We start from the raw sequence: 72,089 nt of genomic DNA, 5'->3' as shown, positions 1-72,089 counted from the left end.
CGACCATGCCAACTAGCTTTCATAAGGTGCTCGCACATGGCACGACCATGCTCGATGTCGTGTACACGAACCTGAGCAGCGAGGTGCCGTTTTTTCTTCAACAGTTGAAGGAAAAATGGTTTGACAACGCAGTGGATCATGAGAAGTTCTTGGGGCTTGATCTGGAGTACACGGCCGATCAATGCGGTGTTGCCGTCATCCAACTATGCTTCGCACGCCATGTCTTGATCTTCCAATGGGCGAGGTAAGTTTTGAGGCTTTCTTTGATCCAAGATTATGACATTGTAAGTTTATTTGTTTCAATCATAGTTGGTTCCCTTCAAATAGTTGTAGTGAAACAATTTTGATTAGTTGAAGGGGAGCACAATCTAATTGGAATAGCGTTCCATAATCTGAAAAATCGTATTAGAATCAACTAGTGTTTAATATGTTCCATTGGAATCATAGTTGGTTCCCTTCAAATAGTTGTAGTGAAACAATTTTGATTAGTTGAAGGGGAACACAATCTGATTGGAATAGTGTTCCATAATCTGAAAAATCATATTAGAATCAACTAGTGTTTAATATGTTCCATTGGAATCATAGTTGGTTCGCTTCAAATAGTTGTAGTGAAACAATTTTGATTAGTTGAAGGGAACACAATCTGAAAAATCTGATTGGTTCAATATGTTCCATTGAAATCATAGTTGTAGCAATACAATTTTATGCGGTGTTCTTTGATCTAAGGTTATGAAAATTGAATATAGCTAGTGATCTCTCTAGGTTCCATTGGATAGCAATATGATATGTCATAGTCATGAAAATTGCATATAGCTAGTGATCTCTCTAGGTTCCATTGGATAGCTATAGTGACCTCTCTAGGTTCCATTGCATATGTTCTATTTGAATCCTAAAGATAATTTTCTCTTTAGTTGTAGTGAAACATGTTTCCTTATTGCAGCAGTATGTAACATTTGTTCCATTTTAATTTGTTTCTGTTGCAGGAGTGACAAGCATTGTCCAGAACTCATGGACTTCCTTCGCAGCGACATCACCTTTGCTTCCGTTGACATAAGGAACGACAAGCTGAAGATGAGGCACAACTTCGGTATTGAGATACCAGCTGGTTGCCTCGTTGATCTCCAAACGATATTCAGGCTTCGACATGACAGGACTTCGATGGCTCATATGGCAGTTTCCTTGATCGACGATTCATATGCTGATATGAAGACCAGTTTCCCAAAGTCTCAGCACAAACTTTGGAAGAAGGGCCCACTTGATGATATCAACATTGAGTATGCAGCAAAAGATGCATACGTTTCATACGAGTTGTACCGCAAGATTCGAGTCGTCCACTATGGCCAGCGTCACCTCGAGGAAGGTGGACATTCTGATTTAGATGATTCAGACGAGTAGTGTTCTGAACGTCGAACACTTGTATATATATCTATGGTAGCTATTATTATGTACTGTTTGGACTAGTATCATGTACTTCTTGGACCAATTTATATATGTCTAGTTTCTGTTTGTGCCATTATAGTTTCCAAATTTGAATGGTTTAGCCCTTTCTAACTTCATTTGCTACTTTTGAATGGTTTAGCCCTTTCTAACTTCATGGTATCATGCATTTCGACCACATATATATACAAAAAGTCTTCAGTTCAAATAAGTTCAAAAAATGAAATCCCTTTTGTAACAGATCTGTTTTTGATTAAAACAGTCATTTAAAAATGAAAGACCATTAGTCCCACGTGGCGTGCAGCGGAACCACGTGGCGTGCAGCGGAATGGTGCATTTAAAAATTCAAACAGTCATTTAAAATTTTTGTAGTGCTTTTCAATTTCAGGGTCAACTAGCTCAAAAAAAATAAGTAAATGCACGAAATATACCAAATGAAGTCAGAAATTGTTGAAATTTTGTGATGTGCCTTAGAATGGTGCATTTTGAACACACAAAAAGTATGGAGTTCAAATAAGTTCAAAAAATGAAATCCCTTTGTAAGAGATGAGTTCTCGTTCGAAACGCTGCTACTTCGAGAGAGATTGTCCGTTTTATACACGAACTGCATCCAGTTTCTGTCGTAGCCCTCTCAACTTTTTAACACATGCTATGTGGGTGAAATGATGATAGCATGCCAACTTTCAACATTTTCAGAGTTCATTTGTAGTGCTTTTCAATTTCAGGGTCAACTAGCTCAAAAAAAATAAGTAAATGCACGAAATATACCAAATGAAGTCAGAAATTGTTGAAATTTTATGATGTGCCTTTGAATGGTGCATTTTGAACACACAAAAAGTATGGAGTTCAAATAAGTTCAAAAAAAATGAAATCCCTTTGTAAGAGATGAGTTCTCGTTCGAAACGCTGCTACTTCGAGAAAGATTGTTCGTTTTGTACACGAACTGCATCCAGTTTTTGTTGTAGCCCTCTCAACCTTTGAACACATGCTATGTGGGTGAAATGATGATAGCATGCCAACTTTCAACATTTTCAGAGTTCATTTGTAGTGCTTTTCAATTTCAGGGTCAACTAGCTCAAAAAAAATAAGTAAATGCACGAAGTATACCAAATGAAGTCAGAAATTGTTGAAATTTTGTGATGTGCCTTTGAATGGTGAATTTTGAACACACAATAAGTATGGAGTTCAAATAAGTTCAAAAAAATGAAATCCCTTTGTAAGAGATGAGTTCTCGTTCGAAACGCTGCTACTTCGAGAAAGATTGTCCGTTTTGTACACGAACTGCATCCAGTTTTTGGCGAGGTGGGACTAAACTTATCGTGTAGCCGAGGAGGGGCTTTAGTCCCGGGTGGAGCCACGACCCGGGACTAAAGACACCCTTTAGTCCCGGCTGGAGCCAAGCACCGGGACTAAAGACCCCCTGCTTCCCGCCTCTTGGTCTGCCCGAAAAGAGGCCTTTAGTCCCGGAGCGTGGCTCCACCCGGGACTAAAGGGGGTCTTTAGTCCCGGCTCGAGGCATGCACCGGGACTATAGATCCACCTATATTTGCGGGACTTCGAAAATTTCCAACCCAAATCATCCATTTCTCTTCTTCTTCCTCTCGTTCTCCTGCCCGGCGCGGCACAACGACGAACTCGACGACGCCGTCAGGCTGCCCGCCGTCCTGCTCGCCGCCGCCTGCCGTCCTCCTCGCCGTCGGCCGTCCTCCTCGCCGTCGCGCCGTCCTCCTCGCCGTTCTCCTCGCCGCCGCGCCGTCCTCCTCGCCGTCGCGTCGTCCTCCTCGCCGCGCGCCGTCGACACCTCCGGCCGGTAAGCCCCCCGCCCCCTCCTCCCCAACACTTCGACCAGTAGAAGAAAAGAAGAAAAGGAGAAGAGAAGAAGAAAAAGGAGAAGAAAGGAAGAAAAAGGAGAGGAAAAGAAGAAAAAGGAGAAGAAAGGAAGAAAAATAAAAAGATTTTTTGTCATTTAATTCCTATTGTTATTAGGTTTGTGCTAGATTATTAGGGTTAGTAATATTTAGAATTAGGTTAGGGTTACAAGAAGAAGAAATATGAACAAAAATAAGAAAATAATATTAGGAAAAATGAAAATAAGAAGAGGAGGAGAAGAAAAGAAGAAAAAGGAGAAGAAAAGAAGAGGAGGAGAGGAGAAGAAGAGGAGAAGTAGAAGAAGAGAATAAGAAGAGGAGGAGAAGAAAAGAAGAAAAAGGGAAGGAGAAGAAAAGAAGGAAAAGGAGAAGAAAAGAAGAAAAAGGAGAAGAAAAGAAGAAAAAGGGAAGAAAGTAAGAAAAAGGAGAAGAAAGGAAGAAAAAGGAGAAAAAGAAGAAAAAGGAGAAGAAAGGAATAAAAAGGAGAAGAAAAGAAGAAAAAGGAGAAGAAACGAAGAAAAAGAAAAAGATTTTTTTGTCATTTAATTCCTATTGTTATTAGGTTTGTGCTAGATTATTAGGGTTAGTAATATTTAGAATTAGGTTAGGGTTACAAGAAGAAGAAATATGAACAAAAATAAGAAAATAAGATTAGGAAAAATGAAAATAAGAAGAGGAGGAGAAGAAAAGAAGAAAAAGGAGAATAAGAAGAGGAGGGGAGGAGAAGAAGAGGAAAAATAGAAGAAGAGGAGAAGTAGAAGAAGAGAAAAAATTAGAAGAGGAGGAGAGGAGAAGTAGAAGAAGAGAAGAGGAGAAGTACTACAAGAAGAGGAGAAGTAGAAGTAGAAGAAGAAGTAGAAGAAGAGGAGAAATAGAAGAAGAGGAAAAATTAGTTTAGGGTTACAAGAAGAAGAAATATATTTTTTTTGTCATTTAATTTTGCTATTGTATAGTGGATATGCTTAAGTGTTAATAGTATTTCTTAGAAAATTGCTTAATTTTGCTATTGTATATGCTTAAGTGTTAATAGTTTAATTTTGCTATTGTATACGCTTAAGTGTTAATAGTTTATTTTTAGCAAGAAAATTAATAGAACTAGTTTATTTTTTTAGTTCATTTTACGATGCCTATCCCGCATCCTCGTCGTCGACTCGGCGGACGACACCTGCTTGATCAGAGGGGCCCTGTCTGGGACTGGGCTCCGCCCGGCTGGTATTGGGAGGTGCTACCTTCCGGGGGGCGTAGGTTGGTGAGGAGCCAGCCCGTCGTTGACCCGATCCTTGTTTGGTGGCGGTCACGTGGGCCAGTGAGGGTGCCGAGGCTTCCGGACACCGCGGAGGTGGTACGTCACCGTGTCAGCGAGGAGGATGAGCACGTCCGTCGCTACATGGTTGCGTTGGAGGGCAGGTTCGAGCATGCCTGGCAGGTTCTTCGGGGATCTCACTGGAGCTATGATCCTGTGATGGTTCCTTCTCTTTGGGTGTCCACCGGCCGCGCCGATACCCGTCGGGCGCTACGGTTCTAGATGTATAAGTGATGCTATATGTATAATAGTATTCGAGGAGTATTAGTGATAATATTCGACGATGTACGGACAAAAGTGATGATGTATTAGCTTATAATTGAATGCATGCTAATTTGAATACTACTTTATTTGACGATTTGGTTTTGCTTATTGAATGCTCAAATTGGAAAAGTACTCCTACTTTGAATACTATGCAGAAATCTAGGAGTCCCGGGTGGAGCCACGACCCGGGACTTAAGTTGTTTTGGAACGGAGTTCGTGATAGAATAATTCTTTTTTGGTACAAAGGTTAAGAGAATCCGTTTTTTGCAGAACTATGGATCCACATATCAGGAACCTCGAAGAGGAAGAACTTCTCGAAGATATAATCAAAGACGGCCCCGACGTTGAAACAGCTGAATCTCCGTCGTCATATCTAAACCAGGACGTTGGAATGGAGGTCGAGCGACACGAAGATGAAGCCGATGGGGCAGGAGATAGGTCCAATGACGGAGAAGGTGATAGCTCCACTGATGGAGAAGCCGGTGAAGAAGAGAAGTCCGGCGAGGTATACATATGAAGTTCGACAATCACTTGTAATATGTGAAAAATATTGGAGATAGCTCTATATTGTATACATATACATTCATTTGACGAATGTTTCTCCCTCTTAGGCCTCCACATCGAGCAAAACTACGAAACGAGGCCCGACTAGAAAGTTGGATGCACGGACACATTACACATTTGAGGTGATATTTCCTACGGGCGAACCCAAGCTTCCTAAGAATGCTGCTGACACATCCAAGAAGCAATGCGGAGTTCTCGTTAGGGATCACGTCCCGATCAGTGTTCGGGAGTGGAACAAGTGCAAAGGGGCAGCTGATAGTGACTATGTCGTCGAAAGGTACAAAGATAATCTTTGGAATGATCTCATGTCACATTTCAACCTGCCAGAATGTGAGAATGAAGACACCGCAGACAAACTGAGGGCCAAAGTCAAGCAGTGGACTCTGAAGAAGATGGCCGAACTATTCCGTAGCTGGAAGAAGAAGCTATGGAAAAACTATCTGAAGACAAAGAAAGTGCCAGTATTCGAGGGGTGTCAAGCCAAGCAGGCGAATCAATGGAAGGCATTTCAAGAGTACAAGGAGTCAGAAGATGCCCAGGCATTATCAGAAAAGAACAAGATAAATGCCGACAAGAAGAAATATCACCACAAGCTGGGGCCAGGGGGCTATGAGACTGCCATCCCAAAGTGGGATAAGAAAGAGCAAGATCTGATAGATAAAGGCATTGTACCTGAACCACTCAGTGATGAGTGGGAATTGAGAGCAAGAAATTGGTTCCTTGCGCATGGTGGGTCGTACGACGAAACAACAGGGGACCTCATCTGCAATGACAATCTTAGGATACCCAGGGAGAATTGGAAAAGGATAGTGAAAGAAATTAAGGAGGGACAAAGAAAGTTCACTGCAGATAGAGATAGAGATTTGCTCACACTGGTCCTCGGCAATGACGAATATGGAGGACGAACGCGAGGCTTCGGTCCTTCTTACCCGTGGTGGCTTGGGTTTGCCAGAGACCAAGACACTTACAGAAGCTAAGAGAGAGCAAAGAAGCGGCAACAGGATGAGGAGAATGACAAGTTCAACCAGTTGCTTGCCAGGATTAACGAGCAATAGAAGCAGATTGATGAGCTTAGAGGAGTACCGCGCCAGGAAGATCCTGCACTTGATATTACCGGCGCCCCATCTAAGCGGAAAAGCAGCGTGGCTGAATCTGAGGCCCTGCCCAAAGAATGATAGAGGGCGGTCCCGGCTACCCCGTGGATGGAATCAAGGAGTCAACATCATGTGAACTCCATCAGAAATTCAAGAACATATCCATCAAGGTGGCCGTCCTACAAGCTTTACCTTCTCGCCCTAATGCACGCTGGCATGGCCGTGAGATTCCAGCTGGCTTTGCTAAAGTCGGGGTGGATGAAATCATGACGGGGTTTAATGATATGGAGCTCGACATAGCTGGACCCGAAGATGAGAGGACACTCGGAGAAGTACTGGGTGGAGTCATCCTATGGGACAAGAACTACATCAAGCTTCCAGGCTCGGCCCCAAGGACAACACCGCCTCCGAGTCGTCGCAGGTCACCTACACCTCCATTACCTCCAAGCCCTCCACATGACGTCGGCCAGCACAACACGAGTCCATCTCGATCACCGCTGCCGGACTTGAGTCGTCCGTCTCCGCCGCCGCCCGCACATGATACTAAGCGGAAGCGTGCCAGCAAGAACGCTCCGTCGATGATTTCTAAGCGACGGAGCTCCCCAAAGCGCGAACTGTTGCCCCTCCCAAAGGTACCTCATGCTAATCTTCCTATCAGACCTTATGATCGTACCCCCGAGGAAAACGCCAGGATAGTTGGTGAACAGCATGATGCGCAGATGAAAAAGAAGGAACCCGAGCCCCGCCCGGAATACACCGAGAAGCAAATAGCATGGGCAAAAGACTTCATAACCCTTCCATCACAGTATAACTTACACTATAAGCCTGATGACTATACATGCACATTGCAGAAGGAAGTGAAAAAGAGCAGCTCACGTGCAAGTGCAAGTGGGAGCAAATCAAGTTCAACTACAAGCAAGAAAAAATCATACGTTCCTCAGCTTGGACAACAGGCCAAACATTCGATCCCACCCCTCAAGGTGTTAACCGAGAATATCCCCCCTCCGGTGCAGGGGCAAGCTTTTGAAAGAGCAAAGGAGTTGGCGGCTGAATGTGGTATGTTGGTTGAAGATTTGCTGGCTTCCCAAGACGACAGGATACCCAAGGCTGTGGTAGCCCCTAAGCCACAGTTTGTCATGGGTGAGCCTTTGGTCAGCAAAGATGATCTCCCAACAAATATGCGTTACTTGCATAAATGGTACTTAAGTGAATCAAAGAATGGGAGAACGATGATCGTGCTGAGTGTCCCACGGGAGTACTACGGCCGCTCCGAAGAAATCCATATCGACTTTGATGAACTCTTCCAGATGTACAATGGCGACGCCCTCGACAAATCGCTTATGAGTTGCTATTGTCTGTAAGTTTTTCAATTCGTTGTCTACATATAACTTGTTTAGTTATTTCAATTCATTGTCTATATATAACTTGTACTCTATTATGCAGAATGAAGATTCTGGAGTGTAAAAGTAAGAGCATCCTAAATATTGAGTTTATTGACCCAGATAAAATACATATAGCGACGCTAACTGAAAAACCCAAGGAGACGGAGGAAAACCTTCTAAGGTTTCTAACAGATCAAAATTTCTGTGACCACATACTGTTTCCATACAACTTCACGTGAGGGTCTTTACTCTGTTGTGTCCATTCACTTATAAGTGTAATTGATAAGTTACTGACACACACACACACACACACACACACACATATATATATATATATATACATACATGTGCAGCTTTCATTGGATTCTGTTGGACATTCAAATTGATAAGGGAAGAGTTGATGCCTTCGACCCATTATCGAGACCCTTGGAATAGTTCCAAAGCCTGCAGGACATGCTCCAAGGGTAATTTTAATCATTCTTGCGCTCTATCGGTCTCTTTCGATGATTTTATGATATATCAATTAATGAAAAACTTAGCAAATCATTATCCTTGTCGGGCAGGGTTTGGAAGCGGTTCAAGTGCGTGACTCCCGGTAACTTTCCTGAGAAGCTGACCTTTAGAGCGGCTCAGGTAAGTAGTAGTATGATATACTTCTATTAATTTTCAATACATTTATGATGCTAGATTGTTATTTTGATTATATATATTCTATTCTTGTAAAGTACGACCAGCAGCCACGGGGAATGCATCTATGCGGATACTATGTTTGCGAGACCATTCGCACGTTTACCTCTGAGTTCAAGGATCACAGATTCGACGTAAGCAATGAACATTCACACCTCTATTTTTACCCGTCATTCTTTGTTATCATGATTGATATTCATATTCATCTCCTCTTCTTATATAGCACACGACCATGAGGACGAAGGTCCTACCAGACCAACGCGCGATTGCTGTTGCAGAGGAGCTTGCGGGATTTCTGAGGACGGAAGCTATAGAAGACAAAGGACGATTTAGTGTAGCTAAGGGCCATTACTGATGTTCGTCCATGTAATCGAATAGACGGGCTCTAGTCCCGATAATTCAGATCTGCATATAATTGTATATATATGATTGCTTGTAAGATAAGTTAATATTATATATATATGCATAATTATTTCTATTTAAATTATATGAAAACTAATTCCCGAACACCAAACGAGGCATCACGTTAATCTCCCGAACACCTAAACCCTAAAACCCTAAAACCCCAAAATAATTTCATTCAAAAAAACCCCAAAAACCAGCAAAATCTGAAAATCTTTAGTCCCGGTCCGTGTAACGAACCGGGACTAAAGGGCCTGCCCCTGGGGCGCTACGAGGCGCCCACGTGGAGCACCTTTAGTCCCGGCTTGTAAGAGGCCGGGACGAAAGGTTAGGCCTTTAGTCCCGCCCCTTTAGTCCCGGTTGGTGAACCGGGACTAAAGCCCCTTACGGGCCGGGGCTAAAGGCCCCGTCCCCACTAGTGTTGGTTTGACTTTCATGGCATTAATCTCCCGTGTGATGACAAGCGACTCTCCATGGAAAAGAAAATCAACTTAATTGCTGCTCCAAGGAAATCAAGTTGCGTCGTTGTCATGCAGTGCATCCGTCTATAGTTAGCTGATGCCTTCAGGCGTCGAGCTTGCAGTGGCCTTTAGGGAAGCTCGATGATCCCAATGCCTGAGCACAAGGAGCGTACATAGACAAGGTCGAGCCCCGGTCTTCGATCCCGAGCTCGAAGCCGAATCCAGTGTAAGGGTCGAGACCACGTTTTTGGACGCAGTCATCGGATCCGAGCTCAAAGCCGAATTGAGGAGAGGGGGCGATCCGGAAAAGGATTCGAGGAGGAGGCCCGGAGTTAAAGCTTCAGAATGTTTGGACTCATCGGGTGAGGCCGTGAACCCGAAAATGCACAGATCGCCCTGGGCGTCGGCGACATACTCTAGGTTGCCGAACTTGATCTTCTGTCCTCGGCGAGGCTATCGATCTGTTCAAGATGATCGGCCGCATCAGCGTGAAGCATGATGTTTCCTGATGCGAGGAGCTCGTCATCTGGTGAAGACGAAGTCCCAAGAGTAGCTTAATGAAGAGATGGTGAAACCCTCGGTCTAGCTGAGGTGATGAAGAAGTTGGTAAGTTGACGGTTGATACGTCTTAAACGTATCTATAATTTTTGATGGTTTCACGCTGATATCTTGCCTTCTTTGTATGTTTTATGTACCTTTTTATATCTTTTTGGGACTAACCTATTAATTCAGTGCCAAGTGTCAGTTCCTGTTTTTCCGTGTTTTTGACTCTTTTCAGATCTGATATTGGAACGGAGTCCAAACGGAAGAAAAACCCCGAAATGATTTTTTCCCGAACGGAAGAAGTCCAGGGGGCTTTTGGGCCAAGCCAGGTGGGCTCCACTGAGCCCACAAGCCCCCACTCCGCCACCAGGGGGGAGGCGGCGGTGGGCAGGCTTGTAGCCTCCCTGGCCGCCCCGTGACCTAGGTCTTTGGCCTATAAATTCCCAAATATTCCGCAAAAAATCAGGGAAGCCTCGAAAATACTTTTCCGCCGCCGCAAGCTTCCATTTCCGCGAGATCTCATCTGGAGACCCTTCCCGGCGCCCTGTCGGAGGGGACTTTGGAGTTGGAGGGCTTCTTCATCATCATCGCTCTTCCAATGACTCGTGAGTAGTTCACTTCAGACCTACGGGTCCGTAGTTAGTAGCTAGATGGCTTCTTCTCTCTCTTGGATCTTCAACACAATGTTCTCCATGATCTTCATGGAGATCTATCCGATGTAATCTTCTTTGGCGGTGTGTATGTCGAGATCCGATGAATTTTGGACTTGTGATCAGATTATCTATGATATATATTTGAGTCTTTGCTGATTTCTTATATGCATGGTTTGATATCTTTGTAAGTCTCTCCGAGTCTTGGATTTTGTTTGGCCAACTAGATCTATGATTCTTGCAATGGGAGAAGTGCTTGGTTTTGGGTTCTGCCATGTGGTGACCTTTCCCAGTGACAGTAGGGGCAGCAAGGCACACATCAAGCAGTTGCCATCAAGGGTAAAAAGATGGGGTTTTTATCATTGGTTTGAGATTATCCCTCTACATCATGTCATCTTGTTTAAGGCGTTACTCTGTTCTTACGGACTTAATACACTAGATGCATGCTGGATAGCGGTCGACGTGTGGAGTAATAGTAGTAGATGCAGAAAGTACCGGTCTACTTGTTTCGGACGTGATGCCTATAGAAATAATCATTGCATAGATATCGTCACGACTCTGCACAGTTCTATCAATTGCTCGACAATAATTAGTTCGCCCACCGTCTACTTGCTTTCATGAGAGAAGCCACTAGTAAACACTACAGCCCCTGGGTTTATTCACATCCATCATTTACAACTCCGCTTTTACTTTGCTTTGTTACTTTGTTGCTTTCAGTTCTCACTTGGGAAACAATCTATAAGGGATTGACAACCCCTTCATAGCGTTGGGTGCAAGCTTTTGTGTTTGTGTAGGATCTTGAGATACTCCTCCGCCGGATTGATACCTTGGTTCTCAAACTGAGGGAAATACTTACCTCCGCTATGCTACATCATCCTCTCCGCTTCGAGGGAACACCAACGCAGAAGGATTCCTGGTGTCGCCAACGTGCCCATTTCTGGCGCCACTTGAAGGTCTTTTGTGCAGCAGCATAATGGACATCAGAAGCATTCCTACGCCATTGCTGGGGATCCTTTTGAAACATCAGAAGTATTTCTAGCACCGTTGCCGGGGAGGAGAAATCAAGATCTATCCAAGTAGGTCTCACCAACTCTTCTCTTGCATTTACTTTTGTTGCTAGTTGCCTCTCATTTTCCTCTCCCCCACTTCACATTTGCCGTTTTCATTTGCCTTTTTCCGTTCGCCCTTCTTCCGCTTGCTTTCTGTTTGCTTGTGTTACCATGTGCCTTCTTTTAGCTTGCATCTTTGCTTGCTAAAAATCCATTGATATGGATCATCATCCACTAGCTAATCTATTTAAGAGACCCACTCGTGTGGAACAAATTGCTAGTGAGTTGAGGGCAATTGACTATTTCTTTGGAGTTTTGCGTAAGATGCGTGAATCTGAAAATTGTTAGGAAGAAATTCATGAAGTGATTCACGAGGGCTCCTTGGATGAAAAGCATGATTGCAATGGTTTCACTATAAATTCTATTAGTGATAATCATGCTAAAATTATGCAAAACCCTAAGCTTGGGGATGCTAGTTTTGCTTTGTCCACTTTTTGTTGCAACAATCATGATTGGGGTGATGATCTTGAAAATTTGTTCAAACCTCATGATGAATATGATATTTGCAATAATACTGAAAGTGGGATTGGAGAAGTCATGACTTTATTTGATGATAATCCCACTATTTTTTAAGAGCGTCAACTTTGCATGCATGTGGATCATGAAAAGAATATCCTATGGGATAGCTATATTGTTGAATTTTAATATGACCCCACATGTAATTGCTATGAGAGAGGAAAATATTTTGGTAGAAACTTTCATGTTACCAAATCACCTCTCGTGATGTTGAGATTGCTATTGTCTCTTTCTTCTTCCTTGCATATGGCAACTATTGGTTGTCTTGACAATCTGTTTTCCTATAAAATGCCTATGCATAGGAAGTATGTTAGACTTAGATGTGATTTTCACATGCTTTAGGATGCTCTCGTTGTGCTTCAATTCTTGTCTTTTGTGAAGAGCATCATTGAATGCCTAGCTAAGGGCGTTAAACAATAACGCTTGTTGGGAGGCAACCCAACAAATTTATCCTTTTTCTTTATGTTTTGTGTTTTCCACACTTTCATAATTCTGTTATGATTGTGTTTTTTGTGTTTCTTTTCGCGTTTGTGCCAAGCAAAACCATTATGATTAGTCTTGAGGATGATCGTGTGGTCATGCTGGGAAAGACAGAAACTTTCTGCTCACGAAAAGAATTTTCAATTTTTTTTTTCTGTAAGAGATTTTGAGTTGATTCTTTTTGCTGCTGATTGCTACACAAATTCGTCAGACTTTCGTATTTTTCAGAATTTTTGAAGTACCATAGGTACACAAAACATACGGATTGCTACAGACTAGTCTGCTGTTAACAGATTCTGTTTTTGTTGTGTTGGTTGCTTATTTTGGTGAAACTATGGATAGTATCGGGGGGTATTAGCCATGGGAGATTGAAAGTACAGTAACCCAACATCAGCACAAGTATAATTTAAGTTTGCTACAGTACCTAAGGAAGTGGTGGTTTGCTTTCTTGTACTAATGTTATCACGAGTTTCTGTTTAGGTTTCGTGTTGTGAAGTTTTCAAGTTTTGGGTGAAGTTCTTATGGACAAAAAGATAAAGAGTGGCAAGAGCTCAAGCTTGGGGATGCCCAAGGCACCCCAAGAGATTCAAGGATGCCGTAAAAGCCTAAGCTTGGGGATGCCCCGGGAAGGCATCCCCTCTCTCGTCTTCAATCCATCGGTAACGTTACTTGGGGCTATATTTTTATTCACTACATGTTATGTGTTTTTGCTTGGAGCGTCTTGTATCGTAGGAGTCTTTTATTTTTGTTGTGTCACAATAATCCTTGCTGCACACCTAGAGAGAGACATGCACACACCGTGATTTTGTCGAGCTTCACTTATATCTTTAGGTAGACAATTCAGCTCACATGTGCTTCACTTATATCTTTTGAGCTAGATACTTTTGCTCTATGTGCTTCACTTATATCTTTTAGAGCACAGAGGTGCGTGGCTTGGTAGTTGATCTATGCTTTGAAAGTAGTCTCAAAAGGGGTAGTTATCCAAAGGGATACGAAAACTTCCACCTTCATGTGCATTGAATAGTTATAGAAGTTTGATTCATCTCAATTAGTTTTGAGTTGTGGTAATATTGAAGTCATGCTAGTAAGGTGTTGTGGATCTAGAAATACTTGTGTTGAAGTTAATGATTCCCGTAGCATGCACGTATGGTGAACCGCTATGTGATGAAGTCTGAGCATGATTAGTCTATTGATTGTCATCCTTTGCGTGGCGGTCGGGATCACGCGATGGTTTATACCTACCAAACCTTCCCCTAGGAGTATGCGTTGAATGCTTTGTTTCGATTACTAATAAAACTTTTGCAATACGTATATGAGTTCTTCATGACTAATGTTGAGTCCATGGTTTAGATGCACTTTCACTTTCCACCATCACTATCTTCTTAGTGCCGCGCAACTTTCGTCGGTGCACAAAACCCACCATTAGCCTCCCTCAAAACAGCCACCATACCTACCTATTATGGCTTTTTCAAAGTCATTCCGAGATATATTGCCATGCAACTACCACCATGACATGTGCCACCACGTCTACATTGCCTTTGCACGATCGTAAGATAGCTAGCATGATGTTTTCATTGATGTCTATGCCATGCTAGATCATTGCCACGGTACACTACCGAAGGCATTCCATATAGAGTCATAGTTGCTCTAAGTTTTGAGTTGAAAGTGTGATGATCATCATTATTGGAGCATTGTCCCATGTGAGGAAATAAAAGAGGCCAAAGAAGCCCATAGAAAAAGAGGCCAAAGAGCCCGCCAAAAAAATGAGAGAAAAAGAGAGAAGGGACAATGCTACCACTTTTTCCACACTTGTGCATATTAAGCACCATGATCTTCATGATTCAGAGTCTCTCGTTTTGTCACCACCATATAGCTATGTGGGAAATTTTCATTATATAACTTGGCTTGTATATTCCAATGATAGGCTTCCTCAAAATTGCCTTAGGTCTTCGTGAGCAAGCAAGTTGGATGCACACCCACTAGTTCTCTTTAAGAGCTTTCACATACTTGTAGCTCTAGCGCATCATTTGTATGGCAATCCCTACTCATTCACATTGATATCTATTGATGAGCATCTCCACAGCTCATTGATATGCCTAGTTAATGTGACTATCTTCTCCTTTTTTTGTCTTGCAACCTCCACCACATTCCACACCATCTATAGTGCTATAACCATGGCTCACGCTCATGTATTGCGTGAGAGTTGAAAATGTTTGAGAAAGTAAAGGTGTGAAACAATTACTTGGCCAATACCGGGGTTGTGCAAGATTTAAATTCATTGTGCAATGATGATAGAGCATAGCTAGACTATATGCTTTTGTAGGGACAACTTTCTTTTGGCCTTGTTATTTTGAAACTTCATGATTACTTTGCTAGTTTGCTTGAATTATTATTGTTTCCACGTCAATAGAAAACTATTGTTTTGAATCTAATGGATCTGAACATTCACGTCACATAAGAGGAATTACAAAGGACACCTATGCTAGGTAGCACGAAAGCATCAAAAATTCATTATTATCACTTCTCTATGTACTCGAGGACGAGCAGGAGTTAAGCTTGGGGATGCTTGATACGTCTCAAACGTATCTATAATTTTTGATGGTTTCACGCTGATATCTTGCCTTCTTTGTATGTTTTATGTACCTTTTTATATCTTTTTGGGACTAACCTATTAATTCAGTGCCAAGTGTCAGTTCCTGTTTTTTCCATGTTTTTGACTCTTTTCAGATCTGATTTTGGAACAGAGTCCAAACGGAAGAAAAACCCTGAAATGATTTTTTCCCGAACGGAAGAAGTCGAGGGGGCTTTTGGGCCAAGCCAGGTGGGCTCCAGGGAGCCCACAATGTCACGCCCAAGAGGCGACCCTATCCTCAATTTGGCACGAAGGCCTCGTCGGGGATAGAAGCGCATCTCGTCGTGTCGCAATAATGGATATCGTTACAAGTACATGTACTAAAAAGAAGAGATATATAAATAGAGTTGGCTTACACTCGCCACAAGCTACATCAGAGTCACAGCAGTACAGTACATAATCATCATGAAGAAGAGCAGGGTCCGACTACGGACGAAAACAAACGAGAAAAGAAGAACGGCGTCCATCCTTGCTATCCCAGGCTGCCGTCCTGAAACCCATCCTAGATCGAAGAAGAAGAAGAAGAAGCAACTCCAAATGAACAACCAACGCGCTCGTGTCGAGTGACCTTTACCTATACCTGCAACTGGTGTTGTAGTAATCCGTGAGCCACAGGGGACTCAACAATCTCATTTCCAAAGGTATCAAGACTAGCAAAGCTTAATGGGTGAGGCAAGGTTAAGTGGTGAGGTTGCAGCAGCGGCTAAGCATATATGAGGTGGCTAACTTACGAGTACAAGAAATAAGAGGGGAAGATCTACGCATAACGGACGTGAACTACTCATGATCAAATGAATGATCCTGAACCCCTACCTACGTCAGACATAACCCCACCGTGTCCTCGATCGGAGAAGGAACTCACGAAAGAGACAGTCATAGTTACGAACACAGTTGGCATATTTTAATTAAATTAACTTCAAGTTATCTAGAACCAGTGTTAAACAAAGCTTCCACGTTGCCACATAACCGCGGGCACAGCTTTCCGAAAAGATTTAACCCTGCAGGGGTGCTCCAACTAGTCCATCACACATTAACACAAGCCGCATAGAAATCCTCAATCACGAAGCTCGCGAACTCGTCGGATTCCCTAGTGGAAAACCTCAACTCTGAGATTACCCAAAGCATCACCGGAATCCCGATGCACAAGATATTCCGTCAAAGGTAAAACTAATCCAGCAAGGCCGCCCGACGTGTCGACGATCCCGATAGGAGTCGCGTACCTCGTTCTCAGGACACGGCGGATGGAAAAGCCTACAGGTACCAAACCTCGAGTTGCCCCGTGGTGGCCCCGCAGTCTGTCCATTTTGGACCAACACTCATGAGGAGCACTGGCCCGGGGGTTGATTAAATTTCCTCGGGTTAATTACTCCCTATGCAGTTCATTAGTTATTAGGCAAATGTAGTACCAAAGTTGGGCCCTGCCAGACCAGCTTTAATCTAAAACGAATTATCAAGGGGGTCCCCATAACAACCCCGATCGTGTTAGGAGCGCTCATTTATGGAACATAACACCGGTAGCCGAAACTAAGGGGGCAAAGGTGGAACAAAACACCAGGCTAGAAAGGCCGAGCCTTCCACCTTTTAGCAAGTATATAGGTGCATTAAATTAAATAGCATTAATATATGGTGATATGACAAGGGACCCATGTTATCACATGGAAGCATCTGCACCTGCAACAAGCAACGCTAACAACAGGGTTAAGCAAGCAGTAACATAGCCAATCAGTGGTTTGCTAGGTCGAACAGGTTGAAGGTTAACATGGCATTGTTGAGAGGCTGATATTTAACAAGTGGTAGGCATCGAGACATAAACGATAGCATCGAAATAACTAGCATGGCAATGATAGTAATGGTATCTAGGGAAATGATCATCTTGCCTGAGATCCCGCTCGGAAGAAGAACAACTCGGTGGAGTCGGCAAACCATCGTAGTCGAACGGGTCCTCACATTCCGACACGCTTGCGGAACTCTATCGAGACGGAGCAAACCGAAAACAACATCAACTCAGATATTCACCACAACAAAAGCAAGACATGATGCATACCCTAATATGATGCATGATCAGTTCAATATGCAAGGGATGGCATGGCAAATCACCTCACGCAAACACTACACATTAAATGAAGCTCGATATGCAACGGGTTACATATCGACGAAACTCCACGATTAATTATTTAGTTCACTCCCGATTATTTACACGGCAATATTAAATGTGGTTAACATGGCAAGGGGTGAAGCAAAGGTTCTACGTGGCATCCTAGTAGTGGAACACGCGAGACATAGATCGGAGCTACGTTACAAGAGACATGCAACACAAGACAATTATGCCATGAATGCGTCATGCATGCGAGTTCAAACATCACGGGCAAGAAGAGAAGGAAACATGTGTCGCCACGACGAGCGAGAACGAACCATGGCGGCAAAACGTAAACGATGCCACGGCAACGTTCCTATCCCGATAACTCATCGAGATATCGTGCCAACGTACTGGGAACGCGTGCGGGAACGGTAAATAGAGATGGGGTGATCCCGTATCTCGGGTTCCCATGTGTCGAGGCACGACGAAAGAAGACAACGTGCAACGGGCAAACATATATAGCCGCATACATACATACATACATCACATTCGTTCGGTTCACGACAACATCTCATCGGTATACCTTTGAAGCGTGCGATTCGAAGTGGATCGGTCCGTAGCGTCGTCGTGGAAGTCGTGGTCGTTGTGGAAGTAGTCGAACACGGTCTCGTCGACGGTAGTCGTTCTCTGGGCGTCGGTAGACGATCTTCGGTGTCGGGAGTCGAACACGGTTTCCGGGGGTCGTCGAGGATGTCGTGGGAGTAGTGGTACTTATGAACTTGTCGAAGGACCACGGTGGCGGGGATGGTGCACGCGGCGACGGCACACGACACAACATCAACATCAACTAGCAAAGCGGCAACAAGCACTAGCAATACACTCAGGCACAGCAGCTAGCAACCTAGCAGCAACCTACGACAACTACTAAAGCAGCTAGCAACCTAAATCAACTAGCAAAGCAACCAACAAACAACAGCTAAGCAACCTATAGCAACAGTAGGCGGCGGCAGCAACTCACAGCAACCAGCACAACAGCAGCAGACCATCAACAAGCATCAGCAACAGCACAACGGTATGCAGCAACAAAATGGCAAGCAGCGACAGCCAAGTAGCAGCGAGCACCGCAACCAGCTTCGGCACAACAACAACAATCGGCAGCAGACATAGTAGCGTGTGCAGCAACATCAATAGCAGCTACTAGCATCTATCTAGCAGGCTAGCAAGCAAGCTAACCTAACATCATCTATCTAGCGGCAGCAAGACGCAACAACAAAAGCATGCATCGGCCAGGCTAACTGCAGCTAGCAGCAACACACAACATAAGCAATCAGCAGCAAAATGCACCTAGTAGCAGCTACCTACAGCAGCGGTGCAGCAGCAAGAGCGCAGCGGCTCGGCAAGGCAGCATCATAGCAGGCTAACAGCATCAGGCACAACACACAGCAGCAACATGCAAGCAAAACGACAGCAGACAGCTCGGCATGGGACCAAGGACGGGGCGGCGCGGCAGAGCACGGCGGGCAACCGGCGCGGGCGGCAGCGAACATGGCTGCTGAGGCCAGGGGGAACCATCGGCCCCTGCCGGGAACGGCGATAGCAGGCGACAGGGATGTGGTCGGCGACGTCAGGGACGCGGGGAGGCGAGGCCATGGTGGCTGCTGGCGCGTGCACAACGACAGGGCCGGCAGGGCCGGGCGAGGCCGGATGCAGGTGCAGGGCGACGGAGGGGCACACCAAGGCGGCGGGTCCGGCGAGCTCGAGGGAGGAGCGGCCGAGGCCGAGGCTAGGGAGGAAGCTCCGGTGAGAGGAGGACCTCCGGCGCAGGGGAGAGGCATGAGGCTGCGCGGCGGGGGCTGCGCGGTCGGGCAGGGGAGCTGCAACGCACGGAGGAACGACAGCGCGAGGGGAGCAGCGAGAGGGATCGAGGAGGATCCCTCTGCGCTAGGGTTACGTGCGCCGGCTGGGCCTTGGGTTGGCTAGGTTGGGCTCCTTCTCTCTCTCTCTCAAAGAAAAAAACACAGGCTGAAATTAAATATAAAACCAAAATGACTTTTGAATTTTAAAACTCGGGTAGAAATAGGGGTAAAGAATAAAACTAAAAATAAAATAAAACTGGGCTTCTAAAATCTTGTGCCAAATATAAAAATAAAATTGGGCTTTTTTTTAAGAGTAAAAATTAAATGTCTTTTAAATAAAAACTCTGTTTTGAAATAAAACAAAAGGAGGATAAAAATAAAACCCAGAGGGTTGCCCCAGTTTATAATAAGAATATTTTTAAAAGGGAAGGAACATTTTTTTGTTTAGGCCAAACCGGAAGCTAGGATGTCTCAAAAGAATTAGTAGAGGGGAGAAGAGTTTGCAGGTGGCTAGGGTTTCGGCTCAGATCTTGAGGAGAGAAGGTAGGGGGTCCAAATTGTTGGAATTATGCCCTAGAGGCAATGATAAATATAGTTATTATTATAATTCCTGTATCAAGATAATCGTTTATTATCCATGCTATAATTGTATTGAATGAAGACTCATTTACATGTGTGGATACATAGACAAAACACTGTTCCTAGCAAGCCTCTAGTTGGCTAGCCAGTTGATCAAAGATAGTCAGTGTCTTCTGATTATGAACAAGGTGTTGTTGCTTGATAACTGAATCACGTCACTAGGAGAATCACGTGATGGACTAGACCCAAACTAATAGACGTAGCATGTTGATCGTGTCATTTTGTTGCTACTGTTTTCTGCGTGTCAAGTATTTGTTCCTATGACCATGAGATCATATAACTCACTGACACCAGAGGAATACTTTGTGTGTATCAAACGTCGCAACGTAACTGGGTGACTATAAAGATGCTCTACAGGTATCTCCGAAGGTGTTAGTTGAGTTAGTATGGATCAAGACTGGGATTTGTCACTCCGTGTGACGGAGAGGTATCTCGGGGCCCACTCGGTAATACAACATCACACACAAGCCTTGCAAGCAATGTAACTTAGTGTAAGTTGCGGGATCTTGTATTACGGAATGAGTAAAGAGACTTGCCGGTAAACGAGATTGAAATAGGTATGCGGATACTGACGATCGAATCTCGGGCATGTAACATACTGAAGGACAAAGGGAATGACATACGGGATTATATGAATCCTTGGCACTGAGGTTCAAACGATAAGTTCTTCGTAGAATATGTAGGATCCAATATGGGCATCCAGGTCCCGCTATTGGATATTGACCGAGGAGTCTCTCGGGTCATGTCTACATAGTTCTCGAACCCGCAGGGTCTGCACACTTAAGGTTCGACGTTGTTTTATGCGTATTTGAGTTATATGGTTGGTTACCGAATGTTGTTCGGAGTCCCGCATGAGATCACGGACGTCACGAGGGTTTCCGGAATGGTCCGTAAACGAAGATTGATATATATGATGACCTCATTTGATTACCGGAAGGTTTTCGGAGTTACCGGGAATGTACCGGGAATGACGAATGGGTTCTGGGAGTTCACCGGGGGGGCAACCCAGCCCGGGGAAGCCCATAGGCCTTGAGGGTGGCGCACCAGCCCTTAGTGGCTGGTGGGACAGCCCAAAAGGGGCCCTATGCGCATTGGAAGAAAAATCAAAGAGAAAGAAAAAAAAGGAGGAGGTGGGAAGGGAAGGAAGGACTCCCACCCATCAAACCAAGTCCAACTCGGTTTGGAGGGGGGAGACCTTCCCCCTTGGCTCGGCCGACCCCCTTGGGGCTCCTTGAGCCCCAAGGAAAGGCCCCCCTCTCCCACCTATATATACGGAGGTTTTAGGGCTGATTTGAGACGACTTTTCCACGGCAGCCCGACCACATACCTCCACGGTTTTTCCTCTAGATCGCGTTTCTACGGAGCTCGGGCGGAGCCCTGCTGAGACGAGATCATCACCAACCTCCGGAGCGCCGTCACGCTGCTGGAGAACTCTTCTACCTCTCCGTCTCTCTTGCTGGATCAAGAAGGCCGAGATCATCGCCGAGTTGTACGTGTGCTGAACGCGGAGGTGCCGTCCGTTCGGTACTAGATCGTGGGACAGATCGCGGGATTGTTCGCGGGGCGGATCGAGGGGCGTGAGGACGTTCCACTACATCAACCGCGTTCACTAACGCTTCTGCTGTACGGTCTACAAGGGTACGTAGATCACTCATCCCCTCTCGTAGATGGACATCACCATGATAGGTCTTCGTGCGCGTAGGAAAATTTTTGTTTCCCATGCGACGTTCCCCAACACAAATTAGGCATGGGAGGCACATATTCAAAGACAAACGGGGCTAGGGTTAGCAGTATTTCGCCCCGGTTTCAACCGCGCGGTCGGATTCGAGTAATTCCGAACGCGGGACGGATGAGTGGCTGTGTAGAGTATGTATCCGGAGACGAGAGGGAAACGGGCGTCGCGGCAATGCGATTTAAAACACCGGAACACGTCCGATGATAGACCGAATACGGTGCCGCTACGGTCGACCGTTCGTGTACGAGACGGACTTCGATCGCGACGAAATTTGACACCCGGCCTACCTATAACTAATTACGACCGCATGGCAAGTTTCACCCCGATCAGAGAAAGGTTTCAACACACTTTTAAAACGGGGTTTTGACGATGCCGCGGGCGCGTGCGTGGGAGGTCGGGCTCAGAACGGACAACGACAGGAACCGGCAACTAACAACGGATGCAAGTTTTGAAAACGGGCGGCAACGGGATGGCGATGCAATGCTGATGATGCGATGATGATGCGACAAATGAAAATACCCACATGACAAAAACGGAAAGAAAAAGGGAATCTTCTGGAACGTCGGCATCGGGCTGTCACACACAAGCCCCCACTCCGCCACCAGGGGGAGGCGGCGGTGGGCAGGCTTGTGGCCTCCCTGGCCGCCCCCTGACCTAGGTCTTTGGCCTATAAATTCCCAAATATTCCACAAAAAATCACGGGAGCCTCGAAAATACTTTTCCGCCGCCGCAAGCTTCCATTTCCGCGAGATCTCATCTGGAGACCCTTCCCGGCGCCCTGCCGGAGGGGACTTTGGAGTTGGAGGGCTTCTTCATCATCATCATCGCCCTTCCAATGACTTGTGAGTAGTTCACTTCAGACCTACGGGACCGTAGTTAGTAGCTAGATGGCTTCTTCTCTCTCTTGGATCTTCAATACAAAGTTCTCCATGATCTTCATGGAGATCTATCCGATGCAATCTTCTTTGGCGGTGTGTTTGTCGAGATCCGATGAATTGTGGACTTGTGATCAGATTATCTATGATATATATTTGAGTCTTTGCTAATTTCTTATATGCATGATTTGATATCCTTGTAACTCTCTCCGAGTCTTGGGTTTTGTTTGGCCAACTAGATCTATGATTCTTGCAATGCGAGAAGTGCTTGGTTTTGGGTTCTGCCATGTGGTGACCTTTCCCAGTGACAGTAGGGGCAGCAAGGCACACATCAAGCAGTTGCCATCAAGGGTAAAAAGATGGGGGTTTTATCATTGGTTTGAGATTATCCCTCTACATCATGTCATCTTGCTTAAGACGTTACTCTGTTCTTACGGACTTAATACACTAGATGCATGCTGGATAGCAGTCGACGTGTGGAGTAATAGTAGTAGATGCAGAAAGTATCGGTCTACTTGTTTTGGACGTGATGCCTATAGAAATAATCATTGCATAGATATCGTCACGACTCTGCACAGTTCTATCAATTGCTCGACAGTAATTTGTTCACCCACCGTATACTTGCTTTCATGAGAGAAGCCACTAGTAAACACTACGGCCCCCGGGTCTATTCACATCCATCGTTTACAACTCCGCTTTTACTTTGCTTTGTTACTTTGTTGCTTTCAGTTCTCACTTGGGAAACAATCTATAAGGGATTGACAACCCCTTCATAGCGTTGGGTGCAAGCTTTTGTGTTTGTGCAGGATCTTGAGATACTCCTCCGCCGGATTGATACCTTGGTTCTCAAACTGAGGGAAATACTTACCTCCGCTGTGCTACATCATCCTCTCCGCTTCGAGGGAACACCAACGCAGAAGGATTCCTGGTGTCGTCAACGTGCCCATTTCTGACGCCACTGGAAGGTCTTTTGTGCAGCAGCATAACGGACATCAGAAGCATTCCTGCGCCATTGCCGGGGATCCTTTTGAAACATCAACGGTTGAGCCCCCATGCCAGCCGACGTGTTGAAGCAGGTCGGCGTGATGGACATCAGCTTGAAGAAGCGACGGCGCGGCGATGCCACCGCAGGTCGGAACTTGTGACACGGTCAACGCCGGCTTTGCTAAAGTGACCGCGTAGTGATGCCAGTGAGCCCAATCCGTTTAATCCACGGGGCGACGATGTTGTCTTGACGATTAGTTGTCATTCACGATGGCAAACACTTGTTCGGCTCACCGAGGTGATGAGCCGAGATGGTTGTCGTCGGCTCGATGGAGCGACGGCGCAATCGATGTTGGTGCAGGTCGGTAGCCATGGAGCAACGTGGTTGGATCAGTTTGACATCGGCGCAACGGTGAAGATCGCCTCGGAAAAGACTTAAATTTGTGGGCACGTGTTTGAAAACAACATACAATACCCTAAAAAAATTCTCCAAAAAGTATGTCGAATATCCCATTCATGAAGAAAGATGAATTCGGTTCATACTCGTTTTTTCGCAGAATACAGATGCGAAATTTGAAATACTCATCGGACATTTTCTGGAATTTGAACGGTCGGATTGAGATGAAAGTTCGAGGGATGATCGGTATAAGAATTCCGCAGCCGATGAACGGTGGGATCTTGCAAAAGATCTCCGAGCTAGCCGGTGGACTCCTCGGCCTAAACTCGTTCAGATTCTCGTCCAGATTCGATAGGGCTCCGGTAAATCAGAGTTTCCGGAGATTCCTCCATCGGTACATGATGAAATTTTACAGTGTTATTTTAGATCCAATTCCGCACAATTTTACGAAAGCAATCGTCAAAGCGACGCTCGAGGAAGCGGGGACGACGAACACGAATCCTGTCCAGAAAAACTGCATAGTTCCCCGAGGACGATGTTAACATTGAGCCCCCGAGCTCCATGGATGATTCTCTGTGTGATCTTGATAGAGACCGGAGATGATGACGATGAAAGTATCCGTCCGATATTTGATGATTCGACGCGAAGCGCAGTCCTTGATCCAGCCGAGGTGACCAGTCGAGCCGGCGACGAAGATGCCGAGGTCGACAACAAAGCTCTGTTCCGTCGCGTAGATCGCGCCGAAGACGATCCTAATTCACCTGGCACCATGGTGACTGCCAACAGGCTCTTAATGAAAGCATCAATGTCGGTTTTAAATCCGGCATATCTCGTAGTAAGGGTTCCTAAGCTAGGCATCTTGAAGCGATAGTAACATTATAAGCGAGCCGCCAAGCAAAGATTATAATCTTCTGAGGAACATTAGCCTTTCAAATAATATTCCAGTCCTTCCTTTCCCTATTAATGGCTGCACTAGAGTTCCCCAGATTTACCTTGTTATCCACGATATTTTGTGCTAAGCCTGTATGCACTCTTGATGGAAAACGTACCATTTTTCTCATAGTGCCACGCAATAAGATGTCCTTCGCCCAGATTCAGAGTACACAACTTTACGATTTGCTCTGCATCATGAGGGTAAAACAGATGCATGACCAGAGTCTCATCCCACATTCTAGAACGAGTCATGAATAATTTAGACACCCATTTGATCCTAGTTCTGTTTTTCTTAGCAGTAATCTTTAGGCCACACTCTCTAGGAATCCAGTTATCGTTACATATGTTTATACTGAGTCCATCAACAACTCTCCATATAACGCCTTGTTTCAATAAATTCAGGCCATGCATAATTTCATGCCACGGCAGCGACGTCGATTGAGTAAAGACAGTATCAAGAAGATGCCCATGTAGGTAATATTTTGCTTTCATCATTTTAGCACGCAAAGAATCCGGAAAAATCAATAGCCGCCACGCTTGTTTGGCCAAAAGAGCTTGATTAAACAGCCTAAGGTCAGGAAAGCCCATTCCCCCTTCTATTTTTGGTCTAGTCATCTTATCCCAAGAAAGCCAACGAGTTCTCCTTCTATTCTCCTAATCTCCCCGCCAAACATTCCTGATGGGATAACTCATCATAGAGTGACACCAGAAATTTAAAAATACCCATGGCATATACCGGAATGGCCTGGATAACAGACTTGATCTGAATTTCCTTCACCCCACTAGAGGCATATTTTTCAATCCAGTCAGCCACCTGCCTAAGCGCTTTATCTTTTGTAGGTTGAAATTTGTTGAAATTTCTCTGCCTTCATACGACCTTCTGGAACTGGTAATCCCGGATATTTATCCTCAAATCCCTCACTTATGATCTTAAGGATGACCAAAATTGACACTTGATCTTCCAGAGGGCATTTTTGCCAAATAAAATGGAACATTTTTCTCGACATAATAATTGACCTGTACCTTCCTCATAAGCTATCAAAATTCCTTTAATTGCGAGTACTTGCTCCACATAACGCTTAAGAAATAGAAGACTATCATTAGCAAATAACAAATGAGAGATACATGGTGCATATCTGTTCAACCGAAAGTCTTGGATCACCCCTCTCGCGGAAGCATCATTAAGCAGTAACAAGAGAGCGTCGGCCACAAAGAGGACTAAATATAGTGACAATGGATCCCCTTGCCTCAGACCCCGCGAGGGAAGAAAAGAATCAAGTAACTAACCATTAAATCACACAGAAAGTTTGACTGAAGTAACACACATCATTATCTATTTAATCCAGGTTGGCGCAAATCCATATGTTCTGAGTATCTTTTCCAAAAACTTCCAATCCACCATAGGGTCATAAGCCTTAGCAAGATCCAATTTGTACGAACAAAATTCACCACAGCTATCTTTCAACGTATTCAGAGAATGCATACATTCAAAAGCAATGAGAGCATTATCTGAAATTAATCTTCCAGGAATAAATGCACTTTGGGTAGGGGAAATCATACCATCCAAAAGAGGCCGCATTCTGTTAACAAGACACTTGGATATAATTTTATAAATGACGCTGCATAGGCAAATTGGCCGGAAGTCGTTCATCGACTAAGGATTCTTCACTTCGGGAATAAGGCCAATGGTAGTATCATTTATCCCTTCAGAATTCCTGAAAGAAAAATTGTTGAACCGCGCAAACAATATCATCCTTGAGCAGACCCCTGTTCCTCTGAAAGAATCTTGCTAGAAACCCATCAGGCCCGGGCGCCTTCAATGGCCAAATTTGGAATAGAGCGTCACTAATTTCTTGCTCAGAAAATTGTTTACACAGCTCCTTATTCATTTCATCATTTACCAGTGGTTTCACAAGTAAAATAATACGGGACAGATTTATCATAGAGTCAAAAGTAAAAACGAGTTAGTGATACCTTTGATTTTATCCATATCATTACACATAGATCCATCACTTCTTTTGATAGCTGAAATATTATTCTTGTTCGCTCGCCAGGTGGCCTTTCTATGATTTTTTTTTTAATTCCTATCACTCCATCTCATATTATCCAAACATGACCTTTGTTTCCACACAATTTCTTCCTTAATTAGGAGTGGATCCATCCATAATAGGATTTTCCTCCTCTCCTTGATTGCATTTTGATCGTTTCTCATGAACAACACATTTAGCCTTTTACGAGTGTATTCAAGCTTTTTTGGCAAATAACCGATATGAACTTTACTCCATCCATGCAGAGACTTCATCAACTTGTCCAATTTTTTTTCCACATCTCCCAAGTCATTGACATGCATACTATTATTCCAGCATGAATCAATTTGTATTTTCAACTCCCTATCCTCCCTCTCGCAATACTCCTCGTATTTTAACTGTTTAAAGAACGTACCAGATCGAGGAGCACCCATCAAATCAATAACAATAGGACAATGGTCTGATCTAGAGCTGATAATATGTGAAATATTGCTGTGAGGAAACCGTGAAGACCATTCTGGGCATGCCATCGCTCGATCAAGCCGAAATTTGACATTTTTAACACCTTCCTGTTTATTATTATAGGTCCAAGGAACTCCATGGAACCCCAAATCAAATAAATTGCATTTAGATAAAACCTCAAAAAAATTGGCCATAGGTTTGTGAGATCTCTTATTCCGAGAAAAATGCTCATTCTACCACATTGCCTCGTTAAAATCACCAACCATAAACCACGGCCCAGACCTAAGCAGTTTAATACGCCTTAACAGATCCCACATCACATACCTTTGGCTTGCTTTTGGTTCGCCATAGACAAACGTGCTTCTTCATTTGGTTCCAGCATCATTGGATATGTATATGTCAATGAAGTGTTCTCCATATTTATTCAGCTGCAAATTGTATAGATCATCCCAAAAGACCGCAAGTCCACCTCCTTTGCCTGACATGGAAACAGTAAGAACATTTTTCATACCCAAGCGATAACGCAAGCTCTCCACATATTCTTTATTTTGCCTTGTTTCAGAAATAAAGATAACGTTGGATCAATGTGTCGTTGTGAGACAAACGAGCTCTTGGACTGTCCGAGGACGACCCAACCCTCGGCGGTTCCAACAAATCATTTTCATGGCTCTTGACGAGCGCCGACCTTCGCGCCCGTCAGATGACCGGGAGCCCCAGGGCCGGTAGCTTCCTTTTCGGTATCCTCTACATATCTCTTGTCCCCTACAGATTCTCTCCTTCTAACCTGATCCACCTCCTCACTGTCGGTTCTAAATCTGGCATATCTCGTAGTAGGGGTCCTAAGCTAGGCGTCTTGTAGCGATGGTAATATGGACATGAGATTTTACCCAGGTTCAGGCTCTTTCAAGGAGTGATATGAGGATAGTACATAGTACATGTATCTATCACGAGATTGTAGTAATGAATATGAATTTTTCTATTGACTAGCGTGGCCTCGGTTTATATAATGTATCGTAGGCCTAGGGTTTAGAGGAGTCCTTGCTTTGTGCGCCAAGTCTTGTGAAATCTCCCTTGTATGCATCATGGGGTGTCCGAACCAGCCCATTAGGGTGTGTTTGGTTGCTGTCATGGGCTGGAATGTCACGGGTCGGACCCGTTTCTAGTCCTCGTTCATGCGTTTGGTTTGCCAACCGGAACAGAACCCACTCATTCCACTTTAGGGAATATTCCACTCAGATCCGGAACGTGCTAGCACCAGGAAATCCACGGAATCACACGGAACGAGCCTCTCCTCTCGTGCAACCCTATCCTCGTCTCCTCCTTCCCCAGGTGTGCCGCCGGCCCTCTCTCTCCCTCTCTGCCGCGCCGCCGGCCCCTCCCTCTCCCTCCCGTGCCGCCGGCCCCTCTCCCTGTCGCGCCGCCGACCCCTCCCTCTCTCTGTTGCCGCGCCGCCGGCCCCTCTCCCTCTTTCTCTGCTGATTCCTGCCATGTCTTGATCTGCAGGTAGAAGGTGAAGAAGGTGCTACCTCCGGCGCGGCGACACAGCGAACCAGACGCTCCTCTCCTCAAGGTACGAATCCCTCTGTCTATGTCCTTGTTTATGCTGCTGTCCAGCACATTTTTTTGCTCAAATTGGTGTTGTCCAGCAAATTTTTTGTGTTCTTTGCAATATATCTGTCCAGTACATCTTTGCAATATATCTGTCCAGTACATCTTTGTAATATTTGATAGCAATTGTAGATGGTCAAGAAGATGAACAAAAGAAAAAGGATGATTAGGGGAGCTGCAGTTTTTGTCACACTTGCTGCAATAGCAGTCATTGTTAGAGCTATAATAAGGAAGAGAAGACCACGTATTACATATGGCCCAATGCATGAAAGAGATCGGGTCAGATTTGATTATCTAGACCAAAAAATTTGGAAAAGCGATGTGTTGTGTAAAAACATGTTAAGGTTTGAAAGAGCTGCGTTTTTTCGTTTGTGTGGCATACTGAGGGATCGAAAGTTGCTAGAAGACAGTCCACATCTTAGCGTGGAGTAACAATTAGCGATGTTTTTACATACAATTGGGCACAATGTTCGGAATAGGGTTATTTCAGCCAATTTTTGTAGATCATATGGCACAACCAGCATCTACTTTAGAAAGGCTCTTCATGCCATAGGCGAGCTTCGTAATGATTACATAAGGCCACCATCATTGGAGACCCCTGCCAAAATTGCTGGAAATCATCGATTTGACCCATATTTTAAGGTAAACTCAGAAACTATTCGCTAGCTATGAAGGCTATATGATATGCCATTTAATACTTGTCACTATATAGGATTGTATTGGAGCTATCGATGGTACACATGTGCGAGCAGGTGTTACCAAAGATGTGGAGCATTCTTTTCGGGGTAGGAAGGCCTTCACCACTCAAAATGTGATGGCAGCGGTAGATTTTGACCTACGCTTCACATATGTGTTGGTTGGTTGGGAAGGGTCAGCACATGATGCTACTGTTTTAGCTGATGCATTAACGCGTGAGAGAGGCTTACAAGTGCCACCGGGGAGTTGTTCAACCTTAGGCACTCATCTCTACGGGTCACAGTAGAGAGGGCTTTTGGATCTCTCAAGAGGCGTTTCAAAATTTTAGATGATGCCAAACCCTTCTTCCATTTCCCGGTGCAAGTCGACATTGTTATAGCATGTTGTGTTCTTCATAATTATGCACTGTCACAAGGGATTGATGAATTTATTATACCGGAAGTGACATGGACCACCCAACCAATTCGAACAACAAGGCAACAAGCAAGTGACCATAGGGCCACGGTAGACCGTAGGCTGCAAATTGCTGCCCAAATGTGGGAAGATAGGCAAATCATGTATGCAAATTTATGAGTGTGTGACACTCCATGTATCATGTATCATTTATTGTGTTAAAACCATGTATTTGTAGTGTTGAAACCACTCCTTTGGATTTATTTGATGGCTGGACAGATTGCATCATCTATGATATTTGATGGCTGAAACCATGATTTTGTTAAACTATAATCCATTTTTTGCAACCTTTTGATGTCTTGACAGAAATGGACAATACCGAAGTCACCGCTGCAAGTGGGAACTCCACAAAGAGTGGGGTCATTGTATGGACTCCTGCAATGACCAACACGATGCTGGGGTTTTTGGCTAACCTTGTTGCGAAAGGAAAGAGGACTTCTAGTGGGTTCAGGGAGGCACATCATAGACAATGTGTTGCTGCTTTGAATGAGCAGTTCAAACTAGCTGTCACTGCAGAACAAGTTCGAAACCATCTCAAGAAGTGGAGGAAGATTTGGGGAAGGGTTGTCATCTTGAAGAATTTAAGTGGAGCTCTATGGGATAAAGATACTTGCACAATTAGGCTTGCCGAAGAACACTATGCAGGTCATTGCATGGTAAGCTTCTAATGCTATAAGATTTTTTGTAGGCCTACATTATGCTAATCATTTGCACATTTTTTGTAGGCACACAAAGCTGATGCCCCTTACTTGAACACCCCAATTGAACACTATCGTGCTATGGCGACCATCTTTGGGACAACCGCTGCTTCGGGGATCAATGCTAGGTCTGGGAATGATCTACTTTCTATTGACGTGGAAGATGAGGAGAATGGTGAGGTGAACACATCACCAAATGTTGCGGAGTCCTCTCACCCCAAAGGACCACCAAAAAAGAAGGCTAAGGTAGTGAAAGTTCTTGAAGATCCACTAGTTACCACTCTCAATTACGGGTTCAAACTTGTGGCTGATGCTCTTCTGAAGTCTGGGGATGATGATGATATACCCGCTGAACTTTGGGATGAGGTCTGCAAGTTGGGAGAATTTGATGAAGAGCACCTAGCCCACTACTATGCTCATCTTGTTGACAATCTGAAGACCGCAAAAGCCTTCATGACACTTTCCCAAACCAACAAATCTGTTTGGCTGAGTAGGTATGTGAAGAAAAACTTCTAAATTCGATATGGTTGTATGGTTGTCAAGTATGTGAACTTGACATGTATGGCTGTAGTGCCATTTGGTTGCTTTTGTGTATTTCGTATGCGAACAACATGTATGGCTGTAGTGCACTTTGCTTTGGATATTTGGGTGTTTGCTTTTGGATTTGGCTGATTGTCAAGTATGGCTGTAGTGCACTTGACAAGTATGTGAATCTAATTGGTATTTAATGATATTGTTGCTGCAAATTGTGTTACATGTCAATACATATATTGTTGTGTTGTTTTTCTTAAAAATACAAACGAAATGTTGCTGAAATTTCGAATTTTTGTTATTCCATTTTTCGTTCCATGCCTCCCACCCAAACACTGGAACGGAACCATCCCGTTCCACTTTTTTGCTCGTACCAAACACAGGAATGGAACCGACCCGTTCCTCTGGAATGGAACCATTCCATTCCATGACAGTTGGTTCTCCAACCAAACACACCCTAGTGAACCACCATGGAGGTCCTCGGCCCGCCCTATTGGTCCGGAGACAACGTGGTGAGTACCCCCCGCTCCACGACACCATCACTCACCCCCATCAGCTTCTTCTGTTACATGAACAGTAGACCCATCTAAGCCTACCATAGTTTCAACTCTCCCAACACAGACTCTCTTACATGACACGTTCATAGCCAAATAGCCCCTAGCCTCTAAACTATCAGTACTAGTGGTGGTCATGCTGAGGATTAGGTCTTGATCTTCTTGAGGGCGCCTCGTGCAGCCAACCATGCTCTCAAGCATGGCTGTGAAATCCGCCTTGCGACTGGATAGCTCGCTGCCGCTGTTTGGAGGAGTGGGCACACCAACCGCATCTTTAACACGCGCGAACTGCACCATAGCTGTTGATGCCGCCTCCTCGTAGCGCTGCTTCTTCTTCTTCTACCTCTCTATTCTTTCAGCCCAAGGAATCTCTCAAGACACTCTGATGAACACAAGAACACACACATGTGCCAAGGATGAAAGCCAACCAGCTTTGCCGAGGTACTCTCCCTTGGGAACCACAAGTGCTACATCTTTTCTCCTCATCCACAATTCACAACATGCAATTACACGGCTTAAATAGCCGGACACTCACGGCCAAAACGCAGCCACTAACCCATTACTAACTATTATGCACACACGCATCCACTACTTGCATGCATGCACTCTCATAACGGTCCAGCCACACACAACGGCTTAGTTTCGATTACTACTTCACTTAGCTAGCTACAAACATACATGTTTGAGTCACTTGCAGGTCTATCAGATAACAAACTAGGAGCAAACTTTGCGTAGGCCACAATTACTACGCCCACTTCTTTCTCCATATCTATCTGGTACGCGACTTGCCGCTCGGACTCCGTGGAACGTAATGCATGCAGTTAACTAATATAATCTAATCCTATGAATGTAATACTAATAACAAAATTAGTTCCAACAATAGCCTTCTCATCTTGCTCTTGTCGATGCAGCCTTTTCCACCTCTTGACACCACCAGCAGCCATATCACTCCGCTGGGCACCACCAGCAGCAGCGCCTTCATAGCCATCCCGAGCAACAGCCGCTGCCTGCATTTGCACACACACAACAACTTCTAGCGACTGCATAGGCACAACAGCAGTAGCTGACTCCTGGATGTGCGTTTGCATAAGCGCATCAGCCTCAACACACACCTGCCCACCCAGGCCCAGTATATGTACAGGACCATCATCCGCTTCCTTGTCCTTCGTGAGCACCGCAACAGTAGCTTTAGGTAACCCAGGAGCGACCCACAGCAATCCACTTATATTTGGTTGTACTTGAATTTGAGCACGCGACCTCACAGCAATGGTGTTGGCTAGCACCAGCAAACAAATACAATCATTTCATTGATAGGTGATACTAAAGTTATGACCTAGTATTATATCATTCTCAACTGCGATCGAACCAAACGGTGCTCGTCGGAATATTTAAGACGAAAATTAGTGCTGCAGTTTAGGAACTAGTTAGCGGGCCGCTGATTGAGCCCAGAGCTATGGCGTGTTTGCCGGCACGGACGCAAGGAGTTGAGCCGGTGATTCGGAGACGAAGATGGGTGGATCGCGAGGGGATTCTTCTGGGCAAGATGCATCGTGAACTGCTATCATGAGAACTGAAATACAAATTAATACGGATAATAATAAGTAATAACACAAGGACGTGAATTATCATTTTGAAGAACTGTCCTCGAGCCAAACTTTGATCCCATCCATACTAGTAGAACAACCGTGCGTTGCCACGGGCCAGCAAATGGATCTATCACGAGCCCCTCAACGTTAGCTCTTCAATCATAGTGTCAATACTTCGCTATGTTGTCACGTCAATCCAAATCCGTCTGATGTTCCCTCCAAGTCTAGAAAATTGTTGATTTCCGTCGTACTGCTTGGCTTAAATCTACATTTCCACCCAGCTCAAATTAACATGTGTTTTCTTCAAGTTCGCCAAATTGCCATAGGCATTTCCATCATCCCTAAAATGTCTTCCAACATTCGTCATACACTCCCTCTAAAAGTTATGTCAAATTAAACAATTTTCTCATATAATTTTGCAATGTACAACAAAAATCCCAAATTAATGTCATACAATTTCCCCATAATTGTTTTAGTTAAAATAGCAATCCGGATGCGATGCTAACAATCTATCACCAGTTTAGTAAATATATGGCATGAAAACTAAAGCCAAAACTAAGAATGGACTAAATAAATTTAATACTTCAAATAAGCAAAGAAACTAATTTATGTTCTCAACTTAGGTGTCAATTATACCTAAATTGCTTATGCCTTGCAACATGGACGTATGTATTGTTGTGGTTCAACATTAACTATGTCAAATATATATCTTTGGAAGCTCCACAAACACATCACATGATATATTTTAATGAAACATGACCAAGCTTTTTGTACCACAAAATCATTCTTCTTCTTCGGCCACTATTCTCTCCTCCTGAATCTAAGCAACTATTGTAAAACCAATGACTGGATTTTGATAAAGCACCATTTATCAAAAAAACATATAGGGATAAATTTCATTGTATATAACTCAAACAAAGCCAACTAAGTGAAGAAGTTAAGGAGGAACAAAATAGGCATCAAGTAAGCTCTACTTATACTATTATACAACTGGATGTTATGTGTGTGGTGCAATACTACCACGAATCAAGTAGTTGTTATGATTTTGTGAGTTATTTGGAGGTCACATCTTAAGTGAAGTTTGAGTTAACTTCTCCCAAGCACTCCTTTCTCCTTGTTTTTTTGCTCCCATGAGCTCTCCCTTCCTACTATATAGTTAAATTAGTCCAATAGTACTACTATTTTTTTAATAACAAGGTAATTTTAGTATAATAAGTCAATATCTTCACAAAATTTCATTATGAGAGTATATTTTAATAGGTTTAGAAATAATTCGGTAAAAGCCAAAATTTCAATGTCCCTAGAAATTAGTAACAACCCTCTATTTGTCACCATTTAAAACTTTTTTAGAAATTATTAACAAACTATGACTAACCATAACAAATTAATCATATCCATGAACAAAAGATATTTACTATGTATTAATTTTCGTTAAGTGGTGTGGCAAGGAGGCCAGAAAACAAGAGGGGAAATGATAAAGGTAATTCCGAGAATGTCAAAAATCCAGCTTGGTAGCAAAGGCTTGTGTCAAATGCTTCCAACACGATGCTATGTATTCAAAAAACATGGCCACTTAATTAAATTCTGTTTTCTATAAAAGTGAATAGATAAAAAAAATAGAGGATGAACAAGTCTGTAATGTTACCATGAACCACATGGCAAGAACCAATGAACAAGTGCTCCGTATGGCACTGTCCTTAGATGTCGCATAAACAAATACATCAAAACATGAAAAAAAAATACTAAGACATAGTTGTCCTGTTCATTGATTTAAAAAATACTTCCCCTCTGGTTCCAAATTGGGAGTTGCAAAGCACTAATAACAATTTCAGATAAAGGACCAGGTGCAGGTAGTGGATGAATAAGTAACAAGATTGAAAAGTTAAGGAATTATTGTATGGAGTGTGGCAGTCTGGAGCTGATTAGAGAACTTGCAACAGTGGTGTCCGGGATGCGAGGTTGCACACGAAGGGAGGAGCGCAACACCAGGTCTCAGCTGCTTCGACGGAACCCACGGAACTCGTCCGCACGCATGCGAACCCGTGTCAACACACAAAACATGTTATGGGCACATTGTACTCCAAATACACACACACACATCGTAAAATGAAATAGCATAGCTGCTAACCTGTTACTGATACGTCCATTTTGCATCATGCATTTATATTGATATTTATCGTTTTATGGGCTGTTATTGCACTTCACGATAGAATACTTATGCCTTTTCTCTCTTATTTTGCAAGGTTTACATGAAGAGGGAGAATGCCGGCAACTGGAATTCTGGCCTAAAAAAAGAGCAAGTTTGAGATACCTATTCTGCACAACTCCAAAAGCCGTTAAAATCAACGAGGAATTATTTTGGAATTTATAAAAAACTGGGCGGAAGAAGTACCAGAGGGGAGCCACCAGGAGGCCACAAGCCTGCTAGGCGCGGCCTACCCCCCTGGCCGCGCCTAAGGGGCTTGTGGGCTCCCTGTTGGCCCTCTGGCCCCCTCTTTTTCTATAAGGAGGGTTTCGTTCCAGAAAAAATTAGGAGGAGGTTTTCGGGAGGAATCGCCGCCGCCACGAGGCGGAACTTGAGCAGAACCAATCTAGAGCTCCCACACGGTCGTCCTGCCGGGGAAACTTCCCTACCGGAGGGGGAAATCGTCGCCATCGTCATCACCAACACTCCTCTCATCGGAGGGGACTCATCACCATCAACATCTTCATCATCACCATCTCATCTCCAAACCCTAGTTCATCTCTTGTAACCAATCTCCGTCTCGCGACTCCGATTGGTACTTGTAAGGTTGCTAGTAGTGTTAATTACTCTTTATAGTTGATGCTAGTTGGATTACTCGGTGTAACATTATATGTTCAGATCCTTGATGCTATTCAATACCTCTCTGGTCATGAATATGATTATGCTTTGTGAGTAGTCACTTTTGTTCCTGAGGACATGGGATAAGTCATGCTATAAGTAGTCATGTGAATTTGGTATTCGTTCGATATTTTGATGTGTTTTGTGTTGTTTTTCCTCTAGTGGTGTTATGTGAACATCGACTACATAACACTTCACCATTATTTGGGCCTAGACGAAGGCATTGGGAAGTAGTAAGTAGATGATGGGGTGCTAGAGTGACAGAAGCTTAAACCCTAGTTTATGCGTTGCTTCGTAAGGGGCTGATTTGGATCCACTAGTTTAATGCTATGGTTAGACTTTGTCTTAATTCTTATTTCGTAGTTGTGGATGCTTGCGAGAGGGGTTAATCATAAGTGGGATGTTTGTCCAAGTAAGGAAAGCACCCAAGCACCGGTCCACCCACATATCAAACTATCAAAGTAGCGAACGCAAATCATATGAACATGATGAAAACTAGCTTGACAGAAATTCCGGTGTGTCCTCGGGAGCGCTTTACCTCCTATAAGAATTTGTCCAGGCTTGTCCCTTGCTACAAAAGGGATTGAGCCATTTTGCTGCACCTTCGTTACTATTGTTACTTGCTACTTGCTACGAATCATCTTTTCACACAACTACCTGTTACCGATAATTTCAGTGCTTGCAGAGAATACCTTGCTGAAAACCACTTTTCAGATCCTTATGCTCCTCGTTGGGTTCGACACTCTTACTTATCGAAAGGACTACGATAGATCCCCTACACTTGTGGGTCATCAAAATTCTTTTCTGGCGCCATTGCCGGGGAGTGAAGCGCCTTTGGTAAGTGGAATTTGGTAAGGAAACATTTATATAGTGTGCTGAAATTTATTGTCACTTGTTACTATGGAAACTAATCCTTTGAGGAGCTTGTTCGGGGTATCTTCACCTCGAACGGAAGCACAAGGAGTTGCTCCTCAACCTGCTGCACCTACTAAGAATATTTGCTATGAATTTCCTTCGGGTATGCTTGAGAAACTGTCGGCTAATCCTTTTATAGGAGATGGAACATCACATCCCGACTTGCATCTAATCTATGTAGATGAAGTTTGTGGTTTATTTAAGCTTGGAGGTTTGCTCGAGGATGAGGTCAAGAAGAAGGTCTTTACCTTATCTTTGAGGGATAAAGCATTGACATGGTATAGGCTATGTGATGATACTCGATCATGGAACTACAACCGATTGAAATTGGAATTTCATCAAAGGTTTTATCCTATGCATTTGGTAAATCGTGATCGGAATTATATTTATAATTTTTGGCCTCGTGACAGAGAAAGTATAGCTCAAGCTTGGGGGAGTCTTAAATCAATGTTATACTCATGCCCTAACCATGAGCTCTCGAGAGAAATTATCATTCAGAACTTCTATGCTCGGCTTTCCCATGATAATCGCACCATGCTTGACACTTCTTGTACCGGTTCTTTTATGAAGAGAGATATTGACTTCAAATGGAATTTATTGGAAAGAATTAAACGCAACTCTTAAGATTGGGAGTTTGATGAAGGTAAGGAGTCAGGTATGAATTTCAAGTTTGATTGCGTTAAATCCTTTGTTGAAACAAATACTTTTTGTGATTTTAGCGCTTAATATGGACTTGACTCTGAGATAGTAGCTTCATTGTGTGAATCATTTGCTGTTCATATTGATCTCCCTAAAGAGAAGTGGTTTAAATATCATCCTCCCTTAGAAGTCAATGTAGTTAAACCCAATCCAGTTGAAGAGAAAGTCATTGCTTTTAATGATCCTATTGTTCCCAGTGCTTACATTGAGAAACCACCTTTCCCTGTTAGGATAAAGGATCATTCTAAAGTTTCAACTGTGGTACGTAGGGGCTACATTAGAACACCTACACCCCTTGAGCAAATTAGAGTTGAACCTAGCATTGCTATTATCAAAGATCTCCTGTTCGACAATATTGATGGCCATGATATTCACTTCTGTGAAGATGCTGCTAGAATTGCTAAACCTCATGCTAGAGACAAACATAGGCCTGTTGTTGGCACGCATGTTGTTTCTATTAAGATAGGAGAACATTGTTATCATGGTTTATGTGACATGGGTGCTAGTGTTAGTGCAATACCTCAATCTTTATATGATGAAATTAAAGACGAGATTGCACCTATTGAGATGGAACCTATTGATGTCACTATTCAGCTTGCCAATAGAGATACTATCTGCCCTTTGGGAATTGTTAGAGATGTTGAAGTCTTGTGTGGTAAAACGAAGTATCCTGCTGATTTTCTCGTTCTTGCTACCACACAAGATAGCTTTTGTCACATCATATTTGGCAGACCATTTCTCAATACTGTCAATGCTCATATTGACTGTGAGAAGCAAACTGTCATTGTTGGCTTTGAAGGAGTGTCACATGAGTTCCATTTCTCCAAGTTTGGTATACAACCTCATGAAAAAGAATTGCCTAGTAAGGATGAAAGTATCGCTCTAGCTTCTATCGTTGTGCCTCCTACTGATCCTTTAGAGCAATACTTGCTTGAGCATGAAAATGATATGCATATGGATGAAAGGAATGAGATAGATAGAGTTATCTTTGAACAACATCCTATCCTTAAGAATAATTTGCCTGTTGAACTACTTGGAGATCCACCCCCACCAAAGGGTGATCCTGTGTTTGAGCTTAAACAATTGCATGATACTCTTAAGTATGCTTATCTTGATGAAAAAGAGATATAGCATGTTATAATTAGTGCTAGACTCTCAGAGCATGAAGAAAAGAAGTTACTAAAAACTCTAAGGAAGCACCGTGCTGCTATTGGATATACTCTTGACGATATTAAGGGCATTAGTCCCACTCTATGCCAGCACAAAATTAAAACCGATCCTGATTCCAAACCAGTTGCCGATCATTGATGACCCACAAGTATAGGGGATCAATCGTAGTCCTTTCGATAAGTAAGAGTGTCGAACCCAATGAGGAGCAGAAGGATCTGACAAGTGGTTTTCAGCAAGGTAAAATCTGCAAGCACTGAAATTATCGGTAACAAGTGATCGTGTGGTGAGATGATTCGTAGCAAGCAACAAGTAACAAAAGTAGCAACGGTGCAGCAAAGTGGCCCAATCCCTTTTGTAGCAAGGGACAAGCCTGGACAAAGTCTTATAGGAGGAAAAACACTCCCGAGGACACACGAGATTTTCTGTCATGCTAGTTTTCATCATGTTCATATGATTCGCGTTCGTTACTTTGATAGTTTGATATGTGGGTGGACCGGTGCTTGGGTACTACCCTTACTTGGACAAGCATCCCACTTATGATTAACCCCTCTCGCAAGCATCCGCAACTACGAAAGAAGAATTAAGACAAAGTCTAACCATAGCATTAAACTAGTGGATCCAAATCAGCCCCTTACGAAGCAACACATAAACTAGGGTTTAAGCTTCTGTCACTCTAGCAACCCATCATCTACTTACTACTTCCCAATGCCTTCCTCTAGGCCCAAATAATGGTGAAGTGTTATGTAGTCGACGTTCACATAACACCTCCAGAGGAAAAACAACATACAACACATCAAAATATCGAACGAATACCAAATTCACATGACTACTATTATCATGACTTATCCCATGTCCTCGGGAACAAAAGTAACTACTCACAAAGAATAATCATATTCATGACCAGAGAGGTAATGAGTAGCATCAAGGATCTGAACATAAACTCTTCCACTAAGTAATCTAACTAGCATCAACTACAAAGAGTAATTAACACTACTAGCAACCTTACAAGTACCAATTGAAGTCGCGAGACGGAGATTGGTTACAAGAGATGAACTAGGGTTTGGAGATGAGATGGTGCTGATGAAGATGTTGATGGTGATGAGTCCCCTCCGATGAGAGGAGTGTTGGTGATGACGATGGCCATGATTTCCCCCTCCGGGAGGGAAGTTTCCCCGGCAGGATCGTCCTGCCGGAGCTCTAGATTGGTTCTGCTCAAGTTACGCCTCGTGGCGGCGGCGAATCCACGAAAAAGCTCTCCCCTGATTTTTTCCCGGACGAAACCCTTCATATAGTAGAAGAGGGGGGACAGTGCGCCAGCAGGCTGCCCACAAGCCCCCTAGGCGCGGCCAGGGGGGTGGTCGCGCCTAGCAGGCTTGTGCCACCTGCTGGCGCCCCTCTGGCGCTTCTTCGGCCCAGTATTTTTTATAAATACAGAAAAAAAAATCATCGTTGATTTTTACGGTGTTTGGAGTTGCGCGGAATAGGTATCTCAAACTTGCTCCAATTTCAGGCCAGAATTCCAGCTGCCGGCATTCTCCCTCTTCATGTAAACCTTGCAAAACAAGAGAGAAAAGGCATACGTATTGTACCGTGAAGTGAAATAACAACCCAAGAAGCGATAAATATCAACATGAAAACATGATGCAAAATGGACGTATCAACTCCCCCAAGCTTAGACCTCGCTTGTCCTCAAGCGAAAACCGAGATCAATAAATATGTCCACATGTTTAGGGAGAGAGGTGTCGACAAAACAGAATACGAACATGCATGCATCATGATCATGATCAGAACAGCAATACCAACATATACTCTCTCATGCTAAAGTGATAATTCCTTCACAAAGTAAAGCATGGATCACGAACCTTACCGAGAAGTAACAACCTATAGCCTGTAGTCATTGAAGAAATTACAATTTATCACAACATCAGAAAGAGTCAAATAAGAGCTTGCAAAGCAAATCCACATACTCAATCATCTTTTCATTCTCTACAATTGCTACAACTCACGTGGTACTCATGAGATCAAAGTTTCAGGTGGACACAGAGAAAGATAGGGGCTTATAGTTTTGCCTGCCAACTGCTTACCTCAAGTGTAATGTCAACAATAATAATTCATGATTGCTTACCTCCAAGTTGACATATGAATATAGATCTTTCCCAAGCATATGACGTTAGCCAAGATAAAGTCGAAACAAGGAATTGGTGAAGATCACCATGACTCTTTCAAGTGCAAAAAGTAAAGGTACAAGATAGGCCCTTCGCAGAGGGAAGCAGAGGTTGTCATGCGCTTTTGAGGTTTGGATGCGTGTCCTCTTAGTGCGGAGGAACGTCACTTTATATTGCCTCCTGTGATAAAGAACTTTATTATGCAGTCTGTCGCTTTTATGTCTTCCTCATCACAGGTTCGTATAAAGCTTATTTTCCACACACTAATAGATCATACATATTAGAGAGCAATTTTTATTGCTTGCACCAATGACAACTTACTTGAGGGATCTTATTCAATCCATAGGTAGGTATGGTGGACACTCATGGAAAAACTGGGTTGAAGGTTTACGGATGCACAAGTAGTATCTCTACTTGGTGCGGGAGTTTTGGCTAATATGAGGTGGAAGCAATCGTCACATGATAAGGGATCTCTAGTCATATAACATTGTTCGGAACCAAGCAAACACAATTCATTATGTTGTCTTCCTTGTCCAACATCTACTTCTAAGCATGTAATAGTTTAGTGAGTATTCACAATCATAGATGGTGTTAAAGATGATGTATTTATATGTGAACCTCTCCTTCTTTATCACTTCCTATTAATTGCAAAAATGACCAAGGTCTACGTTTGTCTACCCTCAACAAGTTTCAATCAACATTCTTTTTATATGTGAAGCCATCACTTCCCATAAGATCATTACATGATCTTTCATGCTTTTGTTCTTTTCTCACTTTTTTATCATGGCAAGAGGCAAAGCCCTCAACTAAGACACTCATTATTATATGGCTCACGAGCTCGAATACATCAGGGGATGACACAAAGCAAAACTCAAGACTAAAACACTAAGATTTTTAATCTACTAGAGAAAGAGAAAACTGAAAAGGAACAAACTAAAACAAAGGTAAAGGCAAAAGATGTGATGGTGATACGATACCAGGGCAACTCCCCCAAGCTTGGCACAAGCCAAGGGGATTGCCCATACCCATGCTCAGTTGTCTTCCTTTGGAGGTGATGGTGGTGGAGTTGTTGCAACATGGGCTTGATCCTCCGTCTTCCAAGGCATAGGTGCTCCATCATGAAAAGATGAACGAGTCTCCAGAATCCTAAAATCTGCAGCCAACCGTATTGATTTAAATCTATACTCATACTCACAGTTTTGGTTCTACAGGTCATAGATCTGGGCCTCGAGTTGATCAATCCTGTCATAGAGCCTGGAGAGGTGCTTCCCAATGTCATTGGCATCAATACCGTGCTTGTTGGTGAACTCCGTGATCATCATGTGGTTGGCGTTGAGACCACGCTCCACCATCCCTTGGCACTTGAAGACTTGTTGCTCCATTTTCGAGCCTCGTCTCCACGCTTCCGGTCTTCTTGGGCCCCTCAACATCACGGATGTGCAACATCCCCTCACACATCTCGATAGATTGAGGGTGTTGCGGCACTCCCGTGAGGTAGGGATTGATGACCTTCTCGAAGATCTTGTCCTTTGGAGCTTTTGGGGAAGCCATAGCGATCTGGATCTGCAACAGAAACAGGCTCGAAATGAAAAACAGAGGAAATCTGCGTGATACAAGGGTCAGACCTCACGGGAGAATATACTTTTCTGTTTGGAAACCGCCTATAGCATGTGTAGCGTGGAAGATGGTGAGAACTCTTAGTCATTGCGTTGACAATGAAAGCATGCCACCCAAAATTATTATCTATGTTTTCAAAGCTTGAGCTCTGGCACCTCTGTAAATCAATGCTTCCCTCTGCAAAGGGCCTGTCTATTTATGTTCCTGTTGAGTCATCCTCTTCTTATAAAAACACCCATTAGAGAGCACCTCTGTCATTTTTATGCTTTGCTTCTAACTGTACTGAGTATGACTGTGACTGGATCTTCTTTGCCATGAATTACAATGTTTAGTCAACCTTTGGTCTTTGAAGGTGCTCTGCATTTATGTTTTGCGGTCTCAGAAAGAGCTAGCGAGATACCATCTATTCGTACTGCTTCATGATTGTTTTGATTGAAGTGTTGACGTTTGAGACTTATTATTATTTGCTCGCTAGTTGATTATGCCATTGATATGAGTTTACCGTGAGACCTAGATGTCATTTGCTTATGTGGTTTGCTTGTGATCTTGCTGAAATTCTGGTTATGAGTTAGACATAGTTGCAACAAAAAGATCAAACAGAGTTCGTCAAAGTTTTTCTTTTGTCTCTTTCAGTTTGTCAACTGAATTGCTTGAGGACAAGCAAGGCTTTAAGCTTGGGGGAGTTGATACGTCTCCGTCGTATCTACTTTTCCAAACTCTTTTGCCCTTGTTTTGGACTCTAATTTGCATGATTTGAATGGAACTAACCCGGACTAATGTTGTTTTCAGCAGAATTGCCATGGTGTTGTTTTTGCATAGAAATAAAAGTTCTCGGAATGACCTGGAAATTTACGGAGAATTTTTCTGAAATATATAAAAAATACTGGCGCAAGAAGCAACCGGAGGGGTGGAGTTGTGAGCCCACAAGCCCACCAGGCGCCCCCCCCCCCCTCGTCGCCCCTGGCGGGCTTGTGGGGCCCACAACGCTCCACCGCCTCCAAATCCAGCTCTATTTAGTCCGTCTCGTCCAGGAAAAAATCAAGGAGAAGAGTTCATCGCGTTTTACGATACGGAGGCGCCGCCACCTCCTGTTCTTCATCTGGAGGGCAGATCTGGAGTCCGTTCTGGGCTCCGGAGAGGGGAAATCGTCGCCATCGTCATCATCAACCTTCCTTCATCGCCAATTCCATGATGCTCTTCACCGTTCGTGAGTAATCTCATTGTAGGCTTGCTGGACGGTGATGGGTTGGATGAGATCTATCATGTAATCGAGTTAGTTTTGACGGGGATTCATCCCTAGTATCCACAATGTTCTGAGATTGATGTTCCTACTACTTTGCCATGCTTAATGCTTGTCACTAGGGCCCGAGTGCCATGATTTCAGATCTGAACCTATTATGTTGTCGCCAATATATGTGTGTTCTTGATCCTATCTTGCAAGTTGTAGTCACCTACTATGTGTTATGACCCGGCAACCCCGGGGTGACAATAGCCAGAACCACTCCCGGAGATGACCATAGTATGAGGAGTTCATGTATTCACCAAGTGTTAATGTGTTGGTCCGGTTCTTTATTAAAAGGAGAACCTTAATATCCCGTAGTTTCCATTAGGACCCCGCTGCCACGGGAGGGATGGACAATAGATGTCATGCAAATTCTTTTCCCTAAGCACATATGACTACATACGAAATACATGCCTTCATTAGATTGACGAACTGGAGCTAGTTACATATCTCTCCGTGTTATAACTGTTGCATGATGAATAGCATCCGGCATAATCATCCATCACCGATCCAATGCCTACGAGCCTTTTACTACCGGTCCTTGCTACGTTACTTTGCCGCTACTACTATCACTGCTGCTACTGTTACTCTCTTGCTACTGTTGTTACTTTGCTGCTACTGGTTACTGTTGCTACTGTTGCTATCACCCTACTTTGCTACCGATACTTTGCTGCAGATACTAAATCTTTCAGGTGTGGTTGAATTGACAACTCAACTGCTAATACTTGAGAATATTATTTGGCTTCCCCTTGAGTCGAATCAATAAACTTGGGTTGAATACTCTAACCTCGAAAACTGTTGCGATCCCCTATACTTGTGGGTTATCAAATACCTTGTTGGAAACCACTTGTCAGTTCCTTCTACTCCTCGTTGGGTTCGACACTCTTACTTATCGAAAGGACTACGATAGATCCCATACACTTGTGGGTCATCACTGCGCAAGTGAAAAGGGGAAGTTGAAGTTGCAGCACATGTTAGAGGATCACAAGAAATTGATGTACCCAAATTCCGAAGATGACAAGAAGAAGCTGGGTACCACACTGGAATTAGTGCAATGGAAGGAAGAGAATGGTGTATCTGACAAGGGTTCTGAAAAGTTGCTGAAAATGTTAAAGAAGATGCTTCCAAAGGAGAACAAATTTCCCTACAGTACATATGAAGCAAAGAAGGCTATCTGCCCTCTAGGATTAGAGGTGCGGAGGATACATGCATGCCCTAATGACTGAAGCCAGAGCATCGCTTCAATGCAAAAGATTTGTGGATTGAAAATGAAGAATTGTTTCAGTTATACAATCAAGACGCACTCGACAAATCTCTCGTCGGTTGATATTGTCTTTAAGTGATTTTTTCTGTAATTTAAGTCTCTAGCTCATCTGCTCGTTCATTTTCCTCTAATTATCCTCACTATATTCTTTTTTGTGGTGTTATGTAGAATGAAGATGTTTGAAATGAAAAGAGATGGAGTCTGGCATTGGCTTCATTGACCCAAATACATTTCGTGATCATACGTTAATAAAGCATAAAGATGAAACAGAGGAGAACTTGTATAAGTTTTTAGAGGTACTAAATACCCAACCAGAAATAGTATTTCCTTACAACTTCAGGTGAGTGTTACTGTCTTGTAGTATAAATTATATTTTGCTTACTCGATGTTAAGTGTACGTAGTTACTTGATGAGTTATGCATGCCCGCTTATACAACACGGTTTCCACTAGATCCTACTAATCATTAGTGTTGACGAGGGAAAAGTTAAAGTACCGGACTCACTAAAAAAGACACTAAAGAGTATATGGACCTGAAGTTGATGTTCGACACGTAATTTCAATCATTATCATACTATGTTGGCCTCTTTAGTTCATTTCTTGATATCAAGTAATCAGTGACTCATTTATTCTTTTTCTTTGTCAGGTAGGGTTTGGAAAATGTTCGTCCAAGAGATTCAGGGTGAATGAAAACCAAAGCTGACATCGACACGACCCAGGGTAATTAAGTTGTACTAGCTATAATGTGATAGCCTGGCTTATTAGGGATGATAGACTACTCATATCAATAAGGAATTCCTTCTTTTCCGGGAGCCCATTCGAACAGAACTCACAAGTTAAGCGTGCTCGGCTTGGAGTAGTTCTAGGATGGATGGCCGACCGGGAAGTTTATCCCGGGTGCGCATGAGTGAGGACAAAGTATGCAGAAAAGATTAGTATTGATATGTGGGGCCAGTCTAGATCTCGCCAGGAGTAACGACCACCGACGGGTGTGTTCGGGGCGTTACATATACGTCTGTGCTTCTCTTTAGTTCTAGTTTCAATATCATTATCATGCTTGATTATTGTCTGACTGGATTCTATTCTCGTAAAGTGGTGCATGCGGCAGCCACAGGGGACTAATGTATGTGCATACTATGTTTGTGAGAACATTCGCTTTATGACCGAACGGCGCAAAGATGCAACACATCTTTGCGTACATAAACACTAATCACAATTTTTTATCATGGTCTAATATATATACACACAACTATTATATTCATATTGATATCCTTCTTTAAAGATGTCGGAAATGCGGAAGCAGCTCCTACCAAAGGACCGCATACGAGCACTTCAAGAGGAAATGGCGGGATTTTTTCTTGAGCACAGGTCATAGCTCCCGACGGAGAATATCACTTCACCAATTAATGCATGCATGTAATGATCTGCAAGTTGTAGGAGAAATTGTATATATGTGTGTATGCATGTATATATATGGTCATACGAGAAATTCTATGATATACGTCCTATGAGAAATTCTATAATATATGCATATAACGTGTACGGTATGTAGTAGCGTAAGATATGTTTGAAATGAAAAATAATTAAATGGAAAATAGAAAATGAAAAGCAAAAAATAAACAATAAACCCCAAAATCCCAAAACCCTGAATCCCCGAATCCTTTAGTCCCGGCTGGTGTTACCAACCGGGACTAAAGGTCCCTGCCTCCCGGTGTGCTCTGCCAGCCACGTGGAAGGGAATTAGTCCTGGGTCATGGCAAACCGGGACTAAAGGGGGCATTTAGTCCCAAGCCAACCGGGACTAAAGGTCCCTGCCTCCGGTGCGCTCTGCCAGCCACGTGGAAGGGAATTAGTCCCGGGTCATGGCAAACCGGGACTAAAGGGGGGCATTTAGTCCCAAGTTATTAGTCCCGGTTGGTGAACCGAGACTAAAGGCCCTTACCAACCGGTACTAAAGTCATGTTTTCTACTAGTGAAGCAACTCCAAAGGAACTGAGCAGTGACGCGAGTGGAGAAGATGTGATTCGAGTCCTCCACCCTATCGCACAGGGGCCATATCCCATCTCCCGGGCCATTCTGTTTGAGCACCTCCACCCCTGAAGGTACCCAACCCCTAATCCATTGCCACATGAAGATTCAGATTTTGAGTGGTAAGCTAATGGCTCATACGGACGTGAGGGCCTACGGGGCATTCAATGGTGCGATGACCCGGTACAAAGACTTAGTAGAGAAGCGGCCCGATGGTTCCACGCGCCAAGCCATGCGGTCCGATGCCGAGTCGACATCGGGCGTGTGAAGGGCGATGCAATCCAGCATCTCATCCCAAGCCGCGATCTCTAGGGTATCGGACCGAAGGGGCAGCGGAACGCGAGGCGCCCTAAATCCAGAAGGGCGACCTAGACAGATGTCCTAGGATCCACCACAATGGAGAATGAGTCCGGGAAGCGGACTGCGAATGGCGAGTTACCGTCCCATCGGTCAAACCAAAACAGTGTATTGGACCCGGATCCAACCGAGATGGAAGATCCAATGCATAGGACAGGGAGCAGCTGGATGACCAATTGCCAGAACTGAGATCCTCCGGAGCGTTGGCAAAAGGCCAGGGGCTGTCCCCAAAGGTACTTATTCCTAATAATGTCTAGCCAAAGGCCACCGTCACCATTGGCAATTCTCCACAACCACTTAGTCAGCAGGGCGATGTTCATGCACTTCGACGACATGATCCACAGACCACCCTAGTCACGGGACTTGCAGATGTCCGTCCAACTGACCATGTGGTATTTCTTCTTATCGCCCTCTCCAACCCAATAAAATCTAGACTGGTACTTGGCAATCTCGTGATGCAGGATTTCATGAAGACTGTAGAAGCTCATCACGAATGTGAGAAGGCTGGACAAAGAGGAATTGATGAGCACGGTCCTGGCCGCCTTGGACAACCACCTGTGGCTTGCCACGGTTTTGATCCGGTGTTGGAGCTTAGTCATCGTAGGTTGCAAGTCCACGACAGAGAGGCGCGAGTCACAGATGGGCACCCCCAAGTATGAGGAGGGGAAATGCCCAAGCTGACAGTTGAGGCGGTCAGCAATGAGTTGGGCCTCGTCGGGAGAGTAGCCAAGGATCATGACTTCGCTCTTGTCGAAGTTGATCCTGAGCCCCGACATCTACGGAAAGCATAGAAGGAGGAATTGAGGTTGATAATGTCATCCTCGAAGCCTTCCACTATGATAATAGTATCATCACCATATTGTAGAAGGGATCCTATTTACCCTTCTATTGCCATAGCTAACTCCAAATAATGCAGAACTGCACATATGCTTGTCCCCATGCCTCCCAAGCCGAACCAATGGAGTGAATGGACACCACTCTCATCATTTTGGTTGTCAATCAAATTAGGTTCTATGGGCTGAGCAACTGAAGTATCTGTATAAGAAGTTAAGAATTACTATATGGTTAAAGATTAGAGAGAAGGAGAAGGAGGCTTGTATAAATTAGAAGCCCAAGTAGAGGGTAGGCAAATATTGATGGATAGTTAATTCATACTTCAAGCATAAGACCGTAAAGCCAACAAAAATGGGAGTGAGCGCTGGGATTTGTAATGGCTACTCGGCAGCACTAGTACATGGGCACATGGCATGCGACCCATATCCTTCGGCTCATAACTTAGGGGCCAAGTCCTATATCGAGACATCATGGTATCAGTTACCAGTCAAGCAATAAAGAAGATCTCATGAATCAAGCAATATAAATCAAACTGTGTCTCATATATGAAGACGGGAATAGTACTTTTTTCATTATGTTGATCTCCCTCATTCATGCATCTTCTCTAACCTATGTTTTACTCCCAAATCTGCTACACAGTTCCGTTTCGGCCATCTTCATAGCGATAGTTATCAAGTTTGTTCTAGTCATTGTGATCCAAAAAGAAACTGAGCATTTTCCTCTTCAGCATTGATCCCATCAATCAGTTTAGTATAGCACTAGCAATCTGTAAACCTGGGAAGTAGGAGACATTTGATTTTAGTAGCCTGTCTTGCGCAGTCTACAGCTAGAGTAGGAGACACTTGATTTTATCAAGACTGTCCAGATCCAGATAAACAACACAACAGCTAACAAGTTCCTTGTGTTTAGCACCATTCAGAAACCAAAAAACAAATTGTATGATAATTGGACAATTGAGTACTGTCTATATTTAGTTTTTCTATCAAAGGCATGACAAAGTTTTTTCTTTACAGTACCAGAGTTGGAAAAAACAAGCCATCTATATACTCACTATGGAAAAAGTGATGAAAAGTACATTTTGTAATCATAAGGCCCGTCGGTCAAGAAAATGATTCTCGGAATAATAATATCAAATAGCATTTTCCTCTTCTGCATTGATCCCATGAATTAGCTTAGTGTAGCACTAGCGATCTGTTAATCTGGGAGTAGGAGACATTTGGTTTAAGTAGCCTGTTTTGTACAGGAGCAAAAAGGTGAGGAGCGGAGGACCATTATGAGTCTTGCGCAGTCTAGAGCTGCAATAGGAGACATTTGGTTTTAGCACAACATCTAAGAACTAACCAGTCCAAGGTTCAGGATGATACCGTCTACAGCTGCATTTACGTCTCTTTTGGAACGATTCAGAAACCAAAAAAACAAGACAAATTTTAACATGCTCCATCTTACCCCCTCTTTTTACATGTGAGGTAAGAAGGTAAGACTTAATCAGACCACTAATTAGTAAGATCAATGGCTTGGATCTATTATCTACTATTACCTCTCATGTGAAAATAGGGGGTAAGAGGGAGCATGCTAAAACTGCTCAAAAAACAAATTGTACAATTCGGTGCTGTCTTTTTTTTTTGTATGAAAGGCATGGCAGAGTTTTTTTTTTTACAGTACCAGAGTTGAAAAAAAATAAGCCATCTATATAGTCACTTTGGAAAAGCAATTAAAAGTACATTTTGCAATCATAAGCGTATCGGTCAAGAAAATGATTCTCGGAATATTAGTAGTTGGGGCAATGTTGCTGCATATATACTGCATATCCGAGACAGAATTCAAATGACCGCAAAAAATGGATTTCTGAATCCTACAAGTGTCAAGTATACCGCTGTTATCTACTTCAGTATATGCTACGTATCTTGGCTGTGTAAGAAGAACCTGGGGCTGTGTCACCTGAAAGATCCTCTTCTATGCCGAAGAGACCGAGTGCGCAGATCCGGTGCCCCGAGTATCTTTTTCGCTCAATCTCCGTTTCATCACCTTCTTGATCTCCTCCTCCTTCGTGTCGGCAAACTGTATCAGTTCCTTGAAGCTGCCAAGGCGCGTCGGCTTTGGCTTCTCTGGCCGTATTTGAGCAATGGTAGCAGCGGTGACGGCAGCAGCAGAGTCGCTTGGCTCGCCGGGAGGTTCGGAGCTAGAGTACCTGCTATACTGCCAGCAGACTCGTGCGAAGTAAACCGTGAGAGCGAAGACGCATATCAGAGCACACAGCAGGAAAAGGCCCCAGAAGCTTCCAAGGCCAAGCCTGACTGCTCCCAACCCACTGTCATCATCGCCGCAGGTCGGATCAGTGAGCCACTCGTCATGAATTCTCTGGAGCTGGCCAGTCTCTGAAAGTTGAAGGATGGCGGTTGATAGGTCTGCAGCAAGGGGAGAATCTCTCTGGAATGCCTGTAAAGAAGGAAAAAAGGAGCAGATATAATTCTCTCCTTTACAAGAATGTAACTGTGAATACATAACGATTTAACGGATGCTGAACATACAAATCCCCATCCCTCCTTCGTGAACTCCTGACCGACTATTCTGAAGTTGCAGTGAGTTGACAGGAAGATCTCAACACATGGCATCTCGTCAACAACTGCGGCAACACCTCCGTCTTTAGGCCCACGATTAAGGGCATTGGCGTACTCCTCAACCGTGCTCAGTGGTACTAACCGGGATTCGGGAATATTCAGCTCATCAATCAGGTAATTTCTGACAAATTTTCCAGCCGGGTATCCGATAGGTAAAGCACTAGCAACCAAATTGTCGAGTCCAGTTATTCCGGTTGCTAGCTGCTGTACTGTGAGGATCGATGTCAAGCTAGCAGTGTAACTTGAATTGATGATCAGCACGACAAACAACCATATGATCAGCACAAAACGCCCAAGAGCACTCACGGTGTTCTGCCCTGAGGTGAGTATTCAGTTAGATATTTTCATCCAGATGGGAAGCGAATACAAAACAGGAGTTAAACATTAATATCATGTGATGCATTTAGTGGACTTACTGTGTGCAAAGAACATCGTTGAGAAACTGAACCTGAAAGAGAAGCATGAACTGTCAGTTAACTTCTTATAGCTAACATTTAGAAAAATCACAAAGATACAAAAATATAAAGTTACAAAACAATTGGTGAGAACAATGGAAATAAAAGAACCAAAAATAACCACTTTGGTCTCTTCATTGTTTCTGAATATTTATTCAAGCCAGATTGAAAACCTAAGATAGAACAGATCCTTGAAGTAGCAAAGGAACCTTACCAAAATATTGTCAGGACTTGTCGTCGTGGAGAGCCTCGAAACTCCTCATTAGTTCGATGTTCAAGAATCCAAACAACCACTCCCACAAAAATGAAAAGAGTGCCTGTTACACACCACATCTCTAATGTGAAAGGTTTAAAGAAAGCCCAGGCATTTGAATTTGCTTTTCTCACTGGCGCTACTATCACAAGCCCTGCTTCGATATAAGGCTGTGTAAATTCTGCAATCTTCGTTCTATTTCTCACAATAGCAAAGTCACCTACAGCTGCATCAAGGGCCTAGAGAAAAAACAAAAAGAAAAATCAGATGATGAGAAGCAAAATGATCAAAGAAGCAGAGCAAAGCATGCAAACATACATTGGTGGCAATCCTACTAATAATGTCGTCATAGTTAGGATTCTTTGAACCATCCCCAATTGTTATGAATTGGCAAGGAACTGGGTATGGAAGAAGTTTAATTGCTGCGTTGAATATATCAACACTGTAACCCGTCACATTATCAGGGCCCTTGCCAACTGAAACCAACTCCCTAAAACTTGGTTTATTTGGAACACCAACTCTTAGAGGCTGGCCATTGTTTGGGAAAACCCACCCTCTCGGCTTAGTAGTTGTGTCGCCTGGCCACACCACACTATGCAACTGTTGGGCACTTGTTGACGTATTCGGTGGCTTCCGATATAAAATTTCAGGAGCAGCAACAGAAAGGCCAGAGTAATTACTCCAATAGCCAATCAAACGGGACCCAGTACCACCAATGTTAAGGATATCATAAGCTGGTCGCACCAAATTGCGGTCTGCATTAAACTGAACCAGACCTGTTAGGCCTGTCATGTTTGTGAGCAAAAGTTGCTGTAGCAATTGATCGCCACCATCAAATATCTTAAGGTTTGATAGACGCAAAGTGCTTCTATTTGATTTGTGCAACCTTGGATCTGCAGAGAAAGTAATTTGCTGCCCACTATTGAGATATTCATTGATAGCACGGGCAACAACCCAAACTGAATCATAAGCATAAAAACCGTACGAGTTCAAGCCAGAAGCAATACTCCTATTATTAGCTGCATTATTCCATTTAGCTATGAACTTCTTCTTGGCATCAGAATCAGGAGTGTGCTGGCGAAGAACAATTAATCCCTGTATATAACTCATGTCTTTAAGATCTCCAGCCCCTGAGGAGTCCAGGACAGCAGCAAGCCAATCTGTTACTATCCAGACATAGCCAGCGCCCATCATCTGGAGTTTGTTAGCTAAAGCAAATATTCTCATCCCTGCATCAGGATTGACATGCACAACAAACACCCTTGATTCCATCATGTTTGCTCTAAACAGTACATCATTGATCAAATCTGTGTCTGAATTTGGAGGAATTGCTGCTTTATGTGAAATTCTTGCCCGCTTTGCTCCAAGTGCATCACCGAGGACTGACACCCCGCCTCGGCCATAATCATCATCGACAAATATAGCAGTCACCTCTTTCCATTGGTAGTAATCAATAATGCTAGCAACAGCATGCATTTCGAAGTAGTCACTTATGGTACTCCTTAAAAAGTAAGGATACTCAGATGCAGATAGGGTTGGGTCAGTTGCTGCAAATGATAGAAGTGGAACATGTAGCTCATTAACAACATGTGAGATGACATGGCCTATTCCAGATGATTGAGGGCCAATGACAGCAACCACATTTTTCTCCATTAGTTGCAGTGCTGCAACAAAGTACCGTTTTATGAATCAGTTCATAGGCTATTGAAGCAATTAGCAATTGTCTTGCATACCCTAGCTAGAGGTTAAAAGGCAATGAAAATTGCATTAGGAAAATGACTATGATATTGTGGTATTATTATCTCGGGAACAAGAGAAACAATATGTACGTATATTTATATGAATTGAATCTACTAAATAGGTCTTACCAGTTCTAGGGCATTTTAGGCTGATCTATGGAAGTATCCGATGAGGTGTGTTACTAACAGCACAAATCATTTATCAATGGGAAAAAAAAGTATGTAGTGGCAGGATGTAGATTTTCAACTCTTCATCCAAAAACATAGCTTGGATGGGGACAAAAAGGGAGGTGGCTATCCATAATTCCATACTGAATTCATTTGGGGAATAGTTTAAACGCTAGGCCATGCAGATCCATGGGTTTAATGACTAGTAATTGACAAATTCAAGCTAAATTTTGAAATCAGCTACAAGATCCTACTAAATGTGTGCTAATACTCAACTATTGTTCAGCAAAATTTATCATCCAACAATTATGAGAAAATTAGTTATGGTTCAAAACATTTTAAACATATGGTGACAAATCTGTCATTCTGATGTGGTGATGCCCACACATGCCACAAAGAGAATAAGGAATCTTGCATGATAAGAAAGTGAAGAACCGGATGCTCTTTAATACATCTTTCTTGCACCTTAAGGGATGCTGTAGTTAGTATCACAAGTTATGCCATTTTTTGATCCATAGTACCAGTATGCTTTTTGTTTGTTCCTCTTTTGTTGCCAAAATAATCAGGTTAGCACAATTCTCAAGGAACAACACGATCCTCATAGAAGTTTAGAGCAACAGTACTTTAAGCACAGTTGGTTTCTCCATTCCCAATCAAGCTATTATTAAATCATCTCATGGAACATGATACAGGCAATTATCGTATTAAACTAAGTGAAATATGCAAGGAATGGGCCACCCCTATAAAAAAGGTAATATGAGACATACTATACTATCCAAGGAATCTTGACCTAATTCAGAGTTCAGACTAAGACATCAATGCACTGAGATATAGTGATATTATTACACTGCAGCTCAATTCTTTCTTTGCTAGTCAACAATTAATTCCCCCAAATTTATGGCGCCTAATCTAAGAAGTGAATCTCAGACAGAAAGACAGCAGGAGTTAGCTAAATAATAAAGTATGATTGAAATAATTACAAAGATTATTATGCAATAAAAATAAATAAATAAAAGAAGGAACATGTTTCTTCATATATGCGCCTGAAGGCCCGGATCAAAGAAACTAAGCAAAGATGCCAATCAACTGTGACGTGTTAGTTCTGTCATCTTGTAACAAGTGGCGACTACTTTTGCTTATTTTTATATAGATTTGCAGATTGAGATGCAATAATTTACAAGGCCCACGACACTTTGAACAGATATGCTGGACAGATTGTGGTGCCCTCGTGGCCTCATCTTTGCCACTACTAATAGTAGCTCGTGCTGAGATCTCAATAAAGAAAGAAAAAACATAAGGCTCATGCTAAAGTTAGTAAGGGGTCTTGAAAAGATAAACTAGTTGAGAAATGAGATACTACTTAACCACTTCTCAGATTAATTCTCTTGGATCATGCCAAATCCTTTCTACGTCTCGAATAGAAATATGATTTTGCTATTTCTCTAGCGATTGAGAATAACTATACCTATATTACGGGTAAGAACAACTTGACGCAAATACGTGGTGCAAGGATAAAAGAGACGATAAGGTCTTGATTTGACTGCTATCGATGTCGACAGGGAAAGAACTGATTCTAACTAAATGGAGCTATCGTCACTCCCGGTAGAAAAAGTTTCTTCCTCATATGCAACTACTAAAGCAGGAATTTTCTTTCTCCATCAACAACCTCACTTTGTAACCAGTTGGGATAAAGCAGCACATGCTTCCAATGAGATAATTACAGATATGGCCAGTGGAAAAGCCACCGAATCACTCGAATTCACCCAGGAACTGGGGTCGTGAAAGGTAAGTTTCGATAAATCCCGTTACTTATTATATATGGGGTAAAGAAAACTCATGTATTCAACGCCAGTGTTAAAAAACAGAGTAATAGTGGTCTTCTAAAGAAAGCAGAGTAATAATAAATAAAAGAAGAAAAGAAATAACAGACCTTCGATAGTTCCAAGAAACCCGCTGCAGTTGGTGTCCTGGCTGATCAAATTCAGGGTGGTTCCGGCGAGTACGGCGCGGTCCGCGTTGACGTCGTCGACGGCGAGCTCGATGGCGAGCCGCGCCGCGCGGCCAATGGTCGAATCGTACGTGAAGAGCGCGCCCACGGATACCACCCTCGGCGGCGGATTCGTCCGCTGCGCCGCCGCCGCGGCGAAGAGCGCCAGGGCCAGGCACAGCAGCAGCAGCCTGTCCGCGCCCATTGCGCCCCTCCCCAAACACGCGCGGCGCTAGAGCGCGGCCCTGGCCGAGAGGTGGAGCCACGGGGCGGCTCGCATCGGCCGGCGGCCGGAATGGGCGGGGGGGATCGGGCCGAGGAGCGGCAGGGTAGGACTGGGTGGCTGGATCAAGAACGGCTCAGAAGACGCTGGCTTTGAAGAGGGCGGAAGAAGATGAGGACGAGCTGGGGCGGAGCTCTCCCCGTCTCCCTCTCCTCCTCCGCCCCGGGCCTGGACTGAGGGAGAAAGAAAGCTTGACGGCGGCGTGGGAATCGTCGAGTAGCAGCGAGTCCAACGGCGCAGGGGTGTTGGTGTGGCGTGTTTGTGTGGTGCGCGCGCTGCCGCAGGCGCTGCTGCGTCGGGCGTATGTGTGTGTGTGTGTGTGTGTGCATCACATGGAGAAACGGAAAGGGAGAGGGGGAGGCAGCCAGACAGGTGCTGTTGGATGGCGACGGGGGCAGGGATTCCTCCTCCTCCCCGCGGCATTCCCTGGTGGTGGCCTCGGCGTTGCAGACATTTCTCGGGGTGATCCGGGCGGTTACCCACGAAATTCACCTGAGATCCATATATCCGGTGGACCTGAAGACCCACGCAGGGTCATGGAGAATGTTGGTTTCTTTGTAAGTAGTGGTTGAGTTTGTTAAGTATCGGGATATTGGCGAAGTACTGAACGACGATACATAGTTTTTTAAGTATCGGTGCTTCGTAGCTTGTAAGTAGTGTTTATGTAGTTGAATTTGATATTTTTCTTTCCAGATATATACATGGTGGAGTCTCTTGGGAAGAGAGTCGTCGGGTGACATACCTGGGATCCATGCTGGCAGGTCCGCGCACTGGGGGTGGTGGGGGGTGAGGGGGGGTGGGGAGCGTTATGTAGGTTGGTTGCCTGGGCGAGGGATGCCACTCGTGGGTGGTAGTCTCATCGGTGTGATGCGAAGTGGATGGCACGATTGTTGGATTGTCGACTCCGAGATGGTAGAAGCGGAGTGGATCCGATATCCTTTTTGTGTGCATCCGTTGTTTTAGTAACCACACTAACGTCGGACATGATATGATATTCTATGTTGATGGGTGGTACGTGTCGCGTTATCTATCTAAGTTGGAGTGGCAAAGCTCCGAATGGAGAATTGGCTTCGAGCTCCGTTTGTTTTGGTGGCGACAACTCCCTTGTGTGTTATTTTCTCCTTGAAAGTATCATCGTGAACCTTTGATTTTCGCTTCTTCCGTCACTAGGTTTTTGGGATCTTCGTGTGAAAATCCAAGACTTGTTATTGTTATGTGGTATTCCTTTTTATCTAGCGTTTCTCATCTGACGTGTCATGTGTTCATCTACACTCACACATATGAACGTGTTATGTCAATACATAACTTAGAAACGCACACAAATATACAGGGAGAGGCCAAAACATGAGTGAGGCGTATGGGTTTGTGAGGAGTTTGACGTCATAAAATTTAAAATAGCGAAGAACACCAACTAATTTAATGAAATAAGGACCAAGAGGGAAAGAAGAAGCTATAAAGCGGAGAGCCCTGTGAAGTTCGGGTTAGGGCTGATCAAAACCCGTGACACAAACAAGGACAAAACCATTCCTATGACTTGGATATTATTATTTTTCATGCAACCTATGGTTTGGAGTTCGTCAACAATAAACTTGGGGATGACCAGCCAGGCACAATGGCCCAAACCTAAAGCCCAACGGATTGGTCATGCTCAGGCTCTAGTTTTAACCTGAAAAAGTCTGAAAAACGATTACAATAATATTATTTAATATGAGAAGTGTATCATTTAATTGCACTAGTAGAAAACAGGGCTATCGTTCGGCCCTGGCCAGCCCATTAGTCCCGGTTCTTCAAGAACCGGGACCAATGGGGGATATTAGACCCGGTTCGTGAGCCCGGGGGGCCGGCCGGGGCCTCGTGGGCATTGGTCCCGGTTCGTGTGGAACCATTTGTCCCGGTTCGAGCCACGAACCAGGACCAATGGTCCTCGCTGCTGGCCCACAACCATTGGTCCCGGTTCGTGGCATGAACCGGGACAGAAGGGTTGGCTTTAGTCCCGGTTCATGCCACGAACCGGGACAAATAACTTGCCTATATATACCCACCGCTGCGGCAGAGCACTCCACAGTGCTCTGTTTTTTCAATCCGGCGAGGAGAGGGCATTTGGGTGCTATAGTTCACCTCCTATGCACATGAGGTGTTCGATGAAATGCCCGAGCCACACTAGTTAAGCTTTCTCCTCTCGAAGCTCGACCTAGGAGCTCCATTTTTTTAGATTTGTCTAGATTTAGGGGTCCGTCACGCCCCGTCCCCGTTTTCACCGCCGTTGATCGCCCGCGCCGATCTCGTCGCCGGCACCACCGTGGTGAGCCTCTTGTTCTTATCTTCTTTATGATACTTGTCTGATTTTCTTACTTTAGATAGATATTTGTCTGATTTTCTTAATTTTGACACACATAATTATATGTAATGCACGTAGATGAACCGACAATGGATGTATGGTGACAGACACACCTCTGAGTACATTAAGGGCGTGCATATTTTTCTCGAAGTGGCTGAGGCAAACAAGCAAAATGGTTTTATGTGTTGTCTATGCAGTAAATGTGGGAATACGAAGTCTTACTCTGACCGGAAAATCCTTCACACCCACCTGCTTTACAAGGGTTTCATGTCGCACTGTAATGTTTGGACGAGGCACGGAGAAATAGGGGTTATGATGGAAGACGGCGAAGAAGAAGAGGACAATGACAACTATGTGCCCCCTGAATACGGTGATGCTGCAACGGGGAGAGCTGCTGAAGATCAAGAGGAACCAGACGATGTGCCCGATGATGCTGCAACGAGGGAAGCTGCTGAAGATAAAGAGAAACCAGACGATGTGCCCGATGATGATCTCCGCCGGGTCATTGTCGATGCAAGGACGCAATGCGAAAGTCAAAAGGAGAAGCTGAAGTTCGATCGCATGTTAGAGGAGCACAAAAAAAGTTGTACCCCAATTGTGAAGATGGCAACACAAAGCTGGGTACCGTACTGGAATTGCTGCAGTGGAAGGCAGAGAATGTTGTGCCTGACAAAGGATTTGAGAAGCTACTGAAAATATTGAAGAAGAAGCTTCCAAAGGATAATGAATTGCCCGATAGTACGTACGCAGCAAAGAAGGTCGTATGCCCTCTAGGATTGGAGGTGCAGAAGATACATGCATGCCCTAATGACTGCATCCTCTACCGCGGTGCGTACGAGGATTTGAACGCATGCCCGGTATGCGGTGCATTGCGGTATAAGATCAGACGAGATGACCCTGGTGATGTTGACGGCGAGCCCCGCAGGAAGAGAGTTCCTGCGAAGGTGATGTGGTATGCTCCTATAATACCACGGTTGAAACGACTGTTCAGAAACAAAGAGCATGCCAAGTTGATGCGATGGCACAATGAGGACCGTAAGAAAGAGGGGAAGTTGAGAGCACCCGCTGACGGGTCGCAGTGGAGAAAAATCGAGAGAGAGTACTGGGTTGAGTTTGCACGTGACCCAAGGAACGTATGGTTTGGTTTAAGCGCAGATGGCATTAATCCTTTCGGGGAGCAGAGCAGCAATCACAACACTGTTGGAATTATGCCCTAGAGGCAATAACAAATATAGTTATTATTATAATTCCTGTATCAAGATAATCGTTTATTATCCATGCTATAATTGTATTGAATGAAGACTTATATACATGTGTGGATACATAGACAAAACACTGTCCCTAGCAAGCCTCTAGTTGGCTAGCCAGTTGATCAAAGATAGTCAAGGTCTTCTGATTATGAACAAGGTGTTGTTGCTTGATAACTGGATCACGTCATTAGGAGAATCACATGATGGACTAGACCCAAACTAATAGACGTAGCATGTTGATCGTGTCATTTTGTTGCTACTGTTTTCTGCGTGTCAAGTATTTGTTCCTATGACCATGAGATCTTATAACTCACTAACACCGGAGGAATGCTTTGTGTGTATCAAACGTCGCAACGTAACTGGGTGACTATAAAGATGCTCTGCAGGTATCTCCGAAGGTGTTCGTTGAGTTAGCATGGATCGAGACTGGGATTTATCACTCCGTGTGACGGAGAGGTATCTCGAGGCCCACTCAGTAATACAACATCACACACAAGCCTTGCAAGCAATGTGACTTAGTGTAAGTTGCGGGATCTTGTATTACGGAACGAGTAAAGAGACTTGCCGGTAAACGAGATTGAAATAGGTATGCGGATACTGACGATCGAATCTCGGGCAAGTAACATACCCAAGGACAAAGGGAATGACATACGGGATTATATGAATCCTTGGCACTAAGGTTCAAATGATAAGATCTTCGTAGAATATGTGGGATCCAATATGGGCATCCAGGTCCCGCTATTGGATATTGACCGAGCAGTCACTCGGGTCATGCCTGCATAGTTCTCGAACCGCAGGGTCTCCACACTTAAGGTTCGACGTTGTTTTATGCGTATTTGAGTTATATGGTTGGTTACCGAATGTTGTTCGGAGTCCCAGATGAGATCAAGGACGTCACGAGGGTTTCCGGAGTGGTCCAGAAACGAAGATTGATATATAGGATGACCTCATTTGATTACCGGAAGGTTTTCGGAGTTACCGGGAATGTACCGGGAATGACGAATGGGTTACGGGTGTTCACCGGGGGGGGGGGGGGCAACCCACTCCGGGGAAGCCCATAGGCCTTGGGGGTGGCGCACCAGCCCTTGGTGGGCTGGTGGGATAGCCCAAGAAGGCCCTATGCGCCATAGGAAGAAAATTAAAGAGAAAAGGAAAAAAAAAGAGGAGGTGGGAAAAAGGGGAAGGACTCCACCTTCCAAACCTAGTTGGATTCGGTTTGGAAGGGGAGGACTCCCCCCCTTTGGCTCGGCCGGCCCCCTTGGGGCTCCTTCAGCCTCAAGGCAAGGCCCCCCTCTCCCACCTATATATACGGAGGTTTTAGGGCTGATTTGAGACAACTTTGCCACGGCAGCCCGACTACATACCTCTACGGTTTTTCCTCTAGATCGCGTTTCTGCGGAGCTCGGGCGGAGCCCTGACGAGATTAGATCACCACCAACCTTCGGAGCGCTGTCACGCTGCCGGAGAACTCATCTACCTCTCCGTCTCTCTTGCTGGATCAAGAAGGCCGAGATCATCGTCGAGCTGTACGTGTGCTGAACGCGGAGGTGCCGTCCGTTCGGCACTAGATCGTGGGACGGATCGCGGGACGGTTCGCGGGGCGGATCGAGGTGTTGGGTAACGTAGCATAAATTCAAAATTTTCCTACGCATGTTCAGATCTTCCTATGGAGAGACCAGCAACGAGAGAGGGGTAAGAGCATCTTCGTACCTTTGAAGATCGCTAAGCGGAAGCATTGCTAGAACGCGGTTGATGGAGTCGTACTCGCGGCGATTCCGATCTAGTGCCGAACAACGACACCTCCGCGTTCAACACACGTGCAGCCCGGTGACGTCTCCCGCACCTTGATCCAGCAAGGAGGAGGGAGAGGTTGGGGAAGAAGTCCAGCAACACGACGATGTGGTGTCGGTGGAGAGACTAGGTCTCCCGGCAGGGCTTCGCCAAGCACTGGCACAGAGGAGGAAGGAGAGGAGCAGGGCTGCGCCGAGAGAGAGAGATGAAACCGGTGTGTCAAACAGCCCCGAATCCTCAACTATATATAGGGGGAGAGGGAGGGGCGCATCCCTTAGGGTTCCCACCCCCAAGGGGTGCGGCAGACCCAGATGGGAGAGGGGGCGGCGGCCAGGGCAGGGAGGAGGGGTGGCGCACCCCTCTGGTGGGCCTTAGGCCCACCTATGCTAGGGTTCCCCCTTCCCCCTTTTCTCTGGTGCGCATGGGCTGGGTGGGGGCGCACCAGCCCACCTAGGGGCTGGTTCCCTTCCCCACTTAGCCCATCTAGCCTCCCGGGGTCGTTGCCCCCCTTCGGTGGTCCCGGTGGTCCCGGTACATTACCGGTGACGCCCGAAACACTTCCGGTGTCCAAAACCATACGTCCTATATATCAATCTTTACCTCCGGACCATTCCGGAGCTCCTTGTGACGTCCGGGATCTCATCCGGGACTCCAAACAACTTTCGGTAACCTCGTACAACAATTCCCTATAACCATAGCGTCATCGAACCTTAAGTGTGTAGACCCTACGGGTTCGGGAGACAGGCAGACATGACCGAGACACCTCTCTGGCCAATAACCATCAGCGGGGTCTGGATACCCATGGTGGCTCCCACTATCTCCACGATGATCTCATCAGATGAACCACGATGTCAAGGATTCAATCAATCCCGTATACGATTCCCTTTGTCTATCGGTATAGAACTTGCCCCAGATTCGATCGTCGGTATACCTATACCTTGTTCAATCTCGTTATCGGTAAGTCTCTTTACTCGTTCCGTAGCACGTCATCGTGTGACTAACTCCTTAGTCACATTGAGCTCATGATGATGTTCTACCGAGTGGGCCCAGAGATACCTCTCCGTCACACGGAGTGACAAATCCTGATCTCGATTCGTACCAACCCAATAGACACTTTCGGAGGTACCCGTAGTGCACCTTTATAGTCACCCAGTTACGTTGTGACGTTTGATACACCCAAAGCACTCCTACGGTATCTGGGAGTTGCACAATCTCACGGTCGAAGGAAAAGATACTTGACATTAGAAAAGCTTTAGCATACGAACAATACGATCTAGTGCTAGGCTTAGGATTGGGTCTTGTCCATCACATCATTCTCCCAATGATGTGATCCCGTTATCAATGACATCTAATGCCCATGATCAGGAAACCATGATCATCTATTGACTAACGAGCTAGCCAACTAGAGGCTTGCTAGGGGCACATTTTGATCTATTTATTCACACATGTATTACTGTTTCCTATTAATACAATTATAGCATGAACAATAGACGATTATCATGAACAAGGAAATATGATAATAACCATTTTATTATTGCCTCTAGGGCATATTTCCAACAGTCTCCCACTTGCACTAGAGTCAATAATCTAGTTACATTGTGATGTATCGAACACCCATAGCATTATGGTGTTGATCATGTTTTGCTCGTGGAAGAGGTTTAGTCAACGGGTCTGCAATATTCAGATCCGTGTGTACTTTACAAATACTCCAAATATTTACTCTACTATACGAATCCGTTTCACTACTCATAGTTATTCGGATTAGTGTCAAAGCTTGCATCGACGTAACTCTTTACGACGAACTCTTTAACCACCTCCATAATCGAGAAAAATTCCTTAGTCCATCAGTTACTAAGGATAAATTTTGACCGCTGCTAGTGATTCAATCATGGATCACTCTGTGTACCTCTCAACAGACTTTGAGTCAAGGCACACATCAGGTGCGGTACCCAGCATGGCATACTTTAGAGTCTACGGCTAAGGCATAGAAGACGACCTTCGTCTATTCTCTTTATTCTGCCGTGGTCGGGTTTTGAGTCTTACTCAAATTCACACCTTACAACGCAACCAAGAACTCCTTCTTTGCTGATCCATTTTGAACTCCTTCAAAAACTTGTCAAGGCATGCATCTTGTTGAAACTTCTATCAAGCGCTTTCGATCTATCTCCATAGATCTTTGATGCTTAACATTCAAGTAGCGCAATCCAGGTATTCCTTTGAAAACTCCTTTCGAACAACCTTGTATGCTTTACATAAATTATACATTACTTCTGATCCACAGTATGTCAACCACATATACTTATCAGAAATTGTATAGTGCTCCCACTCACTTCTTTGGAAATACAAGTTTGTCATAAACCTTGTACAAACCCAAAATCTTTGATCATCTCATCAAAGTGTATATTCCAACTCTGAGATGCTTGCACCAGTCCATTGAAGGATCGCTGGAGCTTGCATACTTGCTAGTATCTTTAGGATTGACAAAACCTCCTGGTTGTATCACATACAATGTTTGCTCAAGGAAACCGTCGAGGAAACAATGTTTTGACATCCTATGTGCAATATTTCATAAATAATGCATCAACTACTAACATAATTCTAACAGACTTTTAGCATCGCTACGAGTGAGAAAGTCTCATCATAGTCAACTGTTTGATCTTGTCGGAAACATCTTTGCAACAAGTCGAGCTTTTCTTAATAGTGACTTATCACCATCATCGTCTGTATTCCTTTTAAAGATCCATCTTTACTCAACAATCCTATGACCATCAAGTAGTTCTTCCAAAGTCTACACTTTGTTTTCATACAAGGATCCTCTCTCGGATTTCATGGCTTTCAACCATTTGTCAGAAACCGGGCCCACCATTGCCTTCTCCATAACTCGTAGGTTCACTGTTGCTCAACAACATGACCTCCAAGACAGGGTTACCGTACCACTCTGCAGTAGTACGCGACCTTGTCAACCTACAAGGCTTGTAGTAACTTGATCCGATGCTCGATGATCACCATCATCAGCTTTCACTTCAATTGGTGTAGGCGCCACAGGAACAACTTCATGCGTCGTGCTACACACTGGTTGAAGTGATGGTTCAATAACCTCATCAAGTTCTACCACCCTCCCACTCAATTCTTTCGAGAGAAACCTTTCCTCGAGAAAGGATCCGTTTCTAGAAACAAACACTTTGCTTTCGGATCTGAGATAGGAGATGTACCCAACTGTTTTGGATATCCTATGAAGATGCATTTATCCGCTTTGGGTTCGAGCTTATCAGACTGAAAACTTTTTCACATAAGTGTCGAAGCCCTAAACTTTCAAGAAACGACAGTTTAGATTTCTCTTAACTTCAGTCTATACTGTGTCAACTCAACGGAAATACGCGGTGCCCTATTTAAAGTGAATGCGGTTGTCTCTAATGCATAACCCATAAACGATAGTCGTAATTCGATAAGAGACATCACAACATGCACCATACCAAATAGTGCGTGGCTATGACGTTCAGACACATCATCACACTATGATGTTCCAGGTGGCATGAACTGCGAAACGATTTCCACATTGTCTTAACTGCGTACCAAAACTCGTAACTCAGATATTTATTTCTATGATCATATCGTAGACAGTTTATCCTCTTGTTACGACAAACTTCACTCTGAAACAGAATTGAACTTTTCAATATTTCAGACTTGTGATTCATTAAGCAAATACTCTAGTATCTACTCAAATCGTCATTGAAGTAAGAACATAATGATATCCACTGCGTGCCTCAGCACCCATTGGACTGCATACATCAAAATGTATCACTTCCAACAAGTTACTATCTTATTTCATCTCAATGAAAACAAGGCCTTGCTCATGTGGTATGATTTGCATGTCACTAGTGTTTCAAAATCAAGTGAGTATAAAGATCCATCAGCATGGAGCCTCTTCATGCAATTTATACCAACATGACTCAAGCGGCAGTGCCACAAGTAAGTGGTACTATCATCATTACCTCGTATCTTTTGGCACCAATATCATGAACATGTGTAACACTACGATCGAGATTCAATAAACCATTGAAGGTGATTATTCAAGAAAATAGAGTAACCATTATTCTCTTTAAATGAATAATCGTATTGCAATAAACACGATCCAATCATGTTCATGCTTAACGCAAGCACCAAATAACAATTATTTAGGTTTAACACCAATCCCAATGGTAGAGGGAGCGTGCGACGTTTGATCATATCAACCTTGGAAACACTTCCAACACGTATCATCACCTCGCCTTTAGCTAGTCTCCGTTTATGTCGTAGCTTTCATTTCGTGTTACTAATCACTTAGCAACCGAACCGGTATCCAATACCCTCATGCTACTAGGAGTACTAGTAAAGTACACATCAACATCATGTATATCAAATATACTTCTTTTGACTTTTGCCAGCCTTCTTATCTACCAAGTATCTAGAGTTGCTCCGCCTCAGTGACTGTTCCCCTCATTACAGAAGCACTTAGTCTCGGGTTTGGGTTTAATCTTGGGTCTCTTCATTAGTGCAGCAACTGTTTTTCCGTTTCACGAAGTATCCCTTCTAGCCCTTGCCTTTCTTGAAACTTAGTGGTTTTCCAAACCATCAACTATTGATGCTCCTTCTTGATTTCTACTTTCGCAGTGTCAAACATCGCGAATCGCTCAAGGATCATTGTATCTATCCTTGATATGTTATAGTTCATCACGAAGCTCTCACAGCTTGGTGGCAGTGACTTTGGAGAACCATCACTGTCTCATCTAGAAGATTAACTCCCACTTGATTCAAGTGATTGTCGTACTCAGACAATCTGAGCACACGCTCAACGATTGAGCTTTTCTCCTTTACTTTGTGGACAAAGAATCTTGTCGGAGGTCTTGTACCTCTCAACAAGGGCACGAGCATGAAATCACAATTTCATCTCTTTAGAACATCACTTATGTTCCGTGACGTTTCAAAACGTCTTCGGTGCCTTGCTTCTAAGCCATTAAGTATTTTGCACTGAACTATCGTGTAGTCATCAGAAACGTGTATGTTGGATGTTCACAGCATCCACAGACGACGCTCGAGGTGCACAACACCGAGTGGTGCATTAAGGACATAAGCCTTCTGCGTAGCAACGAGGACAATCCTCGGTTTTACAGACTCAGTCTGCAAAGTTTGCTACTATCAATTTTCAACTAAATTTTCTCTAGGAACATATAAAAACAGTAGAGCTATAGCGCAAGCTACATCGTAATTCGCAAAGACCATTAGACTATGTTTATGACAATTAGTTCAATTAATCATATTACTTAAGAACTCCCACTCAAAAAGTACATCTCTCTAGTCACTTGAGTGGTACATGATCCAAATCCACTATCTCAAGTCCGATCATCACGTGAGTCGAGAATAGTTTCACTGGTAAGCATCTCTATGCTAATCATATCAACTATATGATTCATGCTCGACCTTTCGGTCTCATGTGTTCCGAGGCCATGTCTGTACATGCTAGGCTCGTCAAGCTTAACCCGAGTGTTCTGCGTGTGCAACTGTTTTGCACCCGTTGTATGTGAACGTTGAGTCTATCACACCCGATCATCACGTGGTGTCTCGAAACGAAGAACTGTCGCAACGGTGCACAGTCGGGGAGAACACAATTTCGTCTTGAAATTTTAGTGAGAGATCACCTCATAATGCTACCGTTGTTCTAAGCAAGATAAGGTGCATAAAAGGATTAACATCACATGCAATTCATAAGTGACATGATATGGCCATCATCATGCACTTCTTGATCTCCATCACCAAAGCACCGGCACGATCTTCTTGTCACCGGCGTCACACCATGATCTCCATCAATGTGTCGCCATCGGGGTTGTCGTGCTACTCATGCTATTACTACTAAAGCTACGTCCTAGCAATATAGTAAACGCATCTGCAAGCACAAACGTTAGTTTAAAGACAACCCTATGGCTCCTGCCGGTTGCCGTACCATCGACGTGCAAGTCGATATTAACTATTACAACATGATCATCTCATACATCCAATATATCACATCACATCGTTGGCCATATCACATCACAAGCATACCCTGCAAAAACAAGTTAGACGTCCTCTAATTTTGTTATTGCATGTTTTACGTGGTGACCATGGGTATCTAGTAGGATCGCATCTTACTTACGCAAACACCACAACGGAGATATATGAGTTGCTATTTAACCTCATCCAAGGACCTCCTCGGTCAAATCCGATTCAACTAAAGTTGGAGAAACTGACACTTGCCAGTCATCTTTGAGCAACGGGGTTACTCGTAGCGATGAAACCAGTCTCTCGTAAGCGTACGAGTAATGTCGGTCCAAGCCGCTTCAATCCAACAATACCGCGGAATCAAGAAAAGACTAAGGAGGGCAGCAAAACGCACATCACCGCCCACAAAAACTTTTGTGTTCTACTCGAGAAGACATCTACGCATGAACCTAGCTCATGATGCCACTGTTGGGGAACGTCGCATGGGAAACAAAAATTTTCCTACGCGCACGAAGACCTATCATGGTGATGTCCATCTACGAGAGGGGATGTGTCATCTACGTACCCTTGTAGACCGTACAGCAGAAGCGTTAGTGAACGCGGTTGATGTAGTGGAACGTCCTCACGTCCCTCGATCCGCCCCGCGAACCGTCCCACGATCAGTCCCACGATCTAGTGCCGAACGGACGGCACCTCCGCGTTCAGCACACGTACAGCTCGATGATGATCTCGGCCTTCTTGATCCAGCAAGAGAGACGGAGAGGTAGAAGAGTTCTCCGGCAGCGTGACGGCGCTCCGGAGGTTGGTGATGATCTTGTCTCAGCACGGCTCCGCCCGAGCTCCGCAGAAACGCGATCTAGAGGAAAAACCGTGGAGGTATGTGGTCGGGTTGCCGTGGCAAAAGTTTTCTCAAATCAGCCCTAATACCTCAGTATATATAGGAGGGAGGGAGGGGAGGAGGCAGCCTCAAACCCTCAAGGTTTGGCCGAAATTTGAGGTGGAGGAGTCCTACTCCAATCCTACTTGGAGTAGGATTCCACCTTCCCACTTGGAAACTCTTTCCACCTTGTGTTTTTCCCTTCTCAAACCTTATGGGCCTTAGTGGGAACTTATTCCAGCCCACTAGGGGCTGGTTTATCTCTTCCGATAGCCCATGAGACCCCTTGGGGCGTGACACCCCTCTCGATGGTCCCCGTCACCCCTCCCGGCACTCCCGGTACACTACGATGAGCCCGAAACTTTTCCGGTAATGCCCGGAAACTTTCCGGTAACCAAATGAGGTCATCCTATATATCAATCTTCGTCTCCGGACCATTCAGAAAACCCTCGTGACGTCCGTGATCCCATCCGGGACTCCGAACAACATTCGGTAACCAACCATATAACTCAAATACGCATAAAACATCGTCGAACCTTAAGTGTGCAGACCCTGCGGGTTCGAGAACTATGTAGACATGACCCGAGGGACTCCTCGGTCAATATCCAATAGCGGGACCTGGATGCCCATATTGGATCCTACATATTCTATGAAGATCTTATCGTTTGAACCTCAGTGCCAAGGATTCATATAATCCCGTATGTCATTCCCTTTGTCCTTCGGTATGTTACTTGCCCGAGATTCGATCGTCAGTATCCGCATACCTATTTCAATCTCGTTTACCGGCAAGTCTCTTTACTCGTTCCGTAATACAAGATCCCGCAACTTACACTAAGTCACATTGCTTGCAAGGCTTGTGTGTGATGTTGTATTACCGAGTGGGCCCCGAGATACCTCTCCGTCACACGGAGTGACAAATCCTAGAGTCGATCCATACTAACTCAACTAACACCTTCGGAGATACCTGTAGAGCATCTTTATAGTCACCCAGTTACGTTGCGACGTTTGATACACACAAAGCATTCCTCCGGTGTTAGTAAGTTATATGATCTCATGGTCATAGGAACAAATACTTGACACGCAGAAAACAGTAGCAACAAAATGACACGATCAACATGCTACGTCTATTAGTTTGGGTCTAGTCCATCACATGATTCTCCTAATGATGTGATCCCGTTATCAAGTAACAACACTTGCCTATGGCCAGGAAACCTTGACCATCTTTGATCAACGAGCTAGTCAACTAGAGGCTTACTAGGGATAGTGTTTTGTCTATGTATCCACACAAGTATTGTGTTTCCAATCAATACAAATATAGCATGGATAATAAACGATTATCATGAACAAAGAAATATAATAATAACTAATTTATTATTGCCTCTAAGGCATATTTCCAACAGGCAATTGCTAACATGATTCGGATTGATTTCAGCTTCGCTACGGGAGAGAAAGTCTCTTCGTAGTCAACTCCTTGAATTTGTCGAAAACCCTTTGCGACAAGTCGAGCTTTGTAAATGGTTACATTACCGTTTGCATCAGTCTTCTTCTTGAAGATCCATTTATTTTCTATGGCTCGCCGGTCATCGGGCAAGTCCACCAAAGTCCATACTTTGTTCTCATACATGGATCCTATCTCGGATTTCATGGCCTCAAGCCATTTGTTGGAATCCGGGCCCGCCATCGCTTCTTCATAGTTCGAAGGTTCACCGTTGTCTAACAACATGATTTCCATCATAGGGTTGCCGTACCACTCTGGTGCGGAGCGTACCCTTGTGGACCTTCGCGGTTCAGTAGTAACTTGATCCGAAGCTTCATGATCATCATCATTAACTTCCTCTTCAGTCGGTGTAGGTGCCACAGGAACAACTTCCTGCGTTGCGCTACTTTCCTATTTGAGAGGGGGTGTAATTATCTCATCAAGTTCTACCTTCCTCCCACTTACTTCTTTCGTGAGAAATTCTTTCTCTAGAAAGGATCCGTTCTTGGCAACAAAGGTTTTACCTTCGGATCTAAGATAGAAGGTATACCCAATAGTTTCCTTAGGGTATCCTATGAATACGCATTTCTCCGCTTTGGGTTCGAGCTTTTCTGGTTGAAGTTTCTTCACATAAGCATCGCAGCCCCAAACTTTAAGAAACGACAACTTAGGTTTCTTGCCAAACCATAGTTCATACCGTGTCGTCTCAACGGATTTAAACGGTGCCCTATTTAAAGTGAATGCTGCAGTTTCTAATGCGTATCCCCAAAATGATAGCGGTAAGTCGGTGAGAGACATCATAGATCGTACCATATCTAATAAAGTGCGATTACGACGTTCAGACACTCCGTTGCGCTGCGGTGTGCCAGGCGGCGTCAGTTGTGAAACGATTACACACTTCCTTAGGTGTGTGCCAAACTCATGACTCAAATATTCTCCTCCACGATCAGATCGTAGACATTTAATTTTTCTATCACGTTGATTCTCAACCTCACTCTGAAATTCCTTGAACTTTTCAAACGTCTCAGATTTGTGCTTCATCAAGTAGATATACCCATACCTACTCAAATCATCGATGAGAGTGAGAACATAACGATAACCACCGTGAGCTTCAACGTTCATTGGACCACACACATCAGTATGTATTATTTCCAATAAGTCGGTTGCTCTCTCCATTATTCCTGAGAATGGAGTCTTAGTCATCTTGCCCATGAGGCACGGTTCGCATGTGTCAAATGATTCAAAGTCAAGAGACTCTAATAGTCCATCAGTATGGAGCTTCTTCATACGTTTAACGCCGATATGACCAAGGCGGCAGTGCCACAAGTATGTGGGACTATCATTATCAACTTTGCATCTTTTGGTACTCACACTATGAATATGTGTAACATCACGATCGAAATTCATCAAGAATAAACCATTCACCAGCGGAGCATGACCATAAAACATATCACTCATATAAATAGAACAAGCATTATTCTCTGACTTAAATTAGTAGCCGTCTCGCATTAAGCAAGACCTGATACAATGTTCATGCTTAAAGCTGGTACTAAATAACAATTATTAAGGTTTAAAACTAATCCCGACGGTAGATGTAGAGGTAGCATGCCGACGGCGATCACATCGACTTTTGAACCATTCCCGACGCGCATCGTCACCTCGTCCTTGGCCAGTCTCCGCTTATTCCGCAGTTCCTGCTTTGAGTTGCAAATGTGAGCAACAACACCGGTATCAAATACCCAGGAGCTACTACGAGCGCTGGTAAGGTACACATCAATAACATGTATATCAAATATACCTTTAACGTTGCCGGCCTTCTTGTCCGCTAAGTATTTGGGGCAGTTCCGCTTCCAGTGATCCTTTCCCTTGCAATAGAAGCACTCAGTCTCAGGCTTGGGTCCGTTCTTTCTTCTTCCCGGCATCTGGCTTACCGGGTGCGGCAACAGCTTTGCCGTCTTTCTTGAAGTTCTTCTTACCCTTGCCTTTCTTGAAACTAGTGGTCTTGTTGACCATCAACACTTGATGCTCTTTCTTGATTTCTACTTCTGCAGATTTGAGCATCGAGTACAACTCGGGAATGGTTTTCTCCATCCCTTGCATGTTGTAGTTAAGCACAAAGCCTTTGTAGCTTGGTGGGAGAGACTAG

General features: G+C 44.1%; 1 protein-coding gene across 2 annotated transcripts; it reads right to left on the bottom strand.

Annotated features, from left to right (window-relative positions):
- Positions 1–50,434: 50,434 nt before the first annotated feature.
- On the bottom strand, positions 50,435–56,524 carry LOC123407833 (glutamate receptor 3.5-like). Of its 2 annotated transcripts, XM_045101060.1 has the most exons (6): positions 55,859–56,517; positions 52,340–53,685; positions 51,983–52,260; positions 51,730–51,761; positions 51,224–51,630; positions 50,435–51,131 (listed from the first exon to the last, which is right to left on the bottom strand). In XM_045101060.1, the coding sequence occupies exons 1-6, from the start codon at positions 56,118–56,120 to the stop codon at positions 50,649–50,651; spliced, it is 2,808 nt and encodes a 935-aa protein (XP_044956995.1). In that variant the 5' UTR covers positions 56,121–56,517; the 3' UTR covers positions 50,435–50,648. The 2 variants fall into 2 exon arrangements, with proteins under 2 accessions (XP_044956995.1, XP_044956996.1); XM_045101061.1 differs by lacking the exon at positions 50,435–51,131 and having other exon boundaries at positions 51,460–51,625; positions 55,859–56,524.
- Between the last annotated feature and the right edge of the window lie 15,565 nt (positions 56,525–72,089).

Source organism: Hordeum vulgare, chromosome 7H, assembly GCF_904849725.1.
Source record: "Hordeum vulgare subsp. vulgare chromosome 7H, MorexV3_pseudomolecules_assembly, whole genome shotgun sequence".
Lineage (NCBI taxonomy): Eukaryota > Viridiplantae > Streptophyta > Magnoliopsida > Poales > Poaceae > Hordeum > Hordeum vulgare.
Note: the sequence above shows the minus strand (reverse complement) of the source record. Positions and strands in the feature narration are given on the sequence as shown.

Excerpts from the sequence above, each read along its gene's own strand:
- LOC123407833 (XM_045101060.1), bottom strand. The coding sequence starts at position 56,120 with ATGGGCGCGGACAGGCTGCTGCTGCTGTGCCTGGCCCTGGCGCTCTTC. Across the intron at positions 53,686-55,858 it reads GTTTCTTGGAACTATCGAAG|CACTGCAACTAATGGAGAAA; the intron begins GTCTGTTATTTC and ends ACTTTGTTGCAG. Across the intron at positions 51,132-51,223 it reads CGAAGGAGGGATGGGGATTT|GCATTCCAGAGAGATTCTCC; the intron begins GTATGTTCAGCA and ends CCTTCTTTACAG.